Source organism: Prionailurus bengalensis, chromosome C1 (assembly GCF_016509475.1).
Source record: "Prionailurus bengalensis isolate Pbe53 chromosome C1, Fcat_Pben_1.1_paternal_pri, whole genome shotgun sequence".
NCBI classification, from domain to species: Eukaryota; Metazoa; Chordata; class Mammalia; order Carnivora; family Felidae; genus Prionailurus; species Prionailurus bengalensis.
The window spans coordinates 94,499,829-94,570,561 of NC_057345.1; the positions used below are offsets into that span (position 1 = coordinate 94,499,829).

Below are 70,733 nucleotides of genomic sequence, written 5' to 3' on the forward strand. Positions count from 1 at the left end.
GCCCAGCTTACAGTCTTGAGCCAAGGGTGGGAGCTGGAGCGGGTGCTGCTCCTTTCAGAGAAGTGGATGAGATCTCACCCGAGGATGATCAGCGAGCTAACCGGACGCTTTTCTTGGGCAACTTAGACATCACTGTGACAGAGAGTGATCTAAGAAGGGCTTTTGACCGCTTTGGAGTCATCACAGAAGTAGACATCAAGAGGCCGTCTCGGGGCCAGACCAGTACCTATGGTTTTCTCAAGTTTGAGAACCTAGACATGTCTCACCGGGCCAAACTAGCAATGTCTGGCAAAATTATAATTCGGAATCCTATCAAAATTGGTTATGGAAAAGCTACACCCACCACCCGCCTCTGGGTGGGTGGTCTGGGACCTTGGGTGCCTCTTGCTGCCTTGGCTCGAGAGTTTGACCGATTTGGCACCATCCGCACCATAGACTACCGCAAAGGTGATAGTTGGGCGTATATCCAGTACGAAAGCCTAGATGCAGCTCATGCTGCCTGGACCCACATGCGTGGCTTCCCACTCGGGGGCCCAGATCGACGCCTTAGAGTAGACTTTGCAGACACAGAGCATCGATACCAGCAGCAATATCTGCAGCCTCTGCCTTTGACTCATTATGAATTGGTGACGGATGCTTTTGGACATCGGGCACCTGACCCTTTGAGGGGTGCTCGGGATAGGACACCACCCTTGCTATACAGAGATCGTGATAGAGACCTTTATCCTGATTCTGATTGGGTGCCACCCCCGCCCCCAGTCCGCGAACGCAGCACTCGGACTGCAGCTACTGCTGTGCCTGCCTATGAGCCACTGGATAGCCTGGATCGCAGGCGAGATGGCTGGTCCTTGGACCGGGACAGAGGTGATCGAGATCTGCCCAGCAGCAGAGACCAGCCTAGGAAGCGAAGGCCACCTGAGGAGAGCGGGGGCCGGCACCTGGAGAGGTCCCCTGAGAGCGACCGTCCCCGAAAGCGTCACTGTGCTCCTTCTCCCGACCGCAGTCCAGAATTGAGCAGTAGCCGGGATCGCTACAACAGTGACAATGATCGATCTTCCCGTCTTCTTCTCTTGGAAAGGCCCTCTCCAGTCAGAGACAGACGAGGTAGTTTGGAGAAGAGCCAGGGTGACAAGCGGGACCGTAAAAACTCTGCATCAGCTGAACGGGATAGGAAGCACCGGACAGCTGCTCCCACTGAGGGAAAAAGCCCTCTGAAAAAAGAAGACCGGTCTGATGGGAGTGCACCCAGCACCAGCACTGCTTCCTCGAAGCTGAAGTCCCCTTCCCAGAAACAGGATGGTGGGACAGCCCCTGCAGCCGCAGCCTCTCCCAAACTCTGTTTGGCCTGGCAGGGCATGCTTCTGTTGAAGAACAGCAACTTTCCTTCCAACATGCATCTGTTGCAGGGTGACCTCCAGGTGGCTAGCAGTCTTCTTGTGGAGGGCTCAACCGGAGGCAAAGTAGCCCAGCTCAAGATCACTCAGCGTCTTCGTTTGGACCAGCCCAAGTTGGATGAAGTAACTCGACGCATCAAAGTGGCAGGGCCCAATGGTTATGCCATTCTTCTGGCTGTGCCTGGAAATTCTGACAGCAGGTCCTCCTCTTCCTCAGCCACATCAGACACTGCCACCTCTACTCAGAGGCCACTTAGGAACCTTGTGTCCTATTTAAAGCAAAAGCAGGCCGCTGGGGTGATAAGCCTCCCTGTGGGGGGCAATAAAGACAAGGAAAACACCGGAGTCCTTCACGCTTTTCCACCCTGTGAGTTCTCCCAGCAGTTCCTGGATTCCCCTGCCAAGGCACTGGCCAAATCTGAAGAAGATTACCTGGTCATGATCATTGTCCGTGGTGCGTCCTAAAGTCCATGTGTAACTTGTATTTACTACTTTGACATGGTTCCTGTTTTGTGATGTATAATGGGATACAGCATCAGATGAAATTTTCTTTTGAATTAGTTGTTTAGTTGTAGCTTTTCTCTTTTTTATATTTTTATAAACCTTTAAAATAGAAGTCAGGACAGTTTAGCTATTATTTTAAGCGAAAGGGATGCCCTGAAGGTAGCAAGCAGATGGGTTTACTTTAATTAGGAGTTCCCACTCTTAGGAGTAACTTTTTTTCCTCTTTTTCTTCATTTTCTTTTTTTTTTTTTTCTTTTTTAACCTTGAGCTTAAAAAAAAAAATCCTCAGAGTTACAAGCCCAAAATTTTGAAAAGTTGGGATTTGGAGAAGAGCCCACTTGACTATATAAAGATGATAATATATACCTAAAAATGGCTTGAATTGGTATTTAGGTTAATAATTCCTATACCAGAAGTGTTATTTGTATGGCTGAAATTTGATCAGGAATCTTCAAAGTACAAACTGGTAAATTGTATAGCAATGTAATTATTTTAATCAGGTATTTGAGTATTTCTCTTAAAATACACGGTTCATTCCCCGAGTGTCTGCTCTAACACATTTTTATCAGTAGTTAAGTTCTGTATCCCGTATATGCACTTTTGGTTTGTAGCTGTAACTGTTCAGTAAAAATTGAGGAGTAGGTTACAAACCATATATGTCTTATGCTAGTATGCAAGAAGTGGGTAGGTGTTTTTAAAATCAGAATTCTTTGGTTAGTTATTGGTGTGTGGTGGTGTTTTTACTGACTTTCAGAGAGGTATAGCAGGTACAGTTCTAATTTAATTGTGCGTATTTCAAAACTTAAGTGTTTTTCATCAAAGATGAGTTTTTGTTTTTGTATCCATGCAAATTTCTGATTTCAATAATAGAAAGAAGAGTTGTCTGCAGGCTCATAAGTCAGCTTTTGTTTTAGTGGGCATTAATTAGCCATATCTGGATCGCAGAAATTTTTTAAGTCATCGTGAAATGCCTTTGACATGCTCTTTTTAAATTTTGCCTGTATTTTTATTTTCATTTATAAGCAGTAGCGATGGCATTACATTATTGAAAATGTTTTGAATGTCTTTTTCACTGGTGTCCAACCACAGAGAACTGAAATGTCAGTGTAGGAAAACCCCTTTTTATTGTTTTATTTCCCAGACACCTGGAATTAATACAAAATAATTTAATCCAACCAAATAATTTAACCCAACCTCACAGTTTGGTTTTTTTTTTTTTTCCAAAGCTGAAGGTTATAGTGATTTCTGGTTCTTAACAAGGGCTTTTGCTGCATAACAGTAATGGATGATTTTCTTTTTTTTGTCTTGTTTCTTTATCCCTGTCCTCATCCCTAGTTTCTCAGGTCGTTAGTAAGTATGTTTTCCCCCTTGATTTAAATGCTGAGGACTTTAGCTAAGGCCCTTGATATTTAATTATGATTAGAAACTCTAGGACCTTTTGGATCATGGTCATGTTTCTATTCTGTGAAAGTGACTTATAGAAAGCCTGGCAGAACCCAACTGTTTTCTTTCTGTTATCAAAGCTGGTAGTTTTGAAATAGCACCAATAATAACCCAGGGAAATGTCATGTAATTTGTTTATTTTCCGTTATGACAGGTGTCTAATGCATGTCAGCATGAAATCCTCATCACTGCTGTGTCATCCTTTTTGGTTTTCACTATGCATTTATAAACTTTCTTTTTAAGTGTGGAGGTTTTTCTAGGGTTTTTGTTGTTTTTAAACTGGAAAAACTAGCCATTGTGATAGAAGGAAGGTACTAGGCTGTGAGCACAAAGGTCCTTGGTGTGCTTGTAGGGAAAATACCTGAGATCCTACAAGTTAAGACCTGGTGCTTTTTGCTTTTAAAAACCTGTACTTGCCACACGAATATGGAGGAGACACTGTTCCGAAAGTAATGTGAGTTTGCGGTCTGTGTACGTGGGGTCAAAGTACAGTTTGGTTAGATACATTTTTCCAGTTTAAATACTCTCACTAACCATTAACTTTTGAATATCTTTTGATAAGAAAGCTGGACAAATGATTTTGCTCTTTTAGAGAGTGAAGTCCACGACATATAATTTTACTCTAATCTAAAGTGTGGGGTTTTTTTTTCCCCTTTTTCTTTTTTTTCTTTCTTTCCCCTTTTTTTTCCTCTTTTTTTTTTTTTTTTTTTTTAGTTGATGTGACAACCAACCGAAGAGTACTGTGGTTTTTGCTCCATGTTTGTTTGAATCTTTATCTGACATGGTGGTTTTTGTTAGGTCTGGGCAATTTGTGCTTCAGTTTTTTGAAACAATGGCTTGATACCATTTCTAAATGTATGTATTAGAAATAACTAATTATGTTTAGTTTGGTGCTTACTTACAGAGTGCCATCGTCCAGATGAATCTCTTAATTTGTGTTGCCCATTCCGCTGCGTAGGTTCCTAATATTGTTAAACTATTTAAGCCTTCAGAATAGAATGAAAAGCAAGAGTCTAAAGCTATCTGGTTCTAATTCTCGTTAGCCAGAATTTCATAATCTCAATATTGGATGTTCTTTATAACAACCACTTGTTTCTTTTACTTAAAAAAAAAAATACTCGTTTGGTTGATTTTTCTGGAACTCAGCTCAAATGAATGCAAAGAAAATTTCTTCAGTATATTATATAATGACATATTAAGTATTACTGGTGAAAAACAGAAAGCTAATTAAGACTTGAGATCCACAACTTCAAAGTTTATGGAAAATTAAGCAAGCATTCAGCTCCTGGCCAATTTTTTACTGTTATTTTGTTAGTTGTAACTGGGATTCCTATTAAGCGTTTTCCACACAAAAATTTAAATTCCTGGTTTTACATGTGTGTCTACATTGTGTAGATAGAGTTTTCGCTTTAAGGATTATGTATTAAAATGTCCATCCTCTGGCCGGTATAAGCTTTTGTTACATTTTGAAGGTCACATACTCTGGCCCTTAACTCAGATCACTTGAGGTACAGTAAGAAAAATAAGGTGTGTGTTTGTTGCTTTCAGAGTCAAACACTGTTTGGATTTATTTTGAAATGTTATGAGGAGGTTTTCACTGGCCATATTTGTTTGGTTTTTTAAAATTTGAAATCCACTTTTTTTAGGCCGTGAAATTGTTCATTATGCAAATTCAGCTTGAACTGCAATTTGGGTCCATACAGGGACCATTCACCGAAACCTCTGTGGTGATAGAATTAGGATCTCCTCTTGAGAAGAGGGCCTTAATGACCTTTTTATGTGAAAAGTTTGGGAGAGAACTTCTGGACGATTTTTTCTGTTTCTGCCACAGTGTTTGGTTTTGAGATAGCAGTTGGGTATGAGGACAAGAAGAGAAGTAGGGTGGAGTTGGCCCCGTTAGCAGTCTGCTTCTAGTGATGTCCCTAAAGGGAGACAATGATTTCAGGTAACCACAGTGAACTGTCTAGCTGAGTAAAAAGTTTTATACGTTTGGTTTAAACAGAGTTGAAAAGTAAAAGTCCTAAAGCGTTCTTTGGGTGTTTAGCAATTGTCTGTACGAGTGTTTTCTTAAAATAACAGCGGCTGTCTTTGGTAACCCAGATGAAGGTGGATTTTTAAATGGCTTTGTATCTTGACCCCTTTCTATAGCAACAGAGTAGTTCTGTATTGTTCCATCTAAATTACAGAACGAAAACAGAGGGGGTAAAAGTTTGACTCCACCTTTTTTTTAGTTTCATTTAAGTTCTACTTAGAATATATTGATCATAAATTGATTGTAAACTTCCTGTCTTTCTGAATTTGTTTGATATGTTTTACTCAGTTACATGAGTACAAGGGGTATTTTCAGTCCTGTAATCTTCGCTCAGTGGCAGTCCTTAAAAAAGTCCACCCTGTTGTTCTACTTGTTATTTGTCTATTCATACGGTAAACTCATTCAAGGTATGTGCCAGTGGGTATTATTGGTGCTTTTTGAAGTCAAGCTGGATTATCCAGGAAGGTCTTGTTAATGTTATGTTCATCTATAATGGCATAGGGGAAATATATATATTTTTAATATTGTAAACATTTGTACTGAATAACCTTTTTTTCCCCCCCGCAAGCAAAACTGGTGAACTGCGGATTGAAGATATGGAATTCAAAGCTCTAATGGACCTTTTTGAAGAGAAGTTATGGCTTATGTGGAGTTTACATGGGCCTCTTGATGGAAGAAAGCTAATCTGTTTAGTATTTGTGCATTTTACTAAAATGGCAGCTTAAAGTTGTGTATCTGCTATTGTGATGCCAATGCCGGTGTTTTAAGTGGAAAAAAAATGACCTCTTGCTTTGTGCTGTGTACACAAGATTTCTGGAAAAGTAAAGAAAAACCCTTTTTATGGCTCACACAGCTTAAAAGTAGCTGTCACTCAAACGTGCGCTCACAGTTGAGCTGCTTTTGTTTTATTCTAAATAAATTGTTTCTTTTGAGGAAAATGTTTTTCTGCCTGGAAGTGAATTGACGGCAAACCTTTGACCCCTTTGTTTGCAGCTGAGGGGGTTCTTGCTGCTGCTCAGATCTTGTATGTCTTGAGCAAGAAGCAGGGAGACCATCATTTTGACTATCACGGTGTGTCAATTCTGAAGGATCACTAGTGTTACTGTGACCCCCTTTGTTTGCAGCGAAGGGGATCATTTGCTTCTCGGTCCTCAACTTGATGAGGAAATGGTGCTGTTTGCTGGCACGCAAGAAGCCGGGGCAAGCACCGTAAGCCTCACCACAGTGCACGAGTCGGGGGCTTTGCTGGTTTGAAGAGCCGGAGTTGCTGAAATTTAAGTTTTGATTTATTTTGTTCACCCATCACGTTTGGCCTTAGTTTCATTTTTAATTTGAAGAAAAGTTTGAGATTGCTTTATCTTGCACTTAACATTTGCACCAAATTGCCAAAAGAAGGAGAAATGCTCCGTTTGCTTTTTAAATGTTAATGATGATGTTAATAAAGCCTTTCCTGACACATTGGAGAAGCTCCTCCGTCTCCAGGGGCTTCTTCCCAGAGTTATGCAGTGATGGGTTTAGTGCTGAATGGATGAAGAGTTCCTGAGAGCTAGCGTTTGTAATTAGAACCGTTACTCGGTATCTGTGCCTTATTTGACCTGTGGTTCCACATGCCTTGGATGTGCATGCACCGTGACGGTTTCGTAGGTACGAACGCACACTCAGGCCCAGTCACTTCGGTTGGTAGTACAGAGTGTGAGGAAAAAATGGAGGCGTCCTTAAGGAGGAAAAAAGTGTTTGCCTTTAGTTCCTGCGTTATCCTGTACAGGGGCTCCTGAGCTTTGGAAGCTGTTCCCAGTACAGGAGAACAACTCCCCTGTTTGCAGCAGGAGACTTCGGTGCACAGTGACAACGCTGGAGTTCAAGAGGAAGCCAGCAGTGCTGCACCGTGGGCTTCAGACGCCATTGTCGTTTGCCAGTTTTAAACTTAACTAGTTGCAGACGAAGACCACCTTGAAATGCAGGCTTGTTGGGCTTGTTTTGAATTTTAACCTCGGATGGAAGAGCCCTAGTGCTGTCTGTCTCCATGCGGGATGATGCTTACTTAGGCAACAGGTGATTATCAACAAAGGATGCCACGGTTATACTCTGCAAGGTGGTGTTCCAGTGGCAAACAGCTGTGTAAACTCTTGTAAACAGGTAAGAGGGTTTTTAGAGGTCAAAAATGCATTTGATGAATAGGGTGAGGGCTTTGGCTGGTTGGGGTATTGTTTCTCTGATTGCAAGTCTTTAGGCACTCTGCTGCCTTTACTAGCTCTCTCCCCTCACCCAAGTGTGTTGTGTTTGCAAAATCCCAGGGGGAGCTTTTGTGCTACTTGGTGTGTGTGTGTGTGTGTGTGTGTGTGTGTGTGTGTGTGTGTATTTTTTTTCTTAATTTGCATTTGAAAAATTTTTTTCATGTGGGAGCCAAAATAGTAAAATCCTGGTTATGGATTTGGGATGGGATTTACAGCCTTGATGTCCTTTAAAGTTTTGACGTTTTCTATTAACCACGGCCTTCACCCTTTGTGGTGATTTCATGGTACTGGGAGAACTTAACTGCTATAAAATGTTGCCATTACAAACACTGATTCTAAACCTCCAGGTCAGCATAGAGGGAGAGAGAGAGAGTGAGTGCGTGCGCCCGAGAGAAGAAAAGTACCATCAGACTGGAATGATAGATATTTTAGCCAAAATGGTTAGTTTTTTCCTTGTCTTCCAATGAGATTAAATTATAAAAATAACTACAGTTTGTGGGAAGTGACTAGGCAATGTTATGAGAAATCCAGCTTTTGTCTGCTCTTCCCATTTTCATTGTCCATTTAGTCCTACCAGCCTTTCAAGCCCTTCCAATCTCTCACGCCCCCAACATTAATCAAGTGTCAGGCTTTGGCAACTTAACACGAGCATGACTTTTAATGTATAATACAACTAGGTTTCCTTTATTTTAAGTGGTGTTGAAATTTTGAATAGGATTTTGCTCTTCACGAAATTCTTGTTTTCTCTTTCCAAAGGGGAAAAGTGAAGTACAGTGGGTGTTTGTTTTTGTTTTTCAGTTTCTCAGTGTGTCATTTACAACATCTGCTTATGAGTTGGCTGTCATCTAAAGCTTTGCTAAATAGTCCCACCTATATTTCTTCAGATGTTTTATACCTGTCGAAAATGTCAATTTCCAGTGTATTTTCTTCCTCTGGCTAGTCCACACTGAAAGCCCATTAAGTAGTTTTTCCAACTAGCAAACAAGTATTTTAAGTCACTGTAATGGTTTAAGGAAGATTATGTTAATACTCTTTCTGCATGTTTGGTTATCTTTCTAAGGTCTTGGGTTTCATCTCAAGAACAAGAGGAAATGTTACAAATAGAACATTTGTTTATTTGTATATGAGATCATATCATGCAAAATGGGAAGGTACACAGCATGACAATCTTTTGAAACTACGCATGAAATCATTTTGTTTCTAGCTGCACCGTGAACGAAAAATTATTAATTAGGCTGAGTGTTAGATCTAGAGTTCTGGTTTTATAAATTGAGACCTGCCCTTTTGAATTATTTGTGTGCTTTTCCAGTGTCTTCCATATGGTCTAAATTTAGGATTCTACTGTAAAGGAAATAATTCCAGTAACACCTCTGAATTGACTGGTGCTCATTTTGAAAAGCCTGGCTGTATTAAAATTGAAAATAGGAAGTACTGTGACTTTAGTAATAACAACTTAGGTTTTATAAAGTGCCGCTTCTGTAGCTTAAGTGACATTACTGTTTACAGGCTGTTTATCTGAGGTGGTAAATTTAATGCTTATGGCTCGTGGCAGCATCTAGTTTTCTTTTTCCAATAGGATATCTGATTATGGCTTATCTGACCACTACCTCCATCTCCCTCCCATTCCAGTTTCCTCTCCTTAAGCAATTCGTTGTATAACAGAATTCCTCCAAACCTCAGACAAGATTGTCCTTAGCAGCCAAGAAAAGATTTTGACCTTGAGGTCAAATTACTTAACATGCTTCTTCTACTCAAATGCTTAGAATTAAGCATTCAAGTAGAGTTTCTGTATAATCATTTGAATGCTGACCGCATATTAACAAGTAAAGTGCTGAGCATATAGATGAAACTATCAAATAGTCTCTACCTGTGTTAGCAGCTTATACTGTAATTACAATATAAAAACAAGTAAATGGTGAAATATCAGGGGAGAAGTTCACAGTTTAAGACAATTACAGAAGAGCTGTCACAGGCCAGTATTTGATTAATTGCCAGTGGATTTTTATAGGAGATAAGGGTGTATGGATGAGCACATGAACAGGTTACTTGAAGCTGCGATCGTGAAGAAAAACTTTACAAAATAATTTTGTTAGTTGGAGAAGGATGTGGCATGGTGAGGGAGGTAGGGCTTGAGATGTCAGGCAGACAAGCATGAATACTGTAACAGCTGGTTGATCACTGGAAAAGTTGAGCAGGCTGAAGCCTGGGCAACTTGTAAAATGGTTGGAACAACAGAAATAGGGAATCCTGAAACGCAAGGCAGTTTGAGCAAGGTGGGAAGTGAGGACGCATAATCAGGTTGAGGCATGTTGACAGAAAGTGACGGTACTAATAATAGCAGTCATTTGTTAAATACCCATTTTAAGCCAAACATTCTGCCAGGTCCTGTGCACACATTGTCTCCTGTAAGTCTCACCACAGACCATACTCGGACAGCTAGTGGTTGATGGAGCCAGGGTTCTAGCCAGGCCTTGGTCCCAGCTAGGGTTCTTGGTCGCCGTCTTGCCATACCTGCCTTGCTACTTTTTTCTGGAGGCTGGGATGGGTAAAGCTGCAAACTTGAGAAGATGTCTGGGCGGGTTTCAAACTGTAGAGTGTATCAACATTTGTGGTTCTTGGGAAACATGCAGGCCCTTGGCTCCAACCCCAGGCACTCTGGGATTTGTTCGGGCTGGCACGGCCCTGGAGTCTTTGTTCCTCTACAGGCTTCCCAGGTAATTCTGATGTAGTCCGTGGTCGTTGGCCACGTGTTGAGCATCACTGGCCCCCAGAGAGTAGAGTGCTGACGTATAAACTTGGAGTAATGTCGTATATAAGGCATGGGAAGGGGAGACGGTGTGGAAAAGAATCCCAGCTGAAAGAGCCAGAATAATGTTCTTTCTGTCTCTGAGGCTGAAAGGAGGAATTTGCAGAAGATAAATTCAAAGCTGTTACAGAGACAAGCAGAGTGAAACTGCAAATGCCATGGAATTTATCACTGAAAATTGTCACTTAAGTCACAGTTTTATAGTCCTGTAATTATTTCTCCAAGGAATTCAATCCAGCTTAGTATGTAATTTTGCCTCGTAACAGTCTGTGAGAAGGGCCACTGTGCAGTTTATGAAATGCTAAAGGGATACCAGAAAAGTTTTGTGAGTTGGTTGTTGGATACAGAGCCAGGAACTGATTGGGATATTCTTGAGTTTTCAGATGTTAATCTAAAAATAACGTGACTGTAGTCTGTCTGAAATTAAAATCGATAGTGACTCTAGGATATGAATATATACGTGCATGTACATGTGCAAGTTGCTTTCCATGAATGAACCACACCTAGATCTGCTGCCTCCTAACTAGGTTACTAACAGGATTGAGACAGAATGGAATTATAGATAAAGTTGAGTGTATCTTTGATTTCTAAATGGTTGCAAGATTTCCTATTTTGCATTATCTAAACTGGGTTTGTCCTCAGTTAGTATGGCTAATTCTTCAAATATTAGGTATCTGTTATGTGCCAGGAGTTATTGTAGATCTTGGGAGTATATTGGTAAAGAAAACAAATTTTTCTCACGGAGCTGACATTCTGATGGAAGAAGGGAGATAGTGAAGTGTAAGTCAGGGCCAGTTGCCAAGGACAAATGCTGAATGTAGTAGAAAGCCATTGAAAGTTTCAAGGAGGCAGAGTGATGTGACTTGATCAAGATTTGACTACCAGTCTCAGGAAAGTAACACAACTATCCTTCACCTAGTCCCCGAATCTAGAATAATGCCTGGTATGTATACATACAATAGGTACCCAAGTATTTGAAGAATTAATTCGCTACGCCAATTGAAGACAAACATATAAGTAATTCAAAATAGGAAATCTTTCAACCATTTCCAAGTCCAAGATATTTCCTCCAAAGGTAAATTAGCATTTCAGATTTACTTTAAGACTGAAACTGTCCTTGTTCAGAGATTCAGCAGTGTTCTTTTATTTAAATAAGCATAGTAGAGATTTATTTCTTCTCAGGCTCATAATTGCTGGCCACCCTGAGATTTGAGGGCAGTCTTCTTCCTAGTCCATCCTTATTTTCTCAACGTGTCTTTTTTTATTCTTTCTGCTATTGTCAGGAGAGTTTCCACTGTGGTCATGTATAGTTTCTGCTATAACACCCTGACTATGCTTTCTATATTTCATAACTTGCAAGCTTTCTAGTGGTATCAACCCAGACTTCCATGCTAAATAACGATTTAGTGGGTCCTCTTGTGGAATGGCTGTCACCCTGTGCAAACCAGGTATAAATGTGTATTCAGGTTTTAAGTGCTGAATTGGTATATGACCTTTCTCAGGTGACCGACAATTCTTTTCTCAAAAGAAGGACTTAATGAAAAAGTTGAGTGCATAAGCACGTTATTACATATATGTCCGGAGTAGAACTATCATTACAGGAAAAATTAACACTCTCAGGTGCTATGTACATACATATTTTTAATTACATATTTTAATGCATATTGGGGAAATTGGTGTTCCGTAAAATTTGTATGTTAGCATATAGAAATTGACTGTTAGTAGTTTTACCTTGCTTCCAGGGTAGGCATCTAGTTTGTGTATATTCTTTATATCAGAAATACTTCGGTAAACAAAGACTCCTTGACTGGAATTTTTCTGCATTCTACAGCAGAGGTTTCAAACCTGGCTGTACATTAGTATCATCTAAGGAACTTCTTGATACTAATAACCTGGAAATTCCTCTCTCAGATTCATTTACATTGATCTAGGTGGAGTGGGATTCTGCCAAGGTCCCGGTATTATATTTTTGTTTTAAGTGCCCCAAATGATTCTAATGTGTAGCCAGGGTTAAGATCTGTTGCTCTAGAGACAGGTCATAAGCATACGTACAAACACGTACAATCAACCTCTTAAGCACTGTTTGAAAATCAAAACCCAAAACTTTCAGAGTGTAGCCTTACTATTGATAGTGTGGAGCTCGGACCAGCAGCCATTAGCATCACCTGGAAACTTGTTAGAAGTATAAAGAATTACAGGGTCTCACCCTGACCCATTGCATGGGATGAGATCCCTAGGTAATTCGTATGTACTTTAAAGTTCAAGAAAAGGTGCTTAAGATGTAGATACATACATATTCTCTGTACTAAAAATGGATGTTTAGAATCTTATACCTCATACATAAGATTTTCAGATTTCACTAGTCAGTGACATTCACTTTAAAGCATTTAGAAAATATTTCCAACAAGTAGGAACAAAGAGTTCTTAGGTAGTGAGCTTCTGGTGACAGAAAATTACCAGAGGTTTCTGTCACCTAGACGGGGAGGGGTTGCTATTGCCTGTCTTGGTTGGCTCTTGCTTATTTTGTTACGCTTATGTGTTTTTCTCTTCCTTCCTGTTCCGTTCTAGTCCACTCTTCATTGTGAGATATTTTTTCATTGTGTTATTTTTTACAGATAATGGTGAGGATACTTGAGACACTGTTTGCTGATAGGTGCCCCACACGTTAGAATATTTGGTAGAAGTAGGTTTAGATCTTTCTAGGGGAATGGATGTGGAAAGGATTGAGAGTAAATTCTGATTGCCTTTGTTTTTTTAAATATTTTTTTTTCAACGTTTATTTATTTTTGGGACAGAGAGAGACAGAGCATGAACGGGGGAGGGGCAGAGAGAGAGGGAGACACAGAATCGGAAACTGGCTCCAGGCTCCGAGCCATCAGCCCAGAGCCTGACGTGGGGCTCGAACTCCCGGACCGCGAGATCGTGACCTGGCTGAAGTCGGACGCTTAACCGACTGCGCCACCCAGGCGCCCCTGCCTTTGTTTTTTTAATTGTAGTGTGATAGTAACTTCATAAATTGGTTGTCCTCACATAGCAACAAGAATCAAGCTCTAATTCATATTAATCACAGTGATAAATAACACAATAAATATTAAGATTCATATATTACAGGGAATGGCCTGGTATGAATGTTCAGAGAATACTCTAAATTGCAATATATCAATTTTGATACAGGAATGATTTTTAATGTGTAGATTTTTATGATAGAAGATTCTAAAAAAACATTCACCAAGACACCTTTTCTTCTGTTGGTGCTCCTTAAGTTTAGAAGTGTCTGAAGCTCTAATAAATAATGTTTTTAAACATATATGGTATTGGATCAGCCTCCTCTGCTTTTTTAATAGCCAAGTTTAAAGGAGGGAGCATTTCTAAGTACAATAATTGGTTAAACGTCTTTTTTTCCTCCTGGGTTTCTTTTTAGGAACTACTGACAATCAAAAACCTATAGCCAACTTTGGGATACGGCTTTATTATTCAGCAACTAAAAGATGAGTTCTAATTGGCAGACTTCTGGCACTGGCACTTGTCCTCCTGTTTCTATAGAAACTGGGTTGGAAGTCAGAGCTGCACAAAGGGAAAGGGTAAGTTTCTTTCAAACTCCATATTTATAAACCCATATCTTATTAACTGGCATGGTGTCAGTTTCCACATAAAGACCTACATCAGTGAACTAGAACTCAAACATGAGCTACTAATTTTCACTTGAGTGGAAACTGACATCAGGTCATTAAATATAGTAGGAGGGTTTAAATATGGATTTATTTTTCTGGTGACTCTGACTTCACATTTCTTGAAACAGTGAACTCAGTCTGATAATTCTCACTTTCAGTTGTTTCTAATTTGGGGGTTATAAAGCTGATTTTTATCCTCTTAGATCTTATTCTATTGTACCTTTCTAGTAAGTGAAAATTTTGGAATATAAAGTATGTACAGAGGACATTTTAAAAGTCTGCATGAATTACAAGTCTCTTCTTTTGAGCTAAGTCTGGTTTTTTCCGTTATAAAACAAGTACAGTACTACTGACCAGTTTTTTAGTTTCTCTCCTCTCTTTGCCAAGCAGGATGAGGTCGTCTGTTGGGCACATACATTTGTTCTCATCCAGGCAGACATCCATTATTTGTAGACCCTAAGACACCTGCCAGTTGGTGAGTCATCTTACTGCTATGGCTTCAGAGGGCTGTGCTACACAGCTGGGGCATTTAGGCTTGAAATTGTGTAATCAAGTGTGATACACTGCGATCTACAGGTTGGTGTATGTAGATAATGTATACTAAACTCGGACTAGCTTTGAGATATTGGAAAGAAGGCAGGATTGGCTCTTGCCCTTTAAAACGTATCTATCTCATTTCCTTGGTCCTGACATATTTCTCTTTTTTTTATTTATTTTTTATTTTTTATTTATTTTATTTTTTTATTTTAAAAAAAAATTTTTTTTTTCAACGTTTATTTATTTTTGGGACAGAGAGAGACAGAGCATGAACGGGGGAGGGGCAGAGAGAGAGGGAGACACAGAATCGGAAACAGGCTCCAGGCTCTGAGCCATCAGCCCAGAGCCTGATGCGGGGCTCGAACCCACGGACCGCGAGATCGTGACCTGGCTGAAGTCGGACGCTTAACCGACTGCGCCACCCAGGCGCCCCTGACATATTTCTCTTAAGGGATAGACTTCTCTTCCCTGCTAAAACAGCAACGATGTTGGTTGACACGTAGCAAAGAGTGGGACCTCTTGGCTTGATTTCAGCTCAAATCGTCAGTTCTGTGAAAATTGTAGAAGTGAAAGCTGGAAGTCTTCTCTCACTTCCAAGTCCCTGGTCGGTTCATGGCCGAGAGTAGATTCTCATGAAAAATGTACGCCTCCCTTCTTTAACTACTAATGTGTATCGTGTTTCTGTTTGCTCGCTGGGGCTTGAATGAGATAAAAATAGAATTGAATTTGTGATTTTGGGGGGACAGGGAGAGGGCGGCTAGGAAAAAAACTTCAGGTTTTAGCTGCGTGCTATCAACCATCTAAACATCCAGATGTGTTCTTTACCCCTTAGTAAAGGTGGCCAACTCATCCTGGTTTTAAAACTGAAAGTCCCGTGACCCAGGAACCTCCCTCATTTCCAGCCAAACCCAGACAGTTGGTTACCCTGTCTTAGTTTATTCTCTGTATCCCTAAAAAGGCCTCACTAACTTACTATTCATCATTATTGTATATAGAGGAGATTTCACAATATATTAGCTTCTGTTGGAATGTTGCCATGAATTAGGTTCTTTTTTTTTTCTTTAAGAAATGGTTGTCATTTGCCTCAGTGATCCCAGGTAATGGCAGCTTACCTCTCAGAAATAAAACGTGAACTTTAACTGATTTATTTAGAAGTTGATTCCAACCACTTTTGTTATTTTGCATTTGTGTATATGTTAATATCTTAGGCATAAGTCTGAGACAATTGGGTAGATATTTGTGAGAAATAAGTAGGCAGATATGTAGACATAAAGCCTCCTACCAGTTGGTTTCGGCATAAGAGAAACACACTTAAGGTTTTTAGAAAGTTTTGGGCTTTGGTTTTATATTGAAGATTTCAGAGAAACCAGTGTCCATGTTTTGTATTATGTCTTGCTTAAAAATAACTAAAATATTAATACACGGTGTGTTTTTTCTCATGGAAATAGTTGATTTTACAACTGGACAAGTTCATTAAGTAAACTAATTTTTGTAAACATAGCGTCCTATATATTAATATACCTAGATTATTTGAAAAATACTGCAAAATTATCATTTTGGTCCATTTAAGTTTAGTTGTAGCTTTTATTAAATTTTAACCTCCAGAGAATCCTTTTTTTTTTTTTTTTATGTTTATGTTTTGAGAGAGAGAGACAGAGCATGAACAGCGAAGGGGCGGGGGGGGCACAGAATCCCAAACAGCCTGATGTGGGGCCCAAACCCAGAAACCGTGAGCTCAGGACCTGAGCAGAAGTCGGACACCCAACCAACTAAGCCACCCAGACACCCCTAATGTTTGTTTATTTTTGAGAGAGAGAAACAGAGAATGGGCGGAGAATGGTGAGGGAATCCGAAGCAGGCTCCAGGCTCTGAGCTGACAGCACAGAGCCCGATGCGGGGCTTGAACTCACGAACTGTGAGATCATGACCTGAGCCGAAGTCGGACGCTTAACTGACTGAACCACCCAGGTGCCCCATAACCTCCAGAGAATCCTTAAAGAAGGAAAGCCAGGGACCATGATCTCATCAACACTGGTAATTAGGTTTCAGAGTTGGCCCTGTGAAGGACTAACTTTGTAACTTTAGGCAAATAACTTGGTCTTAATTTTCTTTTTAATTTTTTTTTAATGTTTATTTATATTTGAGAGAGACAGAGACAGAATGCAAGTGGGTTAGGGGCAGAGAGAGAGGGAGACACAGAATCTGAAGCCGGCTCCAGGCTCCGAGCTGTCAGCACAGAGCCCGATGTGGGGCTTGAACTCACAAACCGTGAGATCATGACCTGAGCCGAAGTCAGACGCTTAACCGCCTGAGCCACCCAAGTAGGCGCCCCTGCTTGGTCTTAATTTGCTTTTTGTTCCTTCAGTATAAAATAGGAATAATAATACCTACCCAACTTCCTTAAAGGCTTGACTCGATGATAATGAGGTATTAGGTAGGAAAGAACTTTAAAAAGTTAAAGGTACCGTGACTAGAGTTTTAGTATTAGAAATCGTCCTTAGTGATGAACATATGTAGAAAATTCCTTCTTTTACAATGTTAGTATGGCATTTCGTAGAGTAAGAGCTGCAAGGGGTGGCATCTTAACAGTTTTAAGCCAATATGTAGCTGAGAGGAAAGTACACTGAACTTTTACGTTCAAGTTGTCATAGCTCTACTAAATAAAAAAGTCTATATATATGTCAAGGGTTACAATTTATGAACATGGCGACTAATATTTTAGTATCGAGAAACTACAGGTGGCCTATACTCAGGCATTACCTTCTTTGCTTAAGATTCGGTGAATATTAGAAGACCTAAAAATGTTAATTATCATAACAACTACATTTTTACTGCACCGTATCAAATTGTCTTTTGTGGCTTTAATTTGTTCTGGTTCTTAGGTATTTTGCATTCTCCTTTCCATCTCAGTCGAGATATGATAACATTTTATGCCGATTTGAGTTAGAACAAATTTATTATAAGATAACTGCTTTCAGTTAAATTAACTTCATGATCTTGTGTACTGCCAAGAAGTCAGGGTGATCTAAAGAGGAAAGTGTAGGGTTTCTTGTCAGTCTGTGTTTGAATTGTGACTCCAGTGTTTACTGGGTGCTTAATTTGACTTTAAGCCTTACTGATTGGTAGGATGGGCATCCTAGTATCTGCTTCTATAAAGGTGGTGAAGATTAAATACGATAATATATAAAACGTGCCTCACCCAGTAAGTAGTATACATTGGATGTTGAAATAAAGTTGTTCACCACCCTACTACTCCACACACACAGCTGTGTATCCTAATTTAATATTTGTTTCCTCTTTGTCTCCTAGGGATCTCTTGAAGGGGAAGGGGAAAGAAGACGAGTGAACTGTTTTTGCTTTTCTTAAAACTCTGGGATAGTAGTATTTCTAGGTTACGGATTCTTAAGAGACGTGGTGACATCTTAGAATATTGTCCAAGAAAAGTAATAAATGAATAGGAACATCATAAGTTAGTTGTTAAAACAAGGACTACATTAATTATAGCTGTCTTTAACGTCTTGTAGCCTAGGAAATCAGACTTTTTAATCCACACCACCCAGGTTTAAAATTTTTTTTTCTTAACGTTTTTACTTATTATTGAGAGACAGAGCATGAGCATGGGAGGGGCAGAGAGAGGGGGAGATAGAGAATCCAAAGCAGGTTCCAGGCTCTGAGCTCAGCATAGAGCCCGACGCGGGGCTGGAACTCACAAACCGCGAGATCATGACCCGAGCCAAAGTTGGACGCTTTACCGACTGAGCCACCCAGGCGCCCCTGCACACCACCCAGGTTTGAGCAGGGTGAAGAGTTGCTCTGTTGCATAAGATTCATAAAGTTTGTTCAAGTCGGTATTCAACTTGGAATTCTTCAGTTGGTCCTACTTAAGATGTACAGTCTGCTTTCATAGGAGGAAGGAATCTCATTGTCCTAGGTGAAGTCTCTTTTGAGAAAATTATTGCTTACAAGAGAAAGGGGGATGGATGAGAGTGGTGCCTAATAAACCACTGATTTATTTAGCTTCTGTTTGGATGTAGAAAGAAGAAAGGAAATTTGCGGCTACTGTGTATGAGGGTTATTTTGCTTAGTACAGGTGTATTTTCATTTAGGCCTTAGAGTGTATCTGTGAGGTGGGTTAGTGTTGTTAACCTCATGTATGGAGGATAAAAGTGGCACCCAGGTTGATAACCTTCATGAGGTCATATGGCAACAGGCAACAAGAGTGGGAATTTATTAACTGTTTTTGCTGTTTGTGTGTGTGGTATTTGTTTTTTTCATACTGTCTTATGTCTAAAAGAGAAAGATAATGTTAGACATTTATGTCTAAATGTAAAACCTAGGGGCGTCTGGGTGGCTCAGTTCGTTGAGTGTCCGACTTCAGCTCAGGTCATGATCTCACGGTCTGTGAGTTTGAGCCCTGCATCAGGCTCTGTGCTGACAGCTCAGAGCCTGGAGCCTGCTTCAGATTCTGTGTCTTGCTCTTTCTCTGTCCCTCCCCTGCTCATGCTCTCTCTCTCTCTCTGTCTCAAAAATAAATAAAAACATTAAAAAGATAAATAAAATAAATTTAAAAAAATAAATGTAAAACCTAGGTTTTTAAAAAAAATTTTTTTAAGTGTATTCATTTATTTTGAGAGAGAAAGACAGAGCAAGGGGAGGGGCAGAGAGAGAGGGGGAGAAAGAGAATCCCAAGCAGACATGGGGCTCGAACCCACGAACCGTGAGCTCATGACTTGAGCTGAAGGAATGCTTAACCGACCGAGCCACCCAGGCGCTCCTAAAACCTAGGTTTTAAATAGGACTAACTACTGTTTTTAAGATAACTGAGATTTGAACCCAGATTAATTTGGTTCCAAAGTTTATGCTGGGCATACAAAGATCAGTAGAACACCATCCAACTTGTTGATCTTGCAGATTTAATGGCGGAGCGACATGTAAGCTCATGTAGTACTCTGTTAAAAGGTAGATGGGGGGACACCTGGGTGGCTCAGTCAATTAAGTGTGTGACTTCAGCTCAGGTCATCATCTCACGGTTCGTGGGTTCCAGCCCTGCGTCGGGCTCTGCGCTGACAATGTGGAGCTCCCTCTGTCCCTGCTCCTCCTCTGCTTGTGCGAGCTCACACGCGTGCGCTCTCTCTCAAAAAAAAAAAAAGTTGGGATTCAGACCAGAGAATGACTTCCTGCTAGGGGAGGTCTCCGGAGGAGGTGGCCTTTGAGTGAGTCAGGTTGTGAGGGTGAGACTATGCAAAGCTTGCACAGAAGCCTACACAGGGAGTTGAGAGGGTATGGTATTTTAGAGTCAAAGCCAGGGTTTCAGTTTAGTCTTTCTCTCTATAGTGAGGCAGTTGTTTAAAATGATTATTAATATTAAATAATATTTTAAAGCAGAGGTGAATGGAAGTTTAGAATAATAATTTTTAATTAATTTTAATTATTTTGTTTAATTTTAATTATTATTTTGAATAACAATAGTTTTCAAGAATGTTCTGAAAGAGATTATAAGGGAGCTTGGTGTTACAGAGAACTCGAGGATTTTTTGTTTCCTCTTAAAATCACCCAAATAATGAAGGGCTCTCTACTCACATGTATTGCTTAGTCTGAATAATGTTATTACCTAGGTAACATATTTATTCCATGTTTAAGAAACATCTTTTAGTTTAAGTCTATCTTCCAGTAAAAGCTACCTATTCAACCATTATATAAAACTTGTAGTTCTGAAGACACATCTAGATCATTTACCTTGAATATTTTAGATAGTTAGATGTAGTGAAAGGTAATATTGTTTGGAAAGGCAGGAATGCTATTCAAATGATTTTGACATAAAGGAGGATTTTAGCAATTCTGTTTTTTATTACATAGCAATATACATTCATCACAGAAAATTTAGGAAACATAATGAAAACAAAGATTACTTCTAATCAATAAGGAGAAACAAACTTTTGGAGGGGGTTATACAATTCCAATCACTAAATAAAGTTTTAATATTCATTCAGATTTCAGAGTCATAGTCAACCAGTAGCTACATTTAATACTTTTTTTTTAACGTTTATTTATTTTTGAGAGATAGTTGGAAAGAGGCAGAGCAGGAGTGGGGGAGGAGCAGAGAGAGAGGGAGACACAGAATCCGAAACAGGCTCCAGGCTTTGAGCCATCAGCACAGAGCCCGATGCGGGGCTCGAACCCACAGACAGCAGAATCGCAGAATCATGACCAGAGCTGAAGTCGGATGCCCAACCAGCTGAGCCACGCAGGCGGGCACTCCTACATTTAACACTTTTTTAAGCTAACAAGAGTGGTTTTTCATCTTTACATATTTTAGTGACTGAATTACCCTGACACAGTTGAGAGTTTGGTCAGTTTATTATTACAGTACATTCTGATTTTTATTTAATACGTAAGGTAGTTGTTTTGACTGATGAAGAGTTTAGCCTATTTGATTAAATACTAATAAAGGACTTAGTTTAAGTGTTTATTACTCTTACTAGCAGTTAGACATTGCTCAGAATGCTGAAGCAAAAAGGAACCTTAAAAACTGTCTGGTTTGCCTTCTCATTTTATAAATGAGGAAACTTTTTTTTTAATAATTTTTCCATATAGACTATTTTTTTTAATTTTTTAAATGTATGTTTGTATATTTTGAGAGAGAGCATGAGCAGAGGAGGGACAGAGGGAGACACGGAATCTGAAACAGGTTCCAGGCTCCGAGCTGTCAGCACAGAGCCTGACGCGGGGCTGGAACTCACAAACTGTGAGATCGTGACCTGAGCCAAAGTTGAACACTTAACCGACTGAGCCACCAGGCGCCCCGGAAACTGTTTTCTTCCAAGCTGCTGTTCCAGTGACTTCTTTGTTTAGATTTTGTTTTGTTAAGCTCTTGCTTCATTGCAGTCCTTTCTCTTCCTGGTCAGGCTCTGTTTTTTCCACCTCTCAGCCAAGGGTACAAAGAAAAAGGAGACCGAAGAGAGGAGATAACATGTGCCAGAGAAGTAGAAGGAGCCAGTGTAGGTCTGGGTGTAATCATATAACCAGCCTGGAAGGAAAGAATGATCTCTGTTAGCAAAGCAAACCTTTCAGTTAGTAATTCTTAGCCATAGACTGCTCATTGAGGGAAGAAGCCTCCTGTACTTGTAGGTATCGTGACCCAACAGAAAGTCAGGCTGCTTGCCTGATATTTTGGATTGATGAAGTTAAATCGGTTCTGCTTGAGTTAGGGGTTTAACCCTGTGGGAACAAAGCCATTGTGGAGCCAGAACTCATCTTGTCTTATAGTGGAAATTAGGAAAACTCAGGGACGCCTACAGTTTGATTTTATGATGAATCTTATTCGAAGGTCACTGTTCTTACAAAGAAAACAATTGTGAATTGCTATTGTTTCCTGAAGAAAAAAGTGAGAGAATTGATTATTTTTTTTCCCCTCACTGAACAAACATTTCAGTAATTACTATGTTCCCAACAGTTGTTGAAGAAGGTAATGATATTAAGCCAAAACAGACATGGTTCCTGCCCTCAGACTGTACAGTTTAGTGGGGAGTTGGGTATTAACCACGTGAATTACACGTGCCATCAGGGCTATGAAGGGAAGGTTCAGGAAGCTATGAGAGCATATGGAAAGGAAGTGACTATTTAGTCAAGTGGGTTAAATGATGACTATAAATCCCCCTGAAATCAAAATGCTCTTTAATCAAGAATGGGTGGGTCCACCATTTGGCTAATGGCACATACTATTATGTGCCGTTTTTAAACGAAACACTTTCTTTTTTTTTAATTCCTTTTTTAATGTCTTTATTTATTTTGAGAGAGAGCATGCATGCCTGTGAGCACGGGAGAGGTAGAGAGAAGGGGAGAGAAAGAATCTCAAGCATGCTCCTCACTGCCAGTGCAGACCCTGATGTGGGCTCAAACTCATGAACCATGAGATCATGACCTGAGCTGAAATCAAGAGGGAGATGCTTAACGGACTGAGCCACCAGGTGCCCTGAAACTCTTTTCTTAAAAACTGTGTACGGTGGTAAAGAATGTGCAAGGCAAGAATGTTTGTGTGTGGCCTTCAAACATTGTTATAAAAGTCAGCCCTATGGAAAGGCAAATAATGTGTTAGTATTATGATAGTTTTGACCTCCTAGCCATCCTAAAGGTCTCAGGACCTCTGGGTGTCCACTGACCACACTCTGAGAACTTCTTTTCTAATTTTGTTGTTGTTGTTGTTGTTAAAAAAATTTTTTTTAATGTTTATTTATTATTGAGAGACACAGAGCATGTGCAGGGGAGGGGCCGAGAGATAGGGAGACACAGAATCTGAAGCAGGCTCCAGGCTCTGAGCTGTCAGCACAGAGCCTGATGTGGGGCTCGAACTCACAAACCACAAGATCATGACCTGAGCTGAAGTCGGACGCCCAACCGACTGAGCCACGCAGGCACCCTGAGAACTTCTTTTCTAAGATACTATATGCATATTATCTTTGTAGATGCAAATTGGCTTTTAATCCTAAAAAACCTTAAAAAGTTAAAGCTATTATTCTGATCATTTATTGAAGAAGTTGTGGTGCTATATGCCAGATGAAAATATCTGCCCTCATAGGGCTTACGTATTATTTTAAGTAGGCTCCATGTGCAACATGAGGCTTGAACTCACAGCCCTGAGATCAAGAGTCAGATGCTGTACTGACCCAGCCAGCCAGACATCCCTGATTTTCATTTTGGAACATGGTTTCTCACTGAATGTTAGCATATACCCTTTTCTTTTTTTGGTCTGATTGTATGTGTCTTTATCTCCTGTCGTTTGTTTTTTAATTTGGTTTTGATACAGATAATTTTTTTGTTTGCTTCATTAGCTTTATGTTTCCTGTTAACTGATATAATGAATGAATGGGATGTTTTATAGCCTCTTAAATTCAGCTAACTTTAGCTTGCTTTTTACCTATTGACTCCTTGTTGGATCAGTGACCTCATTTAAATGTTTCTTGGAGTTAAGCGTGGAGAGAAATGGAGTAGGACAAGTCTTTGTGTTATGTGGGTTGTGATTGACCTTTAGATATCTAAGAGAGAAATAGGTAGGTGACCAGTAGCTCAAATTTCTAGAAAGGAGGAAGTGTAGAAAGTACCCAGACCCTTTCCTATCCCTTGTCATTCTTGCTTAGTCCCACCAGTACAGCAGATTTACCAGTATATACATAGCCTGCGAAGCATAAGATAGGGACATTAGAAGAAATGCTTCAGAAAAGACTAGTAGTTTTTAGACAAGGAAGTGGATAGTGCTGCTAAAAAGTCAGGAGGGCATAGCTGAAAATAGTGAAAATGGGTGGTGATGGTGGTTGTCTTTATAAATCCCAGAAAACTGGTAATAAGCCTTTCATTTCACATGTAAAAATACATTTAAAGTTAGAATGTTGGGGCGCCTGGGTGACTCAGTCAGTTAAGTGTCTGACTCCTGATTTCTGCTTGGGTCACGATCCTGGGATTGAGCCCCACATGGGCTTCGTGCTGACAGCACGGAGCCTGCTTGGGATTCTCTCTGTCCCTGTCTCTCTCTGCCCCTCCTCCCCCTCTCAAAATAAATACACATTAAAAAAAATAAATGACTGTTGGTAATTCAGAACCCATCATATTCTAATCGTTTTATATGTAAACACCTAAGTTGACATTCAAAAGACTGGGCTGCTTTGTGGACAGCAAAAGCATTGTGGATGGGAGAGAAAAATGAGATGATGTACCAGCCATAATCCAGGAGAGCGTGTGTCCATCTAAGTGTCCGCTCCATGCTGAGTATTACCATATGTAGCCAACACTCAGGAGGAGGAGTACCCTGGCAGCTGGTACCGACTGCCTAAGACCCAAGAAGTGCCCTGTAAGCATTTCCTCAGTGTTTCTGGACTACCTGCCTCGAATTCACCTGAGATGCATGTTAATCGTGCAGATTCATTGGCTTTCCTTAAGCATAATTCATCATGGGTGGCACCCAGTTGATTCTCATGCACAATAAAATTATAGTCCGTATTAGTTTCATGTGGCTATGGCTATAACCCTTATTTTAAGCAGGAATGCCTAATGATATTTCTTGTGATAATTGAAAACAACTAAGAAGGTAGGGCTCAGCTTCCGTAAACAGTTCTGCAAACTAGTTTTTTTATAGTCAATATGAAACTTGATATTTAATAGAGGGTTGTACATTTATTTTTTTAATGTCAACACTTTTAAACTATTCATCATTTTATGGGTAAAGCCATACGTGTTTAAAAATGAGTTTACCATCCTGTCTAAAAAGTACCTCTGATAGCTCAGGACTTGATTGTTGAACCGAGTTATGAATCCTCTTTATTAGGATTACTGTTGTAAGTTTATTATTGGTCATCTTGTTAAAACTTGAAATACACCCAGAAGGCCCTTAATTCCCAAGTTCCTTGATGCTGGTTCAAATTAGTGGTTGAGAGTTCCATGAGTGACTTGAGGGTTTTGAACCAGAACTTCTAGCTGTTGGGCTACAGCATAGTGGCAGACTTCCAAGGTGTACAATGATCTTTTGTCCTCCCTGGAGTCACTGGAGCCACTGCTGGCTATTAACTGCCTTGTCATTTTACTTAGGGCGTACTGTTATAAACATTTTCTATATGTGCCATGATGGGAAAAGTCTTGGGAAACGGTTTAGCAAGTTTAAACCTCACTGCCTTTGAAGACAGGAGCTCTCTCAAGGCCCCTTGATAGAAGTTTGCAGTAAGATTTACTGGCAGTGCTTTAAGTATTTGCTCTATGCTATGAGTGTCATTAAAAGGATTATGCTCTGTGTTAGGATTTTGAAGCTTGATTTTTTTTTTTTTTTTGGCCTTGTAAAGGAATATATTTGTGAAGGAAAGACTACCCCACCCATCCCCTCTTTTTAACGAGAGTAGTGAGCTATTTGGAATTTATTTGCGATGTTTTTGTAGGGATTTGTCAATCTTAGGAACACTGAATCCAAATACAATTCTTGGGGGCTTTGTTGTTTGTGAGGAAAATAATCACTGAATAAATAATGATTTACATTACTTTCTTTTGCTTCTTCAGGGAATGATATGTTCCTCCGGGTTTAGAGGACAGAGAACTTTGCTCTGCCTTCTTACTTGTCCCTACCTACCCTAACCTGCATAGTGGATTTACAGCACATCAAAAAGTGGAGTCATTTTATTTGTTTTCCAAATAAAATTTCAGGCCATAGAGAAATTTTCAACTATAGGCCAAGATGATAAAACTGTAGAGGGCATGGTTGAGGAAAGGTGGAGTGAGGAACAGGTGGAATATTTGTTTCATGTTATATCTGAAATGAGGATAGGCTAGAAATAGGAAGTGCCATTTCATGAGGAAATGAACTTATCTGTGTTAATGGCACAGAGACAAGCTTAGATGAATGAATTTCCATTTTAGCCATTGTCTGTTCTTATAAAACACAGATGAAGAGTTAGTATAAAATTACCAGTTTCCCTCCATGGCCTCTCTGGTGAGGCGTGAGGATGACCAAAGCAGGAGAGAAATGTACTTCTCCGTTAGGAACTACCTAACTTTAACTTACTCTGGGGTACAACCAACTTAGAGCTGTTTGGCGTTAGAAGTGACTTTCTTTGAGTTTGTCGAAAAAATCACTTGTGAAATACTTAATTGAGTGAAGCTTCAGTATTTTTTTAAGGTCATTTTTATTATAACACAGCTCAGGATGTCTTCGTTCAAGGTAAGAAAACAAGAGTTAACCAATTTGCACTATAACCAAGTAATAGTGACTTAATCAGATTTTCAGTTAATGAAGTAGAGAAAGAATGTACATTCTAATAATTCTTAGTTTTAGAGGTTCTCGACTCTTGTCCTGAGTATTAAGTTCTGGAAGTATATGTGACAGAGTGATGGCTATACCGTGACCCCATATGTTGTGGAAGAACATTAAGAGAATAGCTTTTTCTGTTTTTTTGGGGTTTTTTGTTTTTTTAAGATTTTATTTTTAAGTAATCTCTACACCCAACGTGGGGCTCGAACCTACAACTCTGAGATCAGGGTCGCAGGCTCTATCCACTGAGCCAGCTGGACGCCCCAAGAGAATTTTTGTTTTCTTTGTGTTCCCCATAGCTTTGTGTTCCTCCTAGCATAGCTAGGAGAGGGCTATGCTAATAAGTTGCTTGATAATTATTGAACGAGTACTAAGCTATAATCAAATAATTATGATGTTTGAAGGACTTCTCAGATATTTGTGATTGTTTTAAATATACATAAAATATGTATATTAGCGTAATAGAGGGATTCATCAGGTGGCAGTGGGGGGCACATGGAAGAGAAGGGAACTGCATTCAGTTTTATTTTATAGGCAGCTAATATGGACCCTTGGTGGTTTTATTTTGAAGTGAAACTGAGCCTTTAGCATTTTTGAGCTCACAGGTCCAATGCCTGATACAAGATGAAAAATTTCACGTTCCTGCTTGTACGTTGGAGAATATGATTATATGCTTTGCTCAGTGATTGATCTTTGTATTTGTATTACTTTTTGCAGGTTCGTATTTGTTAACAGGGATCTACTAGAAATACAATAAGGTTTTAAAATACCAGTACTTTTTACTTTTCCACAACCTTCCAAAACTTCTGTCTGGGCCAACTTGTAGTTCTGGATACTGTTTACCAACAGATAATTGTGGGGTTTGGAGGAGCAGGGTTAGTTGGCCTGCACTTAGGTCTGTTGACCACCCGAGGTCAGGAAACCTGGAGCGACCCTAATACTGTCCTAGTCTGAAGCAGATCATATTATTAAACTAACATTGAATTTGTCAACTGAGTATTAAAAAGGAATAGGAGAGGGTGTGGGGCGGAAGAAGTGGTGTGGGGGGGGGGGGGGCGTGATTTTTAACTTTGATCCATTTCAGTCCCTGTCAGTTATTTTCATCGGAGGTGGTACAGATTTTGTTGCTACTATGTTTCTTCGCATATTCAGAGTTAATGAAGGTCTGTAAGTAGTTTTCTTGCCCATAGGCTCCATTTACATTTATTAAAAGTATTTTTTTAACTCAGTCATATGATTTCTATGGGTTTCTTATGCTTTTTTTTTCTTTCCTTGAATTTTTAAAATATGTTCTGTCGGACGAACTTGTTTTTTTCTCTTTCATTTCCATACAGGAGGGAGAAAATATTGTTCATATAGTCGATGTTACAGTTTTTAACTAGTGTTTTGACTAAGGATTGTTGTGAAAAGTTTTACTGTTTGCTAGCTTCCTAATTTTAAAATACCTGTAATCTTTTATAGGAATTTCAACTTTTGCAATTTGATAATAACAGATCTGGGTAAGTACAAAATGAGAATCTCCTACAGTTCTGTGAATCTAAGTTTGGTTGAGAATTTAATACTTTATAACCAGTAAGCCTTGTGATTTAGTTAAAGCTGCAGGCAACAGTGCAACGGCCTACACCTGTTGAGAGCTGAGTAAATCTGTATGTAAATCAGCATTTCTGTTCTTTCTATGGTCCTTGTGCTGGTCTCAGAAGTTAGGAACAAGTCTAATGGCTTTTGTAAAATCCTCTTGTCGTTCCACAGAGGAGTGACTTACAGGAATAAAGACTTAACTGAAGTTTCTCCCTTTAACAAGATGCTTCGTTGGCATAGCGTAGTCAGTGAGAGATCATGTTACAGAGAAGGAAGTTTGACTGGATTTTGTATTAATTATAATAATAATAATCTTGTTTAAGATACTGTGAGCAACTCCCAGATTTAAAAATCTGTATATGAGCTGTCAGCAACAGCCTTATCGATTTCTTTGACTATCTTGTAGAACTTATAAAAAAATTATGATTGCCTAAATAATATTTTCTGAATTAGTGGGTAAAAATTCTTTCATGAGCTGTCCTTTTCCTCACGTATAGTGCTAGGGTATTATGGGCATTGGGTAATAAAAGGCTTGTAAATTTTTTTTGACTCATTGATAGTAAGAAATGTGTTTTACATCACCTATATTTTATATGATGTGTGTGTGTGTGTGTGTGTGTGTGTGTGTGTGTGTGTATGAACTAAAAATTTAAAATAAAGTGATGCACACTGTTTTTTAATCTGTTCTGTTGTAGTCTGTTCTTTTTCATTAAGAAAATTTTAACATAATTTTTTTAACGTTTATTTATTTTTGAGACAGAGACAGAGCATGAATGGGGGAGGGGCAGAGAGAGAGGGAGACACAGAATTGGAAGCAGGCTCCAGTCTCTGAGCCATCAGCCCAGAGCCCAACGAGGGGCTCGAACCCACGGACTGCAAGATCGTGACCTGAGCTGAAGTCGGACGCTTAACCGACTGAGCCACCCAGGCGCCCCTCATTAAAAAAATTTTAAAGGTCATGACCATACAATTTGATTTCAAGACCCACATACATATATATCTATAACTTTTCCCTTTCAAGTAATACTCCTCACAAAACTTGCCTTGCCTTCTCATGTATTGAACTTTTTTTTTTTAATTTTTTTTTTTAAGTTTTATTTTTCATATTTGTGAGAGAGACAGAGACAGAGCACAAGCAGGGGAGGGGCAGAGAGAGAGGGAGACAGAATCTGAAGCAGGTTCCAGGCTCTGAGCTGTCAGCACAGAGCCCGACGCGGGGCTCGAACTCGCGAGCAGTGAGATCATGACCTGAGCTGAAGTCGGACGCCCAACCGACTGAGCCACCCAGGTGCCCCTTGAACTTTTTTTTTTTAATGTTTATTTTTGAGTGAGAGAGCAAGCCAGGGCGTGAGGGCAGCGAGAGAGGGGGAAAGAGGATCCAAATTGGGCTCTGTGTTGACAGCAGAGTGCCTGATGCAGGGCTTGAACTCATGAACCATGAGATCAGGACTTGAACTGAAGTCAGACACTTAACGGACTGAGTCACCCAGGCACCCCACCGTGTATTGAACTCTTTAAACATTTTAAGCTGTGTACAAAAACATATAAAACATGAAATCTCTAAACATGTTACATCCCTTTATCATTTGAGTAAGATACTCTGTGCCCAGTTATCTGTTACCTCTTATACTTTGGGTGCAAAAGGCTTGGAAAGTTTTAAGGCATCACTGAGATGGCCTGTGAAGAAGGGTCAAGATTGAAAAAAGTGCATCGGTGAGCTATATTTGAACTTCATTTTTTCTAGCTTGCTGACCTGCACACTATCCACGGAGCTGCTCTGCTAAGCATCTCTGGTGTTTAGTTTACTGATACTGGTCCCTATGTCACAGTTCTGAGCCTGACTTTAAAATTCGAGCTTGCTTTCCAGGTGTGAGGTAAAGACTGAGCTAGACCACACGGGCAGAGGTGTGCTCATAAATGCAAATAGGAGTTGGTTGTATATTTGTATAAACTTTTCCTTTAGGTACACCTAAATTGAACCTCCGACTATGGTGCATTTTTTTCTTCCGTTAATAATTTTTTGTTATTAATACTATTTTTTCCTTTTGATATTTGCCTACTCCAGGTCTTAACATTTAGGTGCAAACCTAAGTAATATCATTATAAAACTTAGTTTTTAAAAAAATCATAGTGAGGCAAGATCCTATCTTTTTTCTATTTCACTTCAGGACTGAAGGAGGTAAAAGGAAGCTGAATTCCTGTCTGTGGATAATTGGAAATGCTGTAGTAATTTGTACATTTAAGCATGTTGAGAACCTGTAGTATGTAAAATACTAAAGTTTTAGTCTGTTCCCTAGAAGTATTTCTGAGTAGTCTTTTGATAGTCTTGGCTTAGATGGTCAGCAAGCAATGGACAAAATGTGCATTTGGGTTAAAAGTGCATATAAAATAATAATTCAGTCTTTAACTGAAATCATCAGAACTCCCAAATTTTTCCTGCACTTGCATTTAATATTCACCAGTGGCCCCACCACCTCCTCTCCACAGGGATTCTGGCCTGTAGGCCAAGTATCCTCCTGCGTTTGGTACAGATAGAATATGAAGGGCCTCCATCATCCCTCTTGGAAAATAAGAGATGCTGAGAAGCCCTGGACAACTGTATGTATGCTACATCTGAAGAGCAAAAGGGGCACACTTGCTACCTTCGAGCTCCATATTGACTCCTGCTCAGATAGAAGATGCTAGTGGTTTGTTTGTTTGTTTGTTTGTTTGTTTTAAGGCATTATAGGTCTTTGAGAATCTTCTAAAAATCTGGATTATCTCCCCAGGCAGGTAAACATAGCACATGATCCTTGCTCTAAGACTCCCAAGATAATGTCAGAAACTGCTTAATTAACCTGTTCTTATCTGTTGCATTAATCCTCAGATCCTTCTGGATTGGTGATGGGAGTGTGAGAGTTAGTATAGGAACAGCGGAGGTGGCATCAGTTTTTTAACCTGATGTTGCCATTCATTGCATGTCACCATTTGGGTCAGCATTTTCTTTCATTGCTATTGAAGTTTGCTCAGAATATAGCTAAGCTGTTACCTCCTATAGGTGGTCCAGAAAGGACAGCCATCCCAGCAAAGAAAGCAGCAAGTCCCAGGAACCTGTGTATTCTAGAACTCCCAGACAGATCAACCTGTAGGAATAAGAATCCAGTGTTAGCCATACTGAGGGTGAAATTCTATGGAGACTATGGCTACAAAGGGACAAATGCTATAAACAGTTGATTTCCAAGATGATTCGGATGGCTTTTTGCCTTGACATTATAGAAAAGCTGAGGCAAACAGGGAAGAGTCGTTGCGCTAGGCAGGTAGTGTTTTCATTGTGATCTTTGAGGTGACTCAGATGCACCTTTATTTCCTGTCACAGCTCTGTTAGGAAATGGTACTTACATTCTAAGCAGACAGGGGTATTCCTGAATCCACCTATGGCTAAATACCAGTCACTGGTTTGTAAGAAGTCAGTTTTCCCAGGTTGACTTCAGCTTTAGAAAGCTTGGTTCTTGAATAAGTATAATATCCTACAGCCCTTATGTTAATATTGATATCAGGCCAGAAGTTCCCCTGGGATTCTGTTGCAGTAGATTCGGGACCTAGTTCTGAGAAGAATCCATGGGATTCCAAGAAGAACAATTTCGATTCCTTTTGGGACCAAGACTTCATGTCAGCTTGAGGTAAAAGTAGAGAGTGGTTAAACAATGTCCCTGGTAAAGTACACAGAACTTGTCTTAACAAGAGAGAAGTCACACTGGTCAGGAAGCCCCAGGTTTTTCTCAGGGAACTCTTCAAGATGGTGTCTTAGAAGGAGCCAATGAAATTTCCAGAGCCTAGGGAAGCAGTAAACACAGACCTAACATGCTGGGACACTGAGAAGCAAAGTGGAATCCTACTGATCCTTTTTTTGCTTTCATTTCTTTTTTGTCCCATGTAGGTAATTCTCTCGTCATCCCTTCCCCCAAAGGTAAGATGAATCACTGGGTAGGATATATAGCTAGCTGCAGGGTTTCTTCAGCCTTGCGTATGATTTTTTTTTTTAATTATAAAATTACTACAAAATACCTATTCTCTTTGGGGAGGTTATCATTAATGCTTGTTTTTACTGAATGCTTTAACAGTGTTAATGAGTGTGTCTGCTCACCAGTACAGGAAGTACCGTTGCCAGGTAACCACCAGCAAAAATGGCAAAGAAGATGGCATAGGTCATAAGTAGTGGAAATGTGGTGGCCAGAGGAGCAAGCAGGTTAGTGAAACCGCAGAGGATGAGGTAAGACTTGTGGTAATGATACTTCTTGATCCAGTCTTGATCAGCAACCCATCCGGAGACTATTTGACTGACTGTCTCAGTGATGCCTGGAACAGCATTGAAAGACCTTATGAAATCCTAATTCCATTTGCCTAGCCCCTTTGAGAAGTGTAGCTGCATTAGACCTCCTTTCCTAAAAGTAATATGGCTTCGTCCTGAGGCTAGGACATATGAGAGAGAAATGGTCTCATTTGTCTGTCGATGGATTCTATCATTTCTGTACCTGTTCCAAATACATCTAATAAAATACCAAAAGGGCTCCTTCAGAGTTGGGTAGAAGACCCTTCAGGTATTTTTTTTCTGATTGCATTTGGAAAGCTCGTACCTCCTGACTGGGAATCCCTGCTTACAGAGGACCATTTGCTCAGGAGGCCTTCCTCAGAGAGGTCCTGCAAGGGAGGGAGTGAATTTTCTAAAAGACTCCTAGACTCTCTGGTCAGTGTGCTGGGGAAGTCATATGGTGGAAGACTGGAGACTATAAATAATAAAGTCTTATGTTGAAAAAAAAAAATAGATGTTGGGACTCTTTATTATGATTGTGTATGAGGGTTTGGTAATTAATTCTTCTAAAGGTTATTATGTTAACTTGGAATTAGGAAATCTGGAAGTGCGTGGTCATTTTGAACATTGGAGCTATGGTGTATCTTGAATAAAATTTAAGAACCACAGTTTCCATTCAGTAGCATGATAATAGACGATTCTTAGTTTTTATCGATTGTAAGCTAATGTAGCAGTTAAATAATGAAAGATTTTCACTAAGAGTAGCATAAGCTACAGTTGTTTGGTACTTGTAATTCTTCCTATGGTTTTAGACGTGAATTGTTCTACAAAAAAAGGGGGAGCGGGACAGAAAATGCATGCTACTATTCCATTTCTGTTCTTACAGTTATTTCCTAGGGTACCTATGGAAACTTTATGTTAGGTTCTTTGGTCTTGTTGCATAGCCCTAAACTGATCTAAATTGATGACTGCCAGGCATTTTAGTGAAAAAAAGCAGTTCAGCTTTGTATCTTTTTCTTGTGTACACAAGCTTTAGTTGACTGAAGTGAGGTATCTTTGCAGTTGGAAATGGGGTATGGTCAGTTTTGTAAGGACTTGGTAAGCAGTCTTTTCAAGAAATTCGCAAGAGAAAAGTTAATATTGAGCTACTTAGAATTTCCAGATGTTTAGAACAATCCAGTTCCATGTCATTCCTTTTCATTTTCTTAAGTTCTCTATTTGATCCTTTGAGAGGACCCATCAGTTTTGAAGAAAGCATTTTGTTTTCTTACATTTTTATGAATACACACTAAAATGATTGTTTTCATTTTTTTTAATGTTTATTTTTGAGCGAGACAGAGTGTGAGCAGGGGTGAGGCAGAGAGACAGGGAGACACAGAATCTGAAGCAGGCTCCAGGCTCTGAGCTGCCAGCACGGAGCCCGACATGGGGCTCAAACTCACGAACTGTGAGATCATGACCTGAGCCAAAGTTGGTCGCTTAACCGACTGAGCCACCCAGGCGCCCCAATTGTTTTCATTTTTAACTTAACATTCAAATTTATTTAAAAATTTTTAAGTTTATTTATTTACTTTGAGAGAGCGTGTGAGTGGGAGAGGCACGGAGAGGGAGGTAGAGAATCCCCAGTAGGCTCCGCACTGCCAGCGCAGAGCCCAGTGCGGGGCTTGAACCCACAGGCTGCAAGACCATGACCTGAGCAAAAGTCAGATGCTCAACTGACTGAACCACCCAGAGACTCCCCTCGAATTTTTTTTTAAATATCAGCCAGCCCATTAGTGACTAGCCTTGAGAGACATATTTATCTGTCTTACTGTGAGTTCAAGGGAAAAAGTTCTTAGCTACACATACTGATAGAACATTATTGAATGCTTACGATGGGCCAGGAACTATTTCAGATGCTACATGCATTGTTCGTTCAATCCTGGTGACCTTATGAGGATAGGTACTATTATCACTGTATTACAGATGAGGAAATTGAGGCACAGGGAACACGACTAACTTGCTGAAGGTTGTACAGGTAGGAAATACAGAGCAAAACCCTGAACCCAGGAAGTCTAACTCCAGAACCAACCTGTGTCCTATGCTGTCTGCCTATGGTTTTCCTGCTTCCTGGAGTGGCTGTTGCCACTGGGCACCAGCTTTTTAAAACCGAGTATTTATCCAACAATTATTTAACGGGGACGCCTGGGTGACCCAGTTGGTTAAGCGTCCGACTTCATCTCAGATCATGATCTCACGGTTCGTGAGTTGGAGCCCCGCATCAGGCTCTGTGCTGACAGCTCAGAGCCTGGAGCCTGCTTCCGATTCTGTGTCTCCCTCTCTCTCTGCCCCTCCCCCACTCGCACTCTGTCTCTCAAACATAAACATTAAAAAAAACAACCCTCAAATTAAAAACAAAAAAAATGAACAAGCCTTGCTTGGGGGCCACTGTCTGCTCTAGGGAGCCTGTGTGTAAGGTACAGTGACAGGTCTGTGGAGGGATACGCCAGGTGCTCCCATCAGCCTCCAAAGACTTCCTTTTCCCTGGCCCTCCCACAACTCCTTTAAAAACCATCGCTTTTCTTTAGTTTATAAATAAAATCTGGTAACTTCTTGTAAAATTAAGTTCCTTTTGAGTTTGAGGTTAAAGTAATGCTTCCTTACCAGCTACCGAAACGAGGAAGGTGGCATCCATGAAGTCAATCCCCAGTGTTTTGGCTCTGGCTACCAGGTGAAAAGTAGGGATGAAATATGCCAACTGACTGAGGAGGAAAGACCAGGTAAATATGTAGAAGAAGGGATTTTTAAAAAGGGAAATGTCGAAGAAGTTTTGCTTACAGCTCCGTGAAATAGCCTCTTTCTCATAACTGTCTTCATTAGTTACTAGGAACACACTGTTTCCATCAGGCCCATTGTTGAACTCTTTGCTTTTATTTTGTGACACTATTAAACTTGGACCAGGTTGTCCAGCCTTCTGCATAGCACTGTCCCTGATGGTGGTGACCTCTTGTGTCTCATTGCAGGATGACGTTTCTGTCTCACACACTGCCCCTGGGTTACTTGTAGACAAGCGGCTACCTCTATTTTTAACATCAGACTTGTTCTCGCTTGCAATATGGATGGGTCTTAAGAGCATACTGGAAGGCACCAAATTCAGTGTAAGTGCTCCAAGTAGTATAAGGGCACCTAAATAGGGGAGAGAGAGAGTGAGAAGTTAAGTTAAATATGACCCCTCTCATTTCACAGTACTCTGTGTTCTTAGGCTCAGAAGGGGCCCCACCACTAAATGTATTCTGTCATAGTGTAATAATTCCTGAAGACACTACTTTGTCCCCTAAATTTAACTGAAGTATCTAAATCTGTTGACTTCATTTTTAGCCCTGCACACCACTGTATCCTTGTGGAAACAGGGCATCCTTTGAAAATAGAAAACCAGAAAGCTGCACCAGGAGATGGCGTGGAAGGAGAGAGTGTTATTTGTGTAAGAGGAAAAAAGAAGAGGTTTGGGTGGGGAGCATGCGGTATGTGTGTGTGTGGGGGGGGGATATTTGAAATGTTAGAGAATTACAGTGTGTTTTAAATAGCGATTCAGGATATCCTGAAGTAGGGATATAGATTTAGGGATAGAGAATACAGCATTAAGGGGCAAGCCTCTCATCTCATGACTTTTTAAAATTCCTTGAAAGAAGACAGATGCCAGTCTCGCCTTGGCAGCTGAGTAGTTGCTTGGTCTCAGCATGGCCTGACCAAAGCTGTGGGCTGTGTCTCGTGCTTCCAGAGATGGAATTGGCTGTAGGTTCGGCTGTCTTGCCTTACGGATTTGCCGGCTCGTTCTGTGTACTGTGAGGCCACCGGTGGGTTTTCACTTGGGAAAGGAAAGAGTCAACAAGAATGCTCTGCAGGTAGAAATAGGCTTGTGTATATTCCTACATGTGTACTTCTGCCCATAGATACACATATGTTTTTCTAGTACTTTAAGATGATTTTAATCCTTAAATGTTTTAGCGTAGGCACAAAGAAAATTGTGGAGTCAAATGGTGTTCATTTGTTTGTGAAAACTCTATAGTCGACGCTGTATAAAAGGCTATGAATGAACATAATGCTGTTTTTTACTCCCCTCCCTTTTTTTTTTTTTTTTTGTCTGTTTTGGTGAGCTGGATGGGGAAGGCAGTTTTAAATGCAGATTTGTCTTAAGGAAAGATGTACAAAGAGAATGCTTTCATGGTGAAAGAGGAGGAGGGAGTCCTCGGGTCCCCATGAGTATCACTTTCCCTGCAAGGTGTTTCCCCAGCTGCACAGAGTGCCCTCCCTTTGCTGAACTCAGAGTTGCTCGTGGCGGCTGGCAGAACCCGCAAATCGTTCAGTACCTCTTCTGCTGTGTGTTCTCCAGGGAAGAGGAGGAGCATGTCTGCTTTAGAAGTCATGCTTATTTCCTCCCCGGCTCAAAAATCCTTCCCTTGCACTCATCAGAGTGGGGGGCGGGGGCGGGGGGGAAGCTAAACATTAAATCTTACAGAGTTGATAGTTTAGAAACAGAATGACTCACCTGTCCAGTCATACAGATCTATCAGGACTTTTGTAAAAGGTGCTAAGAGAAATGTGAGTCCCATCCCAGAACGGGCAATAGCTGTAGAAAGAGCCAGTCGTTTTTTGAAGTATTTGGTAGTTACCACAGCAGCTGTTTGGTACAAGAAAGCAGCACCCAAACCTAAAAAACAAAAACAAAAAACCAATAGTGTGGAATCACATGAAGTGACTTGGTACCAGATGATCTATTCTCCCTGACCTGAGATGTAGAAGGAGGCCTTTGGGGCCCATGGACGAGACGGTAAAGTTCCATCTTGCATAGTCTGGTTTTTACGATGGACTCACCAGGTAAAAGTCCCATAGTCACACAAAGAAAGGGAATGCTAGTGGCCCAGCTGCTGATCAGATATCCACCAGTAACAAGGAGAGCCCCAAGAATGGAGGCAGTCTTCTCTCCGATTATGTCACAGATCATGGCAACCAGAGGTCCTCGGAAAAAGGAAGAAAGGCAAATACTGGGTAAGTGCTTTAGCGTTCCTGATGCACAATTTAAAGCAACCGAAGGAAAAGGACTTGGGAGTATTGTGTATCCTTTAGAAAGGTGTCTGGATTGGGTTTCTTAATATTCTGTTTTGCTTTTTGGAAGAAGAGCCGTTTTGCTTTAAAGAGAATTGTAAATAAACTGGTTTGAAAATGCGTTATAAAACCGCAACCTGAGGGGCGCTTGACAGGCTCATTCGGAAGAGCATGCGACCCGATTTCAGGATCTTGAGTTTGAACGCTGTGTTGGGTGTAGAGATGACGTAAATAAATGAAACCTAACAACAGTAACACAAAATGGGATTGCGTCTAGTGACTTAGGACTAGAACAGGGTTCAATCATTAATCTACTCTACCATGTTTTAGCCCTAAATAGAAGCAAAGAAAGAGGAATTGGTTCTTTGTGTTGTTTTAAGTGTGCTTAGGTGATGGGCCCACAACTTCATGGCCTGATTTCCCAGAGAGACTGGCTCACTGAACCGTTGTTAAGGCACTGTGGAAAGAAACAAGGCATGAAAAATTGAATCATGGAAGTAAATCGTTGAATTCTTCAACTTTCTTTGAATCATAATTTTTCTGATTTTGCCAAGGAGAGGCTCAACACTGCAAGCCCTGAACTTTTCTCAGTCTTGCCTGTTAATGAATTTGAGTTTTAGCAAGCTTCAATCTTAAATGACTACAGATGAGTCTTCTTGGAATTTCCCTATGTGGTTCTTTTCCTTGGACGGCAAGCTTATGGCCAGCTTTATACCTGCAGAATAACTAATTGATGACATGATGGATCCAATCCAGCCAGTTTGCCTTGAGCTGCTTTCAAATTCTTCTTGGAAAACCACAAAGAAAATTGCAAACGTCTTGGTCATTCCCATCACAAACACATTTACCTAAATCAAAGCAGACCAAAGTTCGGTATGAGTGAGCCATTACAGAGAAGGTCACAGATGCTCGTGTTGATGACCCCCCCACACACACCACCACCCCCAGCTCACCAGGATTTACCAATTTGTTTGAGGCTCCCTCATTTTATTATATTTTGTGGGGGTGGCCATCCCCACGGAGTGTCGAACTACTTTATGCAAAATCTCTCATTTAATCCTCATTACAGGGCTATGGAATAGATGGTTTTTTGGAATGTGAAGTTTAGAGAGATTAAAAGTTGCTCAAGATAGGGATGCTGGAGGTGAGATTTGAACCCAGATAGACTGACTCCAGACCAACCACTCTACCGTCCTATTGGGATACCATCTGTTAGGGGCACCTGGCCAGCTCAGCTGGAGGAGCAGTGACTCTTGATCTCAAGGTCGTTTGAGCCTCATGTTGGGTGTAGAGATTACTTAAATAAGTAAAAATTAAAAAAAAAAAAAAGCATCTGTTAAAGACTGCTAATTAGTTAACTTCGTGAGAGAAGCACATTGATCCAAGAGACGAAGAATTGTTCCCATCGGTTCTTAGATTAGCTTTGCCTTAACTTTGCTTAAACCGAGTACCCTTCCTCACTTGACAAGTAGGGTTACCATTCACTTTATCATCCTAATACAAACACCTGAGAGTGGAAAACAGCACTACTAATTTATGCCAGAGCAGCAAGGGTTAACAGGTTGGAGGGTCACCTTATGGTTGGTCACGTGCCCCATCCTTTTCTATTCTCCCACCTAACCCTCCTTGCCCACACCACCCTTCTCCCTTCTACTAGGAGGAATGTTCCTCTTGAGGTCAAGTTTTCTTTCTGTGGCCTCTTAACATGGGTTTCTGAGAATTCTGATTAGTTTGGGGGCAGTTGAAGATCAGTGGTCAGGAGGGGGAACTGGAAGGGAAGCCACTCGGCCAGGGTCTGCAGCCTCTCAGAGCTGAGCATGTGTATCCACTGTCTCCAGGGGCTTCCTTGCTTCCGCTTTCTTTTTTGTCAGTGGCCTTGACTTTTCAAGGCCACTTTCTCAGCTCTCTGCTCTCAGCCTGGCATCACTTAAGAACCACAGACCCTGCTAATTCCACTTAGCTCTGTCCACGTGGCAAGTATCACCCCTGTCGCTCTGCCCTCATCTCACTTTGTGCCCACTCCACAGACAGCCGGTCACTCAGGGTTTCTGAGTGTAATAGGTGTGAGCACTCCTGCAGTCAGCCTCTGTTGGCCTGCATCCTGGCCCCACTTCCAGTTAGGGATGTGACCTTGGGCAAACCGCTTCACAGAATTTCAGCGTTCTCTTTTGTAAAGCCGGGAGAAAGGAAATGTTACCTTGCTCAGAGAACAGGAAGATTGAGAAAATTCAGGTTCTTTATAGCATTTAATGCTCAAGCTGTTAGCTGTGATTTTGTTATCTTGCGTAGCCAACTGTATCTAACCCAGATCAACTCATCCAAAACTGAACTCCTCTCCCTTATCCCACGCCTCCTCTTTTCATTGGTACCACCCACTCATCTGCCTCCTCTTAGGCATCTCATTCCCTCAGCTAGTACATGCCAAATAAGACCTTCCCCCTCTATCCCCTTCACTCGACCCTTGTTTCAGACGAGGATTATTTCTTGTGTGGACTAAGGAACTAAGAATCGGTAGTGTTCCAAGGTTGTGTTGCAAAAAGTTGGGCACGGTGAGAAGGCGGTCCCTTAGTGTATTTTTCCCATTCTGAGTTGATAGTAGCCACAAAATCCCCCTTATTTGGAGTGAACAGTGCCATGGACACCTGGGCCGTACCTTCACAAGGGGAAAAGACATGTGATCAGGGTCTCGTTCAGGCCGTTTGTAATCCTAATATTCCTCAAAGGTACTTCTATCAGGAAACAAGGCTAGAGAACAAGAGCAAGTCTTGGGCGGCCTAGACTTGTTTTTCTCATTTCCAAGTGCAGAGTGGTGATTGCATCATCTCGTGAGCAAGGAACACCACGGTGAGGCATCATTCTGTAAAATGCCCTTCCTCTTTTTCTGTGGACCCAGGTCCTGGGCTGGCATCTTACACGGGTGCTGACGTCTGCTCTTAGCCACCTGAATTTGGCTAGCTTCTTGTCCCCCGGTACAGGACCTTTCCTCTCTGGTCTGTCCTTGATGTGTGGGCGTAGCAGCAGTGGGTGGGTAGGACTTGTCTCATACCTGGCTCTGCGTTTTCACTGTGTGTCAAGAAAGCCAAGGCCACAGCCTTTGCATGTGCCCTGCCTCCCTCCCTCCCTCTCTCCCTCCCTTAACTTGTAACCTTCCAACTTTGTTTCTCTTGACTCCTATCTCAAAACTCTTTTTCCCAAGGTCTGGATTTTCCCTTCGTTATCCGAGCAGGCTAGGTTCTACTACGCCGTCCCAGGCTCTCCACCAGCGTCGGGTGGGTTTCAGGCCTGGCCCAGAGTCCACCTCCGACACTGTGAATGGGCTTGCCCCCCAATAAAAGCCCCTAGAAATTCTCCTGTGACTGACCCAGCCCCCTCATTTTCTTTGTATCTTTAAGAGCACCCCCAACCCCAGTGCACATGCAGTGAGAGCTCCCTCACCAGGTCCATCTGACTAGAGTATTGTACTGGGAAAGGGCACTGGATCAGCCACAGTGGCCCCTTTTGAATAGAGGGTATCAGGCTTTGTCGGAAATGATGGGGTAATTACTGTTTAATAACCACTTCCTTCTACCCTGGGTCCCTCTCTGTTATCACCCCAGCTCTTCCTTCCTTCCTGGTCTGCACAAACTTCAGAGGAGTCTGCTAGGCTCTCCCCACTTCCTCACATCCCGCCCCTGGCTACCGATTCTTAGCGAGGCTACCGGAGTCTTCCTTGTCGCCGACCTAATGACCCGTCATTTCTGTGGCATCTGACCTCACGACAGCACCTGTTCATCACTCCTACCTCCTGGACATTTCTGTCTCTGCTTCTGCATCGACGCTTCTCCCTTTCCTCTGGGCTACTCTCTGCCCACCCTCTGACATCGATTTTCCCCAGGCTTCTGCCAAGTTGCCCTTCTTCCCCCTCCCTGGCCATTTTGCACCCCCTGCCCGTTGGCACAAGCCAGCCAACGTATGCCGATGACTCCCAGATTTCCATGTGCAGATCCTGTGCTCCACATGCGCGTGGGCTGCTGAACACGTTAGTGGTTACATCACATGTCCCTCAGACTGTCCAGGATGAAGCGATGCAAGCATCCTCTCATGTCCTTCCCTTGTGTCCTCCAGCTCAGTGAGTGACACCTGTCCTTCTCCAAGTTGCCCAAGCCACCAGCCCAGCACTCTGACTCCCTCTCTCTCTGACATTCAGTTACCATCCAAGTCCTATCAGTCTGTCTCCTCAATATTGCACAGATCGCTAGTTCATCCATCCTCATTGCTGTTGCCTTAATTTAGGGCCTTTTTTTTCTCACCCAGGTTACAGCATCATTCCAGTGGATCTCCCTGCTTCCAGGCCTCTCCCCCACCATCATCCACCCTGTAGGCAGAGCTATTTTCCTAAAAGGCACATCTGATCCCATCATTTCCCTTGCTTTTGTTTTCATTAGCTCCTCAGCCTCAAGATGGAAAAAACAACAACAAAAAACAGTGTTTTTAATATGCCCTACAACGCCCCTGCTCATCTCTCCAATCTCATTATTCATCACCTGGTTAATTCATAAGTGTGTCCATCAATCCCTCCATCCGTCCTACCCACCCACTGACAGGTATTTATTGAATGCTTACTATATTCGAGGCTGTTTATGAGGGGCTGGGCTTACAGTAGTGAGTATACGGTGGTGACCAAACAGACATGGCCCCTGCCCTCATGGGACATTCAGTCCAGCGAGACAGACTGAATACAGAAAAAAAAATCATGCAAATATATAGTTACAAAGTCTGGCAAGTTTGTTAGGATGAGTCCTTAATTTTATTTTTTTAAGATTAAAAAAAATTTTAATCTCTACACCCAACATGGGACTCAAACTCAACCCCAAGATCAAGAGCCACACACTCCACCCACTCAGCCGGGGCATCCCGAGAATGTGTCCTTTTTGTTAAAGTAGAGCACTCCCAAAGAATATTTTGTTACTGGATTTTTCTGTTTTGCTCTTCTGTTTTGTTTATTTTTGAGGGGGAGGGAGTGTGTGCATAGGCAAGTGGGGATTGCAGCTCAGGGCATGATCTCTAGTGCTGTGGGTTCAAGCCCTACATCAGGCTTTGTGCTGACAGCATGGAGCCTGCTTGGGATTCTCTGCCCCTCCCTGCTCCCTCTGTCTCATAAATAAACATTTAAAAAAATAAAGTAAGCTCTACACCCAATATGGGGTTTGAACTCATGACCCCAAGATCAAGAGTCACATGCTCTACTGACTGAGCCAGCCAGATGCCCCTGTGCACTTGAGTTTTTAAACGCATCTCAAGGGCCTTTCTGTACCACTCTTTTATTAGCTGGCTAAAACACATAATTCTTCGGTTGATAATCTGAAAACATTTATAATAGGTCACAGGATAGACTATACAACTATTCTCATATAGCCTCTAGTCACATGTGGCTGTTTAATACTAAATTAATTTTAATGCAATTTTAATTGGGTGCTAATTAATACATCAAAATACATTAGAGCTTCCTTTTCCAAATTAAGTGTGCATGCAGGGGACACTAAAGGCCCGGGGTGGGAGGACTTGGAAAAGGGGTATGGAGTTTGCACTTCATTTGAATGTGTTCCTGAGGGTGTTTGTATGAATGCATTTTGCACTTTGGCACCTTATTTTGTTTCAGTTGAGTTTCACTAAACTACAGTGAAACTCCCATAATATAGTTTCTCCGTTGCACTAGCCATATGTTCAAGTGCTTAATAGCTACCAGGTACTGGATGTTTCACTCCCCTTTCCAGAAATTCATCTATTGTAGAAAAGTATACTTGTAACTCACGCAGACCCCAAACCACACACTCCTTTAAGCATCTATGTACACCACTGCAGTTAGTTAGCTGGAGTTAATTGTTAACATTTGAGGACTCGGTATATTTTTTTGTGCTTTTATAAGTGACATCACACAGAAAAGTGGGACCTTAATTATATGCTTATTAGACCGGCAACTAAATTGGTCAAGTCGCTTCTGTCCTCAGAGGATAATGTAGGAAAAAGTAGGGCTCATCACTGGGGAGAGAGGTGGGAGATCTGGAGATCCTCACCAGCAAGGCCAGTCCTGCAAAGCCTGTGATTTGCAGAGGTGGCCCAGCCACAGGGAGGGCTCTTGCACTAGGACATCCTTCATTTCCTTATTAGTACCATTTCGGGGAGGGGAAAAAAAAAAGTCCACATTCTTTGGTAATGAAGCTAATGTTTAACAAATAGTCCTCCAGTTAGGAGATCTGTATTACATAACTTCTGGCTGAGGTCCTGTGCCCCTCCTTTCCCCCTCTGTCACTAAGGAGGAGGCCTGATGGTTTCCCATCGTCCTGCTTACAGAGTTCTTAGTTACCCCATTGTGGTCTGTACAATTATTAGCGGTCACCAGGACCGCGCTCCCATCTTTGTGAGCTGCTTCCCGTAGGGCTAAGCAGGGGAGGAGGGTCAGGAGGGAAAGGATATCTCTGTGGACACATCTGAAAGTTAACGCATTTGGGAGCACTGATGAGGAACTGTGGGGCTGGCACTGCCGTCACAGGCTTGTTTGGGGCACAGCTGGAATGGCGCCCTCGCATATTCTAGAATGAGATTGCCAGGCTCACGACAACCTGAAGAGCTTCTGGGAGGATCAGTTCATTAAAAAAGAGTGCCTAGTCCAGTTGCTTACAGATGAAGGACATAAATCAAGCTCTAGTTTCAGAATCTCCATCTTCTCCTTTTCCAGACATGCCAGAAATAAACACTGGGGGGGCGCCTGGGTGGCTCAGTTGGTTAAGTATCCGACTCGATTTCGGCTCAGGCAATGCATGACCTCATGGTTCCTGTGACATGGAGCCCCGCATCTGAGCTGACAGCGTGGAGCCTGCTTGGGGTTCTCTCTCTCACGCTCTCTCTCTGCCCCTCCCCCACATGCATCCACACGTGTGTGCTCTCAAGCTTGCTCTCAATCAAAACAAACATAAAAAAAAAAAAAGAAAAGAAGTATACACTGGGCCTCATAAGTTATGGTTGTGGGGATGGGTTGTGAAGCCGACAGCGGGCGGAACAGAGAGGAAATGTCCCCGTCCCCTAGGGGAGAGGGAGGTTGCTGCCACGTGTGTGCTGGGCAGAGCTGGGACACCCCCCCCCCAGTAGCACTTTTTGGCGCCTCCCAGTGCTACTTCCGGGGTGCTTAACTGTATGGTCACATGTGGCCAGGGCAGAGCTGAGGATGGTGGCTAGGGCACTCTGGGCTTCGGGATGATAGCGAGGAGGAGACTGGAGGGGAACACTTGGGCCTTCACTCAAGGGGACCGTTTTCACCTTTCTCCCATGTTTGGTGTGGGCTGCTGACTTTGGCAGCTGTTGGCAGTTCCTAGCTTTGCTCTGAGCCTTTCTCCCGAGAGCTCTCTTTCGAGCAATAGGAAAGGGGAAAGTAAATTCTTACCAGGAAGAAATGAAATACAACCATCCATCCCCAACCTCCATCCAGGGCTTTAGTGTAAGGCCGGGCCTTCCCTGCCCTCCGCCGCATGATGGTCCGTCTCTGTGACAAATCCAAGGCAGTTGATTCAGTTGACAAGAAACTGATCTAAACTTGTAAACTTTATTTTTCTCCGTGATACAGAACCACTTGTAATTTCTTTTAGCCCTCCCCTTTAAAGACGGATGATGTCCTCATTTCTAAATTGTGTGTACATTCCCTGATCTCAGCCTCAAAAATGCAAACAGGACTTTGTACCATCTTTGGAGATCTTTCTAGAGGCCTGCTGCCTAGCTTCACCTGGCAAGCCCAGATGGCTTTGACAGTTCTCTTGGCATGTGCCCTTAGTTACCTACCAAGTCTGCCAGACTGTAATATCTCCTTATCCCTGTTTATTCCATGGTCACAATCCAGACAGAACCATGGGAGAGGGGAGAAAAAGCTAATGAAAGGCCGCGATTTGAGGGACATCAAAGTCACCACAGAAATCTCTCTTCCACCACTCAGTTTATCTCAGGGAGGAATTGCAAAGAAGTTATCTGCAAAGGCTGACCTCACTGGTTGTAGGGTGGCCCACTCATAGCACTGTCCTCTGTGGCTGTTCTCCCCCTTGGTCTGTGAGCCACATCCTAGGGGAAGCTCTGTGTTATTCTCTGGTCCTCTTTAGAGAGATAAGAAACGGACGGGTAGCCTCAGGTTCGGGAATTCTCTTTGCAAAGCGATTGCTGAAATGAAAATATTCTCAGGGACTAAATAGACGTGCCAGTACACCGCAATGACTGTTCCTCGAATGAATCCTGGACCAGAAAAAAGGCTGGAAGAGTGTTTGGGAGGTCACCTGTTTACGGACTTTACAGTCGACAGGGTTAAATCTCTTGAGTATGAGGGGCGCCTGGGTGGTTCACTAGGTTAAAGTCCGACTCCTCTTGATTTCGGCTCAGGACATGAGCTCATGAACCGTGATATCAAGCCTCCTTGGGGTTCTTTCTCTGCCTTTCCCCTTCTCATGCTTTCTCTCTCTCAAAATAAATAAACTTAACAAATCTCTTAAGTGTGATGGTGATCTTCTGGTTCTGCGAGAGAATGAATGTTCTTGATCTTAGGAGGTGCCTGCTAGAAAGCATTCAGGAGTAAAGTATCATAGAGTCTGCTGTTTTCTCACAAAAGCTTCAGTTAAAAAAAAATGTATATATATAGAGAGAGAGAGACAGAGAGAGAGAAATAGCAAAGAGAAAGGTAAATGTTCTGAGGAAGGGACACAGCTTTCTTTATTTCCCACTGTCGGATTGGCAGGCAGGCTCTTGCTTTCTGGAAAAAACAGCTGCCAGCACATGTGGAATGACCTGGGGAGCAGGCAGGGGGGATGGGGGGTGGGGAATGGGGGAGATGCCAGTCCCTCAAAACATTATAGAAAACCCACCCCAACACACCATCTCGTTTTTTGTTTTACCTTTGATGTGGTGTTCAGCAAAGGAATCCAGATGAGACAATCTGGGAAGGAAAAGAAAGTCTACGAGTTTTCAGAAAGTCACTGTTTTTTTTTTTAAGGCATTTCATTCCGCTGCACAGCAAAAACAAGCGAGCCTTCTAAGTCTGTGAGGTTGAGAGTGGACTTTACTTCCTAAGGGGAGGAAGAGGAAACACTGTGATTTGACTGACATTAACCCAGGCCCTCCCTCCAGTCACCTAGACTCAGAAAGAAGTTTTCACCATCGACTCAGAAGCAAGCATCAGAGTAAACTGAGTAGAAAATTCTTTTGGTAACTGTTGTCCAAGCAAGGAAGCTGTTACACTGAGGGGACTCTAATGTCAAGGTGGTTTCTGTAAGCAAGGGGCACCTATGTGCCCCTAAATAAACTACCTAAGAAAACAAATGAACAAAAAAAACCAACCAAACAAAACCTTACTTTGCATCCACCCTTTCTCTAGAAAAACATCTCCCTGGAGTTTCGAGAGAGTGCTGCTAATCACTTCTGATTTGACACTGCCTGATGTGAATTGGTTTGTAGTTGAAATAAACTCAACATTTTTTTTTAATTTTGTTTTAATGTTTACTTTTGAGAGAGAGAGACAGAGCAGAAGCAGGGGAGGGGCAGAGAGAGAGGCAGACACAGAATCCAAAGCAGGCTCCAGGCTCTGAGCTGTCAGCACAGAGCCCGACCCGGGGCTTGAACTCATGAACTGGGACATCATGACTTGAGCTGAAGTTGGACGCTGAACCGACTGAGCCACCCAGGTGCCCCTAAATTCTTAACATTTTTTTTAAAATTTTTTTTTCAACGTTTTTTATTTATTTTTGGGACAAAGAGAGACAAAGCATGAACGGGGGAGGGGCAGAGAGAGAGGGAGACACAGAATCGGAAACAGGCTCCAGGCTCTGAGCCATCAGCCCAGAGCCTGACGCGGGGCTCGAACTCACGGACCGCGAGATCGTGACCTGGCTGAAGTCGGACACTTAACCGACTACGCCACCCAGGCGCCCCAATTCTTAACATTTTTAATATGCTTCCGTTTATCTTTGAGCAGTTCTGGTATCAGAAGAGGGAAAAAAGGAAGGAGACCCCTGAGTACCCCCCAGGAGCAACCAGTAACCAGGTGCAGGTGCCCACAGGGCCCACTGAGCTTGAGGCTTTCTTGTCACCTCGGCAGGTCACAGGTTGTAGGCAAAATCCCTCTTGGATTCTAGCTTCACAGCTTTTGCGTTGTAAACTGTCAAACTTTATTTGAGCATTTCTTTTTCAGGACACTGTCCAGAAAATGGACTGGATTCAACTTAAAACCTGTCTCGGGTCTGGGGACAGGCTAGGTCCAACTTCAACTGGTCTGGGTCCAGGATGAGGCATCAGGTGAACAAAATATTGTTTTTTGTTTTTTTTTTTTAAATTTTTTTCAACGTTTATTTATTTTTTGGGGGACAGAGAGAGACAGAGCATGAATGGGGGAGGGGCAGAGAGAGAGGGAGACACAGAATCGGAAACCGGCTCCAGGCTCTGAGCCATCAGCCCAGAGCCCGACGCGGGGCTCGAACTCACGGACCGCGAGATCGTGACCTGGCTGAAGTCGGACGCTTAACCGACTGCGCCACCCAGGCGCCCCAAAATATTGTTTTAAGGCTGAACAAACAGGTTAACCTTCCCAGAAGTGATCTTGAATGATAGTGGGCACAGTGGGGAACTTTTAACTCAGTAAATGTATCCACTTATGAGGTTCCCCAGAGAAAAATGGATCTTAGCCAAGCACTCACTATAAAAGGTAGGGGGAAGCCATTTCTCCTCCTCTACAATTTCTGGTCACCAGCATGAGACCTCTGGAAACACCCCACCCACTCCAGAGCCTACCGATGGGATCCTGGGAAAACTGGCAGAAGCCAGCAAAGGGTGAGAATTCTCATCAAAGTTCACTCTCCTGGATCTTTGTGGTCCTTGGTTGAAAAAGCAAAGTAAACTTTCTTCTTCTTTTTTTTTTTTTTTTTTCAACGTTTATTTATTTTTGGGACAGGGAGAGACACAGCATGAATGGGGGAGGGGCAGAGAGAGAGGGAGACACAGAATCGGAAACAGGATCCAGGCTCTGAGCCATCAGCCCAGAGCCCGACGCGGGGTTCGAACTCACGAACCGTGAGATCGTGACCTGGCTGAAGTCGGACGCTTAACCGACTGCGCCATCCAGGCGCCCCATCTTCTTCTTTTTTTAAGTTATGTATTTATTTTCAGAGAGAGAGAAGGAGAGAGAGAATTCCACACAGGCACTGCGCTGTCAGTGCAGAGCCCCACACAGGGCTCGATCCCATGAACCAAGAGATCATGGCCCAAACCAAAGTCAGACGCTTAACTGACTAAGCCACCCGGGCTCTCTGGAAAGTAAACTTTCGTGCTGTCTCTTCCTTTCCAAATTCAGATTAACAGGAGAAAAACATTTGTAAGAATTAGATCTTTAAATTGTGGCTCGTGAATTTATGTTTGGATATTTGTTGGTTATCAATCCTTTCTTTCCTGGAGATAGTTACCACTTTTCCCTTTGTCTCATCTTGTGTCCTGCGAACTTGGCTTGGCTTCTCTGACTGGGCACACAGGTTGTTCTTGCAAAGTGCAGGCAGCTCAACTGTTGGGTTGGGGGCCCTGAAACTATGGCTGGACAGAAATGTGGGTTGTACCCCATTTGCAGCTAGTGTCCTACCAGACACTGCCAGCTTTCAGGAGATTGTCTTAAGTCTTCCTTTTTGTTCTCCTTGGGACTAACTCTAGATCTTGGGAGGTATTGTCTCTTGCACCTTCTCTGGGGATGCCTCTTCTGTCCATGGTTAAGTCATAAAAGGTTTGTTAGTTTGGGTGTTGAGTCATTTGATAGTGATGAAGCTTTAGGGTGATGGTGGGGTTCCTGGGGTCCGGAGCCGACGACCAAAAGAGAATTCTTGAAGACATCTTTGGTACAAAAAGGCGATTTTATTAAAGCACGGGGACTGGACCCATGGGTGGGAAGAGCTGCGCTGCAAGTGTATGGGGTGACTGTTTTGTGTCTTATGAACTCGGGGGAGATAAAGTCAAGAGGGGGTTTCCAAAGAGACTTTCACTTGCATAAAGACTTACTGGAGGGCTAGCTATTGTCAGGCTAAGGTTGTTTTTCCCTCTAGCAAAGTATTAACATTAAGACAGTAGGGAGTTCCTGGACATTAGGCTATGATGGGATTGCCTTTTTCTGGTAAACTGGTGGAGACTCTTCAGTGTGACCATTTGTATTTTGTCCTTTCCCACTTTGGGGTTGCTGGGAGTGTCCAAGGAGTATCCTACATGTCCCATCTGGGGGGATGGGGTGTCCTAGCTTGTGCTTTGCCCCTCAGCCTGCCCCCACGCCTCCTCGTCAGTAGGGATACCTTTGGTTTATAAGAAAAAGAAAAATATTTACTGTTTGTCCAGATAAGAAGTGTTAATAAGTCATCTGAAAGGATTTTTAACGGGTTCTGTGGTTAGAAGTTGGCCATATTGGAAGCTGATATTCAGAGCCTGATTAGGAACTTTTTAAAAAGGCCTTTTCCTTGGGGCGCCTGGGTGGCGCAGTCGGTTAAGCGTCCGACTTCAGCCAGGTCACGATCTTGCACTCCGTGAGTTCGAGCCCCGCGTCAGGCTCCGGGCTGATGGCTCGGAGCCTGGAGCCTGTTTCCGATTCTGTGTCTCCCTCTCTCTCTGCCCCTCCCCCGTTCATGCTCTGTCTCTCTCTGTCCCAAAAATAAATAAAAACGTTAAAAAAAAATTTAAAAAGGCCTTTTCCCCTAAACTAAAGTGAAACTGTGTGCCCATAAGGGAAAGAAAAACATTCCCAAACCAAGGTGGAAGGATTTATTAAATCATAAAGGCACACAGCTCGAAATCTAGAACATGGGGATCTTTTAATTTCCATCTTAGTTGAGATCCCCCTGATACAAAGAAGCAAATTGAAGATTGTAGGTGGTTGGAGTGTCAGCCTCTCATCATTCAGGTTGCAACCCAGTTCTTTGAGGAATTAAAAACAACTGTACTCTCTGAAAAATCTAGGTTTTTACAAGAACAGAATTGGGGCTCTAGAAACAGTTCAAAGCCCACTATCCATTTGACCCATCCCCAAACCTCTTCTACTCATCTCAAAAAGCCTGCAGATACTGTAAAACACCTGGATTTAGGGAATAAAAGTCTTTCTTGGTGGAATTTATATCCTTTCTCTGTGCCTTTGAGATGTAAATGTTATACTCCTGTTCTCTAGGCACCCAGAGCCATTTCTTTGAAATGCAGGCTTCAAGGAAGTAATTCTTATCAGAAGGACAAAAAGCAAAAAGGGAGGAAGGGAGGAAGGGGGAGGGGTGTGTGGCAAGCTACTTGGAAACTGGGTGACAGTGATACTAAGTTGGGTTAAGTGATGGGTAGTCACTGAATATCTACATCATTTCCAAATAAAATACTACAATATTAATTATTGAACACAAGTTTATTTACATTTGGCTTTTTATACAGAGGAACTAAAGATATTTGAGTCTACTGGTGAGTGCGTTTTGTGCCTCACTGGAAGATTTACTAAGAGGAAGGATATGGAAATTATGAGATGCATTATAATTGGCCAATCCACAGAACGCTAGTGTAACAGTCCACAATCGCTTACTTCTCTGTTTCCATAAGAAATTAAGGATTCTGAGGGTTGGGGCGCCTGGGTGGCTCAGTCGGTTGGGCGTCCGACTTCGGCTCAGGTCATGATCTCTCGGTCCGTGAGTTCGAGCCCCGCATCGGGCTCTGGGCTGACAGCTCAGAGCCTGGAGCCTGTTTTGGATTTTGTGTCTCCCTCTCTCTCTGACCCTCCCCTGCTCATGCTCTGTCTCTCTCTGTCTCAAAAATAAATAAATGTTAAAAAAAAAAAAAGGATTCTAAGGGTTAAGGATTCTAATTAGTATATGTAATTAAAACTATTTAGAAATGATAAAGGTGAAAGGAAACAACTGTGTATGAAAAGTAGGTAAGGAAAGTAGAATGAATTTTTTAGATAAAGAAAGGCATGAAGGACAAATCTCCCCCTAAGTCTTCTTGCCACCGTTATTGTTTTATTATGATGCCTTTGCGAGACTGCTTCATCTTTAGAGAGCTGCATGGAAAGGACTCTGACATGTACTCTAGAACACAAGTTTCTGATAACTTTAAGATCATAAAATTGAGCCGGGTAAGAATTTACAAAACTGTGTTATAGCAAATACTCAGGACCTAGGAACAGACAAGTGACACAAACTCGGGGAATCAGAAAAGTCTGTTTATTTAGCACTGGTGCCGGCCCAGTGGAGTCACCTCCAAAGGCTGAGCTATGAGCCCTGGTGCTAGCTTTCTTTTATGCCTAGCTAGCTTCTGGGTACTTGGAAACATTGTGGGGGGGGGGGCACTATCAGTTGAGCTAGGCAGGCAGTTGGCTGATGCACGAGGCAAGCAAGATCACAGAAGGGAAAAGCATGCAAGGGGAATATCCGGCCTAGGACTGGCTGGCCTCCTTTATCTGCTCTTGCCGGCTTTCCCTCACACTGTATTCAAAGAGGGGATTAAATGAATTTACAAAGATGATTATAATTTTTCTCTTTTTACAACTTTTTCTTGGAAACATTATTGGTTCCTTAATGTTTTGTTTTCCAGACTTAAGGAAGCCTTTCTCCCTCTCTCTTTTTAAGTTTATTTATTTTGAGAGAGAGAGAGAGAGAGTGATAGCATGTGTGCACAAGCTGGGGAGGAGCAGAGAAAGGGAGAAAGAGACAGAGAGACAGAGAGAGAGAGAGAGAGAGAGAGAGAGAGAGAATCCCAAGCAGGTTCTGTGCTGTCAGCTCTGAGCCCAATGTGGGGCTCAAGCCCACGAACTATGAGATCATGATCTGAGCTGAAACCAAGAGTTGGATGCTTAACTGAGCCACCCAGGTGCCCTGGAAACTTTTTTCTTTTAAGTTATTAATGATTTAAGGCAATTGAGTAAACTAATACCTTTGTAAACAATTGAAACATTTATTGTTTCTCCCTACCTGATCCCTCCAGAATATAGAAATGTGTTGAGTAGTCTTATTTTCATGACAATATAGTTACTTGCCTAAAGGTCAATAGCAAGCTGCCCTTATAACAGGACAGGATTGAAAACATTGGTTGTATTAACAATGCTTTGATTTGAATGTCATGTTTGAGCACAGGCATAAAATATGTACGTAAAATTATATGCATAAAATAACGCATATGACCAGATTGTTTTAAGGAAGTAAAGTTGACTTTATGGGGCCAATAAAGCACTTTGGAAAAACTGGCCTAATATCCTGTTTTCAGGATTCTCAGGTGAGTCAGGAAAGTCACTTTGTAGCAGACCCAGGAACCTGAGGATATCTTGGGGACCTCAAGAAGAGAGGTGGTAAGCCAAATCTGAAGTCTGATGGTAAGTCCTTGACTTGGCTGCTTCTTTTCCTTGACCTGGAGAGGCTTTAAAAGTCCAATCTAATATTCCTTATAAAAACTTCCAGCAAAGCAGAAAAGAGCCTAGGCATGTTGGGTGGGGGGATGGGCTAAATGGGCGATGGGCATTAGGGAGGGCACTTGTTGGGATGAGCATTGGGTGCTTTTTGTAAGTGATGAATCATTAAATTCTACTCCTGAAACCATTCTTACACTCTATGGTACCCAACTTGGATTTAGACAAAATTTATAAATAAATAAATAAATAAATAAATAAATAAATAAATAAATAGGAGCCTGTATAGTTAATCACTATTCTTAGTGCACCTGTGTAATTAATTGGGCCAAATTTAATGAGACTGGACTTACTTTGCAAACAAATTACAGTTGACCCATGAACCCATAGGTGCCAAGGGCAGGCCGCCCCAAGATGAGCCATTTTGGTATGAACGTTATGTTATTTTGAGTTAAAACCAATCAAAAGTCAGCAGATTCAGGAAAAGGTCTTTACCTCTCCTTCAACCGCCTCCTTCTATCAGGAAGAGCCCTATTAACAGATTCCTCTTTCCCTAAGAAACTTATCTGCATAATTGGGCAACTGTTGTTTTCCAAACATCTCTCACATTCCTGCTGATGGTCTTTCTCCCTTTTGTATCCTTAGACCCCTGCCCCTCTCCTTAACTCACCTTAGCATCGCGTTGTTTCACTGTCTTTGCAATTTCACGTCTGTGCGGATTCTCTGTACTTACGAAACTAAATTTAATTTTCTCCTGTTAATCTTATGTCCTTTTTTCCCTTAGTCTAGCTAGAAGGACCCTGAAGGGCATAGTAAATTCTTCTACCCCAACAGATATCAAATTCTAGTGCTGTTCGTTGTCTTTGAGGTTTTGCTACACACCTGTAAACCAGACTGGATCCTGAATTCTTCTAGTTATCTCAGATACCTGGCTATGAAACATTTCTAACTTTCACCCATTCTTCTGATTTAAAATCACTAAGAACAAATAAGGCCCTTGAACCACCTTGGAAAGAGGGAAAAGGACCATACCAGGTCCATCTTACTACCCAAATTTGGCAGCCAAATTTCAGGGACTTGAACCCTGGGTCCACATCTCCAATTAAAAAGGGCTCCTCCAGACTTTGGGACAGTATACCAGCTGGAGGTCTAAAATTAAAATTGGCTGAGGAGTTTTCTCCTAGAGGGAGATAGCATCCTTAGGTGGACAGCTTTCCTGAGATCATGGATCGAGAAATTCATCTTCAATATGAAACCTTTATTCTTTTTGCCTTTTCTCTACTTGCTTTTTTCTCTATGTTAATGCACAGGAAGACAATGCTCAGTTATTCTGGCAACTATTGGTGAATCTACAGTTAGATTCTAACCAAGTCTGTGTTTCCCACTACATCTCAGAGCCCCCTGTGTGATGCACATGTTCCTAGTGGTTCTTCCGTGAGGACTGTGCAGCCCTCCCAGCCTCCATGAGTGACTGACTACTATTCTGCCACACTTCAAATTTGACCTCCAGCCCTCATCAATACAAAGATCTCTATCAATACAAAGGCTAGCTAGGGGCGCCTGGGTGGCTCAGTCGGTTGAGCGTCTGACTTTGACTCAGGTCATGATCTTATGGTTCATGAGTTTGAGCCCCACGGTGGGCTCTTTGCTGCTTTGGATCCTCTGTCTCCCTCTCTCTTGGCCCCTCCCCCACTCACATTCTCTCTCTCTCTCTATCTCTCTCTCAAAAGTAAATATTTAAAAAATAATAAAAAAAGGCTAGCTAGCCTCACCTCATCCTGTGATCAGATCATAGAAGCCTTGTTGTAAAAGAACAAGTGTCCCCCCTCCCCACCAATACTCCAAAAAAATTGGTCCCACAGATGTTTACTAAAATATGCTTCTTAGGATGTTAGTAAGTACAACACGCTAACAATTAGAAACATTGCTAGTAACGACAAGCAACTGTCTGAAAAGCCTTCACCTTGTCCTTTTAGGGTTTTTGCCCCCTCCTGAAGGTTTATTGGATCCTTAGCACCAGCACCGCATAATTGCATGATCTTTTCCTTTGTTAACACTTACAGGGCATCTTCCCAAACCACTAAGCTGTGCTTCTGCTAGCACTTTAATCAAAAAGTATTATAGAGTTTGGTTTTAAGAGCCTGAGAAGCCCCTTACTTAAAAAAAAAAAAAGTGGGGGAGGTGCCTGGGTGGCTCAGTCAGTTACGTGTCCTACTTCGGCTAGGGTCATGATCTCGTGGTTCATGGGTTCGAGCCCCGCGTCGGGCTCTGTGCTGACAGCTCAGAGCCTGGAGCCCGCTTCAGATTCTGTGTCTCCCTCTCTCTCTCTCTCTGCCCCTCCCTTGCTTGTGTGCTGTCTGTCTGTCTCTCTCTCTCAAAAATAAACATTTAAAAAAAATTTTTAAAGAAGATACATAAATATGTGCAGATTTTCCACATGATACAAGAAAAACACACTTTGGTCTAAAATACCTCTGGTTTAAAACCTAGAACGTTGGTGCTGGGGAAATGAGAGACAATTTTCTGTTGACTTATTTTATTTTTTGATGTGGAGGGTGGAACAGAGGAAGGAAATGGGATAAGAAAACTGAATTATCCCAGTAATTTTCTAGGAAATTAAACCATTTCCCAAGTGCAAGAAGAAAAATTTCATTAAAATTGCAAGTATATACTTTCCATGCGAGGTGTTTGGATTTAAGGTTATCAAGAATTAAAAAAGCAATTGAGCGGTGCCTGGGTGGCTCAGTCAGTTAAGCGTCTGACTTCAGCTCAGGTCATGATCTCGCAGTTATGTGGGTTCAAACCCTGCATCCGGCTCTGTGCTGATGGCTTGGAGCCTGGAGTCTGCTTCAGATTCTGTGTCTCCCTCTGTCTCTCTTTCTCTCTCTGCCCCTCCCCTGCTCACGCCCTGTCTCACTCTGTCTCTCAAAAATAAATAAAAATGTTTTAAAAAAATTTTTTAAAAAGCAATTGAAATGGGACTTCAACTCCAGATTGCTAAGTAGACTAGTGAGTACACAAGAGGTCACCCAAATAGAACTTACTGAAGACTGCCATTTCTAGCCAGGAAACCTCTCCAAACCCTGGGAGACATGTATGTTTTCTGTAAAATAAGCATGACCTCCTCTGGGAGGTCCCAGAGGAGCAGCGAAAGCACAGGTACCAGAGTTCTGGGGCCCCAACCTCTGCCTTCAGCATAGTGTTAAGCGATAAACTGTAAGAGTCTGGGCAAAAATTGATTTGAATCAGGCAGCAGCACCAAACCAGAAGTAGTTACGAGCACTCTGCCAACAGGAATTCCGGGAAAGACTTTTATAGAGAAAAGGCAGAAGCCAGGAAACTATTGATTGGATATAGCTTAAAGCCTAGTTGGCCGTGATTGTCCGTAAATTACAACTTCATAACCTTCAGGCATGTACAGGCCTAGATTTGGGTTTACTTATGTAGGCTGCCCAGGCATTTGAGCCCCCTCAGTCTAATGGTGTCCTGTTGGCTTTAGCCAAGAGGCTTGTGAATTTCTTCTGTTTGTTGTAAGACCAGGTGTTGATCCAGGTTATAGCAGGAGATACTTGCTATAGTAGAGCCTCCTCCTTGTTCAGCCACAAGTAATCTCAAGCAATTCTATTATCTAAAACCACTTTAGCAAGAAAGTCTAGGGACTTCTGTTACACAGCAACGACCTTAGCTGTAGCTGAGAGCACTTGTTGCTCTTTTAAAGCAAGGCTGTCTATGACTCTGATTGCAGCATGAGGCTAGCTAGCCTTTTATTATTATTTTGTTAATATTTATTTTTGAGAGAGAGAAACATGAGCGGGGGAGGGGCAGAGGGAGAGGGAGACAGAAGATACAAAGCAGCCTCCACCTTGACAGCAAAAAAAACCCAATGTGGGGCTCTAACTCACGAACGCAAAATCATGACCTGCACCAAAGTCGGACACTTAACTGACTGAGCCACCCAGGCGTCCCCAGCTAACCTTTGTATTGATAGAGAGCTCTGATGCTGAGGGCTGGAGGTCAGATTTGAAGTGTGGCGGAACAGTTAGTCGCTCCTGGATGCTGGGAGTCCTCAGGGATGGACCACTCGGAACACGTATGTCATACAGGGACATTTCAGGTGTAATGGGACACACAGACTTGGTTAGAATCTCAACCTTGCTGGTTTTTTTATTTGTTTGTTTGTTTTTTAATTTTTTAGTGGGGGGAGGGGCAGAGGGAGAAGTAGAGACAATCCCAAGCAGGCTCCCTGCTGTCAGTGCAGAGTCCGACACGGGGCTCGAACTCATGAATCGTTAGATCATGACCTGAACTGAAACCAAGAGTTGGACACTTAACTGACTCAGGCGCCCCTCAACTTTGCTCTTTTTTAAGCCTGGAGACTCTGGACAAGTTACCCTGAGTCTGTTTTCAAACCTGGAAAATGTGGCCAATCCTACTTTGCAAATTTTTTGTGAGGACTAACAATATAGATATATATTCTTATACAGTTATATAGTATATTTTTGTTATATATATATATATATACATATATATATATATATACATATATATATATATATATATATATATATATATATATGTAGTGTGTGTGTGTGTGTGTGTGTGTGTGTGTAGTATAAGAAGAACCAGTAGGAGATGTATAGAACCATAGGAGACATATGTGTATGCACACCCACAGTCCTCCTTAGTTTCTGCTCTGTACAGATGAGAAAATCAGCCACGTCCAGTCCACACCCCTTGGTAGCACTTGCTTCATCAGCAAAATTGGGTGCACTGTGACCTACTCGAAGGTTGTTAGGAGGATTAAATGGGAAAGTATGTTCACTTATTAATTTCATTCAACAAAGTTGCCTCCTTCGTGCCAGGCCCTTGCTAGACAGAGGGGATATGTGTGGGCAGAGAGTGGCCTGAGATGAGGCGTAAGAGGTGGGCAGGGGCTGGATCATGCAGGCTTGGGAGACCAGGGTAACAATTTCAGACTTTGTTTCTTTTTTTTTTTTTTTTTTTTTTGACCGTTAACACTGTGTTGTCTTTATTTTATTTTATTTTTTTGAGCAAATGCTTTCTGTAATTTCTTTATTTTTTATAATTTACATCCAAGTTAGTTAGCACGTGGTGCAACAATGATTTCAGGAGTAGATTCCTTAAGTCTCTTACCCATTTAGCCCATCCCCCCTCCCCCCACAAACCCTCTGGTAACTCTCTGTTCTCTATATTTAAGAATCTCTTATGTTTTGTCCCCCTCCCTGTTTGTATATTATTTTTGCTTCCCTTCCCTTATGTTCATCTGTTTTGTACCTTAAAGTCCTCATATGAGTGAAGTCATATGATATTTGTCTTTCTCTAATTTCGCTTAGCAAAGTACCCTCCAGTTCCATCCACGTAGTTGCAAATGGCAAGATTTCGTTCTTTTTGATTGCCGAGTAATACTCCATTGTATATATATACCACATCTTCTTTATCCATTCATCCACCGATGGACATTTGGGTTCTTTCCATACTTTGGCTATTGTCGATAGTGCTGCTATCAACATGGGGGTACATGTGCCCCTTTGAAACAGCACACCTCTATCCCTTGGATAAATACCTAGTAGTGCAATTGCTGGGTCGTAGGGTAGTTCTATTTTTAATTTTTTGAGGAACCTCCATACTGTTTTCCAGAGTGGCTGCACCAGCTTGCATTCCCACCAACAGTGGAAAAAAGATCCTCTTTCTCCGCATCCTTGCCAACATCTGTTGTTGCCTGACTTGTTAATGTTAGCCATTCTGACAGGTGTCAGGTGGTATCTCATTGTGGTTTTGATTTGTATTTCCCTGATGATGAGTGATGTTGAGCATTTTTTCATGTGTCGGTTGGCCATCTGGATGTCTTCTTTGGAGAAGTGTCTATTCATGTCTTTTGCTCATTTCTTCACCGGCTTATTTGTTTTTCGGGTGTTGAGTTTGGTAAGTTCTCTGTAGATTTTAGATACTAGCCCTTTGTCTGATATGTGGTTTGCAAATATCTTCTCCAGACTTTGTTCTAAGTTCAGTGGTGTGCCTGCCACAAAGCCCCTAGTGCATGTTTGTTATTGAGCTTTACCACCAGCACGTTCTGTCAGAAATTCAACCTATCTAAAATCAAACCCAGCCATCTTTGCTCTGTAGTCCTTCCCTCTGAGCTGACTGCTTCTTTCCAAGGCACGCTGGCTCTCTAGATTCGACAATTCAATTATCTTTAATTCTTAATTCTCTTCTGTTCCCTTCCTGCCAATTTGTTTTTTTAATTGTCTCTCATATTTGATCCTGAGCTCCTTTATCTTGCTGAGCCTATTTCTTCCTCTCTGAAACAGGGATAATACCCTGTAAGAGGATTAAATGAGCTAAATGCACGTAAATTGTTTAGCTTGGGTCTATTACGTAGCCAAAACTTAAAGGCTGGCTCTTGTCACTTGGGGCTAAGAACTGGACATCTATACGTAAGTAAGAGGAATTTTTTTTGCCTGAAAAAAGCATGTTTGGTCTACCTTGTCAGATTAGCTTTTAAGCTCAAATTTGATGCTCACGTATTCCAAACTCCATTCTGTTAACAGGATAAGGCCCGGGACCCTTAGAAAGCAAATTCCTTGAGGTAGCCGCCCTGCCTGCCAGCTTTCTTGCCTCCTGCCTCACAGACCAAACTAAAGCATTCAGTATTACATACATATTCCTCTTGGTTTATCACCGGTGTTTGCTGTTGCCACTCTCTCTGCCCGGAAAGGCCTATGTCATACCACAAAACTCCCTTGTGTTCGTTACATGTTCTTCTATCCGGCAGGTATTCAGTGCCTACTATGTCCTAGTACTGTTCTAAGTGCTTGGAATACCCTTGTGTGAATAAGACAAAGTTCCTGCCCTCAAAACCTATGCAACGGCAGTCAAGACAGGCAAACATAACACACAAACATATTTTACTATATAACAAAGCAAACATATACACCACGTGTCAAGTTTGGGTGAAGTACGGGAAGACAACATACATGCACATCCCCTTCTATCAAAGTACGAGCTCAAAGGCTGGAACCAGGTCTTATGCAAAGTCTTTGTATCCTCATGGATTTGTAGATGCTTGACATTCTTGAATCAGTAATAATAATATCCTGGAGATTTTTTTTTTATATTGTCAAATGTGAAATTCCTGGGGGCGCCTCGGTGGCTCAGTCAGTCGAATGTCCAATTTCGCCTCAGGCCACGATCTCACGGTTTGTGAGCTTGAGCCCCACATTGGGCTTGCTGCTGTCAGCTCGGAGCCTGCTTCAGATCCTGTCCCTCTCTGCCCCTTCTCCACTCACACTCTCTTTCTCTCAAAAATAAACACGAAAAAACCCCGCAAATACTAAATTGCTAAAGAGTACCAGGAACTGCATTCAAATTCAACAAAATGAGTTCATCTGTGCCTGCTTGTGCACCATTCTTTTATTGAGAACTATAAAGGTTAAAGAAAATGTCTTATATGTTCAGATGGTAGAATTTTTTTCTGGCCAAACATGGCAATTTTTATAGTGGCCTGGGTGTTCAGAGTACAGGCTCTTAGTTGGAGTCTTTTAAGGTTTTATTTAAAAATTTTTTTTTACTGTTCATTTTTGAGAGAGAGAGAGAGAGGGAGACAGAGCATGAGCAGAGGAGGAACAGAGAGAGGGAGACACAGAATCCAAAGCAGGTTCCAGGCTCTGAGCTGTCAGCACAGAGCCCGGCACAGGGCCCAAACACAAATTGTGAGATCATGACCTGAGCCAAAGTCAGACGCTTAACCGACTGAGCTACCCAAGCACCCCTGTATCTTTATAGTTCTAGATTACCTTCCTTCACTTTTGGAAATAATGAAACATTACATCTAGAAGATTGGAGAGAACAGTATTGTGGAAACTTATGTGTCTACCACTCAGATTTAATATATGTAGGCTTTTCATATTTTCCGTATTTCTGGAAATACTTTTTTAAATAAAATGTTACAGATAACATTAAAGTTCTCTTTGTGCCCTGCTCTATTTCTGTCCCGTTTCCTCTCTTCTCAGTATAGTTCTTATGGATCTTCAAACAAACAAAAAACCGCTTAAAATGACTGAGCCACTCAGGTGACCCTAAGATTTTTTTATTTTTTTAACTTTTTTTAATGTTTATTTTTGAGAGAGACGGAGACAGAGTGCGAGCAGGGGAGGGGCAGAGAGAGGGAGACAGAATCCGAAGCAGGGAGACAGAATCCGAAGCAGGCTCCAGGCTCTGAGGTCAGCACAGAGCCTGACATGGGGCTTGAACTCATGAACTGTGAGATCACGACCTGAGCTGAAGTCGGATGCCTGATGGAGCCACCCAGGTGCCCCAGATTTGAAACATAATTTTATTTTAATGTTCATTTACTTTGAAAGAGTGAGCATATGAGCTGGGGAAGGGCATAGAGAGGGAGACAGAGATTCCCAAGCAGGCTCCTTGCAGTCAGTGCAGAGCTTGACATAGAGCTCAAACCCATGAACCAGAAAATCATGACCTGAGCCGAAATCAGAAGTCAGACGCTCAACTGACTGAGCCACCCAGGTGCCACTCAAGATTTTACTTTTAAGTAAACTCTATACCCAATGTAGGGCTTGAGCCCACAACCCCGAGATCAAGAGTCACAGGCTCCACTGACCGACCCAGCCAGGTGCCCCTGAGTTGGTCTTAAGTCCAAATGGCTATTCTGCTAACCCCTTAGCCTTTGTTAAGACACATGCAAACTGGGGCAGCTAATGGAACATAGCATCTGGGTTATCACTGAGAACTAAAGGACTTCCCCATATATACTAGAAGTACTTAATGCTATTAGCTATTGTGTTGTTATTATTATGGGGTGGAAATAGGCTTAATTTGCTTTTAATATCCACGGACACTTGTGTGAGAATATACGTATTTCGGGAAGCTTCTGAAACAGAAGAGAGTACTTTGGAGCAAAGACTTTAGAAAAAGATTATAATCTGATAATTGAAATAAACGAACACTTGCTAAGAATTTAAGGAACCCAGAAAAGATCCACACTTTCCGTTGACCAGATTTATTGAACAAAATTCTATGTACAAAGTGACCTGGACCTGCTGCTTCAAAACATGATCCTTTCTTAATATTTTGAGAAGTCAGCCCATTGAGTGTCAAAAAGCAACTCACTCTAAAATGGACAGAAAAGTGCCCAATGTACACTAAATAAATGGCCGAACTACTGGGACTTCCCTAGTCCTACAAGATAATTAACATAGGTAGGATCTAGCGTCTATGACAGGCGGCTGGGGAACTGATACGAGGTGTCACGAGGCCATCTTGTGCACTGCCACCGTGATGCTGTCATGTTTCTGGATCATAATGTTCCTGAAAGGCAAAGCAGAAGATAGTCAGTAAAATGTTACAAGTGCGAGTCTGTTGAAGACTAAAGATGCTATTTGGTTTAGGACACAACTAAAAAAATATTATGCATCATTTTTTCTATGTATGAAAGCAATATATGAACGCAAGAAAACATGGGAAATACAGAACAGTATAAAATATGAAAATGAATCCTATAATCCTACCACTCAGAGAAAACCACTACTAATGTGTTCTGTTTTTTAAATCTCCATGTATATTATACATGCATTTTTTCCCCCTCTTTTTACAAAACTGTGATCATACTGTGCATGGTTCTGTATTCTGCTTTTGTTACTATTATTCCGAGGATGCTCACTTGGAAGATCTTTAGTGTTTCTATTACTACAGAAGTAGTTTCTGTTCTTTGATTGGTCTTTATGCTATTTATGACTTTCTTTTTCTTTATAGACTGATAGTTCATGACAATTTTTACTCTTCATTTACATGTCATTGTGGTCTGAAAGCACATTAGCTTCAGAGATCAGTCTATTTCCTCCTGTGGTCCAAAGGGTAAAGAACCTTCCTCCAAGTTCTCTGAATGCACCATCACTAATAACACAGAGCAGGCCCCACGCTAGTTTCCCAGGGGTTTTTCTGATTAAAAAGAAGAGGAACTGTTAACATCTACTCACCCATTATCTGACTCTAGACACACCACAGGAATATCAGTGGGGTCTGAGGTTAGCTTGGCTGCTTGCTGGGCTAGAACAGATACCACCCCAGCGTGCTCATCTGACAGGGTCCCACGGCCTGGAAGACAGAGATGTAATCATGTCACCTGATTGTCCAAAAAGGAGGACAGAGCTATAATATGATCTCTCAGGATGTAGTCACAAAAAGGCGGCTCAGTTCACGGTCTTTTAGGTTTGGTACTGACATGAAATACTTTTGCCCTGCCACTCGGCTGGTTCCAGAAATGAGAAAACCAGACAACAGTTCTGAAATCAATAAAGCCCTGACACTCAATTTTCAGTCACTCTCATCACCATCTCTAACCACCTTCTCAAGCGTATAAGGAAGCTGTAAATTTAACTCAATCTGAAAGGCATAAAATCATTTTACAAGAACCTTACTGAAACCAACAAGAAATTCAGAGGTGAAGTTGACAAAAAGCAGTCAGTAAGGGCAAGAGACTTGTTGAAACTAATTAATTCCTCATGGGAAATCTGATTTCCTTTCACCGAGCTCAACCTCTAAGGATTCAAAAGCCTTTATTCAGGAGTTCAGCTGTAAGATCACCTTGACAGTATACGTGAATATTCTATGAGCAGTTATTTCTACTAGAATAAGCTGGCTGCTTTCAAATATCAACCTACCTGGCTTTTTGCTAATGTTTGTTTCAGCCGGTAGATAATTAAATCTTGGGTATCAGATACAAAAAGTAGTTACTAAGTTCACAGTATATTTCCACATATAAAGGCAACACAAGCTCAAGCCTGAAACTGTCAGGTAACAGGCATATGCCACAATGGCGTTGGTGGATTTACTCTTGTTACATAAAACACTGGTTGGACGGACAGTGCAGTCTTTCGGGTCTTGAAGGTTTCCTGAAGGAACTTATTTCATTTTAGATTTCCACACTTGAACTTGAGCCTTCTCATCAGCAAGCACCCCGAGTAAACCTGCCTGTTTCCTCCCAAGTTAATGAGCTGTGTGAAATCGGAGTTACGCAGATGCCCTCTTTCAGTTACACTCCCAGCAAAAATTCAGAGCTTTAAAAATTCCTGCAGTAAAGAGGAGTAAGGAGTCAGCAGTCCTTGGTTTACGAGTTCTGACATGAATTATTTGAATGCTTTAGATACTTACTTTTCAGGATTTATCTCCTCATCTGTAACTCTTACATTTATTGAGCATTATGTCTGGGTTCTGTGCTGAGTGTTTTACACATATTACATAATCTTCTAGCACTGTGACTAAGAGATTTTTGGAGCAAGACTCAAATCCTAGCTCAACCCTAGCTGCATGACCTTAGGCAAGTTACTCAACCCGTGCGTTGATTTCTTTATCTACTTCACAGGGTTGTTATGAGCATCAAATGTCGCAATATGTGTAAAGCACTTAGAATGATGCCTGGCACACAGTAAGAGCTCAATAAATGCAATTCTGTAATTATTGTCATTATTAGACAACAGCCCAGTAAAGAGATGGTGGGTCGGCACAGCCATGGCAGCTCGGTGTCCTTTCCATGCATGTTGGCCAACTGCCCTTGATCTTTGCTGCCCAAGGCCCCCACCCTGGCCAAGGCCTGGCTGCTCAGCACCATCCTGTGCCCCCCCCGGGGCCTGGATGAGGACTGTGGCGCTGCGGGTGGCCTTGTCGCTCAGGCAGTTTCCGGGTACAGTTACCCAAGTGGGCTGCCAGTATAATGACATGCCTCCTTTGACGTTAGAGCGAATCAAGGACCATATTCTTTATGGCTTAAAACTTAAGGATAAAACTGACCCAGAAAAGCTCTAAATAAATTCCCATTTAATGAAAAGACCAAACAGCTTAGACTGTTTGGACCAAGTAGAGACTATCATGGACACGGAGGACGACTTTGGGCTGAAATTCCTGATACAGATACGGAGAAGGTAATGCATCCACAAGAAATTGTAGATTACAATGCAGATAAGGAGGATGTATATGAATAAAATATCAGACCCCCTTTCTTCACTGAGAGAAGACAAGGAAGATACTGGTGAGTGTCTGGAAGTGAGAATGTGTTTTGGCGTTATTGCTGAGTTGGACAGAGTAATCCTGTTTAAACTTGCATTTAAATTGCTTAAGTGTTTTTGCCCTTTGAAAATAAATCTATAAAACCAACCAACCAACCAACCATTACCTAGTAAAGAAACTGAGGCTCAGAAAGGCTATTTTTGGTCCTAGTTCACATTGCTAGCAAAGGGAAGTACAGGGGGTTGATCCCAAGTGTGTCGAACTCCGAAACCCGTTTTTATTGCCTACTCTCTTACTGTTAAGTGTAGGTGAACTAAAAAAACCCAGCAACATCCATCTTGCTGGGTTACTGTGCAAATTAGAGACAATGTATATACAAAGCCTAGCAGTCCACACACATTCAATAAATGATTCCTGCTGCTATTATGTGAAGTCCTTTCCAGACCCAATTTAAAATCATTCGAATACTATTTTAGCAGAAACAACTTTGTAGCACTAGAACTGCAAGGCACATTTCTACCTTCATAAATACCAATTGAAAAATTTTAATTTTCTAATCTTGTTTGGAGATAAACTGTACTCTCACAAAAGTACCCAGTGGCAGGATAACAGGAAGTAAAAACTGGAGAACAGCACACTAGGCTCCGAATCAGTATCAGATGCTATGCAATCCAACAAAGGGTTGACAGTCAAGATACTTACAGCCCAGGTTAAGTCCTTGTGAATCTGTGCACAGGACTCCAACAATGGATGGATTCTTCATTCTAAAATTCCAGGAACACCCAGGGAATGAAGCAGATGATGTCAGAAAATGAATTTAAATAATTACAACAACACCTTTAGGTTTTTCTATGCACCAGGCATTGCTGGGCTTTAAACCAGTGTTTCTCAATCTTTTTTCATTATCACCCACTCCCCACTACCCCCGAGAAAAACTGAATTACAATGAACTTATTTAAACTTAATAGCTAAACCGATTTATGTCTGACGGGAGAAAAGATTGTGTTGGGTACCGCTGAGCTTTGGAAGACTGCAAATATTGCAATATCAGTATTTTGTCGCCATTATTAAAAATGCACAAAAAGTAAGGCTGGTTGTCTCCAGGAGGGGAAATGGGAGAAACTGAGGCGCATTGGTGGGAGGGAGCTGTTTCCCTGTACGCCTTCTCATGCTTCTCTGGTTCTTTTTTTTTTTTTTTAAACGTTTATTCATTTTTTTTTAAAGAGAGGAGACAGAGCACGAATGGGGAACGGGGGCAGAGAGGGGGACACAACCCCAAGCAGGCTCCAGGCTCTGTGTCAGCACAGTGCCAAACCCGCCGCTGGAATCCTTGAACCGAGACATCATGACCAGAGCGGAAGTCCTATGTTTAACCGATTGAGCCACCCCGTCACCCCTCATAGTTTTCCAATTGCTTATTACGTGGAGAGTACTCGTTCGAGAATTTAAGAGATGTCTTTCATTTTCTCAAGCGCCAAGTAACTGATCGGTTACACACGGAAGGAGATACGTGTGTGTTTGTATTTACACTGCAGGGCTCGCTTTGCACCCCTGGTACAACCTTCCCCCAAATGAACCCATTTCTGAAAACTCCTGAAGAACGACCCTGCCCATACAGACAACTGCAACACGACGGGCGGTTCTGGCCTTGGCTTTGGGCCGCGGAGACCAGCTCTGGGACGGAGGGTGCGGAGCCCTGGCGGGATTTTAATTCCAGGCCACCCCCTCCACTCCGCGGTCCCGGGACAGGGCTCACAGCCTCACCCCGCGGCCAGAGGATCCCCAACACGCCCGGCCCGCACCCGGAGCGCGCACCCTTTGTCCCGCTCAAGTCCCCCGCCGCGACCTCAGGTCAGCCAAGAGGCCGTACTACTCACGTGTCCTCCAAGTGCTGCTCCAAGGTCGCCTCCATCTCGCCCGCCGTCCGCGCGGCTCGGGATCCCGCAGCTCTTCGCGTCCTTCGGCGCCCCAGGCCCGGAGCGCGTCTCGCTCACGTGACATGAACCGAGCGCAGACAGGGACGGCGCCTCCAGAGGGACAAACTTCTCCGCGCAAACTCCTCGTTGTGTTCGGGGGAGTTCGTTCCTCCCCTGCTACCCTCAGAGCCACGAGCTGGCGGCGCCGCGTTCTCCCCTTCGGGGGAGAGGTGTGCAGCTGGGCCGCCGAGTTCTTGGTTCCTGGCCTGGCACTTTGTCTCAGCGGTGTCAACCTTTGGATTCCCATTCAACCGATTCCGAAACCTTCAGGCCAGATCTTATTTGCGTTTTACAACAGCCCAGCGGGGTCAGGCAGGGTCTGATCCAGGCGGTGTGGCAGAGACAGAGAAGAGAGACTCAGGACCCTGGTGCCGAGCTGCCTAGGTGTGTCGGGGAGAAGATGTGCACACAGGGGCTAGAGAACCACCCGGAACGCGGTTAAAACTCCATGCTACATATTGGGAAGTGTCGGGATTTTAACAAAGTCATTGATTATTGGTTCTTCTTTGGTGAGGGCTCAGGAAAGTTTGGGAAAGAAGGTGTCACTTGTAAAGAAGACTGAGTAGGGATGCTTAAAAATAAGTTTAAAAAAGCAGTTAAAAAAAATTTTTTTTTCAACGTTTATTTATTTTGGGGACAGAGAGAGACAGAGCATGAATGGGCAAGGGGCAGAGAGAGAGGGAGACACAGAATCGGAAACAGGCCCCAGGCTCTGAGCCATCAGCCCAGAGCCCGACGGGGGGCTTGAACTGACGGACCGCGAGATCATGACCTGGCTGAAGTCGGACGCTTAACCGACTGCGCCACCCAGGCGCCCCTAAAAAAGCAGTTTTTAAATAAGGAAAGCAAGCCACCCATAGTTTGTCCAGAGAAGACTTAAAAGTCTTTGGAGAATATCCTTTGAGCCCATTGTCTGCAAATGTATACGTTTATTTATTTATTTATTTATTTATTTATTTATTTATTTATTTTTAAGGCAAAATTGACACACATACTGGACATGCAGTTCTGTAGCTGGCCTTTTTCACAGAATTTAGCTTAAATGTCTTTCCATATCAATAAGTACCCATTTACATTCATGGTAATAGCTACAAAACATTCCACATTGTAGCTGTACCATAATTGATTTAACTAATCACTTATTAATGTCCAGCTTGCTTATCGATTTGGCAGGATGGGGGGTGTATTAGAAACGCTGGGTGAGTATCCTTGTAGCTGAATGTTTGTGCACTTTAAAATTTTCCTTATGATAAATTACTAGAATGGAATTACTGGGTTAAAGGATCTGTCCCTAGCTGTGACAGTGAAACTTGCAGCGTCCTTAAAATTCTAGTCTTGAATGTTGTAATTCAGGAGTTTCGGACTTCTGCCTAGAGAAATTACTTGTGTTAATACAGTATGAGCCATTTAAATGTTAGAGCTTAAAACTACCTTTAAACGATAGCATTAAAAAATGTAAGAAGCCAGCCTGCTTCCCTCTGGAGTCCCGCGGGGGGAAGCTTTGCTCTGCGTTAGCGCCCCCTATGGTTCCATGCGTTATAAAACTTTACTGGACTAGGCAGGGCTCCTCAGCTCTGGTTTTGTAACTCCCAGGGCGGAGCCATCCTATAGAGATATAACGTGAACCACATTTGTTATTTTCAACGGTCTAGCCACACTAAAAAAAGTAAAACGGGTGAAATTAATTTTAAGAATGTATTTTATCCAGATAATTATGCCCAAAGCATTGTCATTTCAACATATAATCAATTTAAAAATATTAATGAGATATTTTACATTTGCTCCCTCTGTACCAAGTCTTCAAACTCCGGTGTATATTTTTCACAGCACATGTCAGTTCCTATTGGCCACATTTCAAATATTCAATACCCACGTGTGGCTAATGGCTACCATATTGGTTTATGCAGCTCCAGGGTATCTCAGATTGTCTCAAAGCCAGATCGATGATTAAAGCATTCTCAGAAAAGCTGGTGATTGCTTTTTAGGCTGTGGGAAAGGCCTCTGAAGGGAAAATGAGCAAGGAGGGAGAGGAGGACTGCTGGCCCACCATGTCCTTGCCACACCAGAGGTGGGAGGGCAGACTACTCTACACCATCCCCCTGCTCGCCCCTGCGAGGTAGGCAGAAGGAGCGGGTGGCTTGTGTAGGTAGGCTGGGAAAGTGCTCCGGTTGGTGAGAAGTTTGGAGGAGTGCCTGACTCCTCATTGTTTTCTACTTTCTTCAGTTGGTGGGGTATTTGATGATGCTTTTTCTCAGCTTTGAGTGCTGATTTCCATTTCTGGGGTGACAGGAAAAGGCCCATATTCAAGTACTTGCTTCATTGCATTGTAATTTTTTTGTAAGTTTATTTTCAAAGACAGAAATATCTCCTCCATTTCTGCATCTTGAGCATTGCAAAGCACAATAAGGATTCCCTATTTATTAAAGAGAAGTGCCTGGGTGGCTTAGTCGGTTAAGCGTTCCACTTTGGCTCAGGTCGTAACCTCACGGTTTGTGGGTTCGAACCCTGCACTAAGCTCTCTGCTGTCAGTGCAGAGCCTGCTTCAGATCCTCTGTCTTCCTCCCTCTCTGCCCCTCTCCCCCTCTTGCTTTCTCTCTCTCTCCCTCTCTCAAAAATAAATAAACATTAAAAAAAATTTTTTTTTTAATGTTTATTGAAGAATCTTGATGGATCTTTTGGCAAAGGAACTCTGTGTAATGTTAAGAATCTTTAGGGGCGCCTGGGTGGCGCAGTCGGTTAAGCGTCCGACTTCAGCCAGGTCACGATCTCGCGGTCCGTGAGTTCGAGCCCCGCGTCGGGCTCTGGGCTGATGGCTCAGAGCCTGGAGCCTGTTTCCGATTCTGTGTCTCCCTCTCTCTCTGCCACTCCCCCGTTCATGCTCTGTCTCTCTCTGTCCCAAAAATAAATAAACGTTGAAAGAAAAAATTAAAAAAAAAAAAAGAATCTTTAAGTCCTGGGCCACCTGGCTGGTTCAGTTGGAGGAGCATGGGACTCTTGATCTTGGGATTGTGAGTTCGGGCCCCACATTAAGTGTAAAAATTGCTAAAAGAAGAAGAAGAAGAAGAAGAAGAAGAAGAACCTTTAAGTCTTTTTTGTTTTAATGTTTATTTATTTATTTTGAGAGAGTACACGTGTGAGCCGGGGTAGGGCAGGGCAGAGAATCCCAAGCAGGCTCTGTGATGTCAGTGCAGGGCCCAACTCGGGGCTAGATCCCACGAGCCATGAGATCATGACCTGAGCCGAAATCAAGAGTCGGCTGGTCAGCCGACTAAGCCACCCTGGTGCCCCAGAACCTTTTAAGTCTTGAACTCTAGCCATATTTATTCTCTTCTTTCTCCTCTCCTAAAATATGCTCTTGGAAAATAAAAGTCCTAAGAGGGTCCAGCAGAGAATGCCCATGCCCACATGTCCTGACTGGGAAGTTGGGAGATGAGAGGCATAGTTGGGAGAACCAGACATTGCTTTGGCCCCAGAGATCCCGGCACCTCTTCCTTGAGCTATCGGGAGCAGAGTCTTCCTGGGGGGGTCCATTTAAGAAGTGCAGCTCTAGTAGAGGGTCTTGCTCTCCCTTGGGTGCACAGGGCTCTGCTACCCCAGGGCCAGCCCTATTCCTCGCTCTGTCAAGTGCTTAGCGGCACAGGCCTGCAGTGGAGTGAGCCTGAAACCTGGCTGGGGAATGGGCCCTCACATGCCACTAGGGGGCACCATGGCCATGGAAAACCCTTCTCAGGCTGGAGGATCTCAGGTGAAGGAAAGGGATCCTCAAATCTCTGAGCTGGTACAGCTTGGTGAGAATAGCATTATCTTTTGGAGACGGACAGAGGTTGAATTGAATCCTGGCTTGACCACTGCCTACCTGTGTGACCTCTGTGCTTTAGGGGCTCATTTGTGATGTGACAGTACATTACCTGCCTTGTTAGGTTGTGGAGAGGATTGTATGAGACACTTTATGTAAGAGGAGCTGGTGCAT

General features: G+C 42.3%; 3 protein-coding genes across 5 annotated transcripts in view; 1 reads left to right on the forward strand and 2 right to left on the reverse strand.

Annotated features, from left to right (window-relative positions):
• The window catches only part of RBM15 (RNA binding motif protein 15), a 7,902-nt gene extending 1,591 nt beyond the window's left edge, over positions 1 to 6,311 (forward strand). The window contains exons 1-2 of the mRNA XM_043575810.1: positions 1 to 1,848; positions 5,942 to 6,311. The exon at positions 1 to 1,848 is cut by the window's left edge and continues 1,591 nt beyond it. Of these exons, the coding sequence (XP_043431745.1) occupies positions 1 to 1,848; positions 5,942 to 5,988 (1,895 nt within the window). The 3' untranslated portion in view covers positions 5,989 to 6,311. The remainder of the gene's footprint in view (positions 1,849 to 5,941) is intronic.
• Positions 6,312 to 10,140: 3,829 nt separating this feature from the next.
• SLC16A4 (solute carrier family 16 member 4) lies at positions 10,141 to 46,646 on the reverse strand. 3 transcript variants are annotated; one of them, XM_043575811.1, is made up of 9 exons: positions 46,255 to 46,646; positions 44,769 to 44,867; positions 38,067 to 38,199; positions 37,121 to 37,264; positions 36,795 to 36,956; positions 34,913 to 35,434; positions 32,105 to 32,316; positions 31,010 to 31,103; positions 10,142 to 10,499 (listed from the first exon to the last, which is right to left on the reverse strand). In XM_043575811.1, the coding sequence occupies exons 2-9, from the start codon at positions 44,853 to 44,855 to the stop codon at positions 10,207 to 10,209; spliced, it is 1,647 nt and encodes a 548-aa protein (XP_043431746.1). In that variant the 5' UTR covers positions 44,856 to 44,867; positions 46,255 to 46,646; the 3' UTR covers positions 10,142 to 10,206. The 3 variants fall into 3 exon arrangements, with proteins under 3 accessions (XP_043431748.1, XP_043431746.1, XP_043431747.1); XM_043575812.1 differs by lacking the exon at positions 10,142 to 10,499 and adding an exon at positions 21,339 to 21,648 and having other exon boundaries at positions 46,255 to 46,453; XM_043575813.1 differs by lacking the exon at positions 46,255 to 46,646 and having other exon boundaries at positions 10,141 to 10,499.
• Positions 46,647 to 61,769: 15,123 nt separating this feature from the next.
• On the reverse strand, positions 61,770 to 66,798 carry LAMTOR5 (late endosomal/lysosomal adaptor, MAPK and MTOR activator 5). Its single transcript, XM_043575814.1, has 4 exons — positions 66,665 to 66,798; positions 65,490 to 65,551; positions 62,762 to 62,879; positions 61,770 to 62,093 (listed from the first exon to the last, which is right to left on the reverse strand). The coding sequence occupies exons 1-4, from the start codon at positions 66,697 to 66,699 to the stop codon at positions 62,033 to 62,035; spliced, it is 276 nt and encodes a 91-aa protein (XP_043431749.1). The 5' UTR covers positions 66,700 to 66,798; the 3' UTR covers positions 61,770 to 62,032.
• Between the last annotated feature and the right edge of the window lie 3,935 nt (positions 66,799 to 70,733).

Excerpts from the sequence above, each read along its gene's own strand:
- LAMTOR5 (XM_043575814.1), bottom strand. The coding sequence starts at position 66,699 with ATGGAGGCGACCTTGGAGCAGCACTTGGAGGACAC. Across the intron at positions 62,880-65,489 it reads ACAAGGACTTAACCTGGGCT|GCCGTGGGACCCTGTCAGAT; the intron begins GTAAGTATCTTG and ends TCTGTCTTCCAG. Across the intron at positions 62,094-62,761 it reads TGTCTAGAGTCAGATAATGG|GAACATTATGATCCAGAAAC; the intron begins GTGAGTAGATGT and ends TTTGCCTTTCAG.
- SLC16A4 (XM_043575813.1), bottom strand. The coding sequence starts at position 44,855 with ATGCGGCGGAGGGCAGGGAAGGCCCGGCCTTACACTAAAGCCCTGGAT. Across the intron at positions 37,265-38,066 it reads ATCAATTAGTTATTCTGCAG|GACCTCTGGTTGCCATGATC; the intron begins GTATAAAGCTGG and ends CCTTTTTCCGAG. Across the intron at positions 35,435-36,794 it reads AGATCTGTATGACTGGACAG|GTGCCCTTATACTACTTGGA; the intron begins GTGAGTCATTCT and ends TCCCCTATTTAG.